Here is a 71,430-nt window from a genome sequence, read left to right on the forward strand (position 1 = left end):
GTGAGAAGCACTGCCTCTGGCGGGCAGTAAGAACGAAATAGAACGAGAGTTACGTATGTAACTACGGTTCTATGAGTTCTGGATGACCGCCAGAGCACACTGTCACTCGGAGTCTTGCGTGAAGATTCTGTAGAGACAGTTTTCAGGATGTCACGGGGTTAAATAGAGGGAATCCCCATGACGTACCTGGTCATGTGATGACTTTGTTGTTATTAGACTCGACCTGCGCATGAGCAAAAGAGATAAAATTCAGTGAGAAGCACTGCCTCTGGCGGTCATCCAGAACTCATAGAACCGTAGTTACATACGTAACTCTCGGTTTGTGGGATGTTGCTATTAAGCAGTTTTGGTATAACAGTGCATGTTGAATTCATGCTTGGGGGACAAGGTTTGAATATTGAGACATATGCAACTGAAGTGTAACCCTGGCTTAACCCCTTATCTTAGTTTTGTGCAATAGGGCCCAGTTCATGAACATTCTGTTAGTATCATAACAACCCTTACAAAAATGAACCATGTTTTTTGTGGTAAAAGTGTAGTAACCATGTTTTGTTGGTGTATTAATTACAATGGAGTAACTTTTTAACTGTAGTCAAACCATGGTTAATTTTAGGAAGGGAAACAATTAACCATTGAGACTAATAATCTTTAATGTCTGCAACTCAAATCAGTATTTTGTGGCTATTTATTTTGTAAACAGACTTGTTGATAACCTACAAAACAAATATCTCATAAACTAAACATATTTTTTTGAAGCACAGCTTACACAGTTTTCATTTTTTATTAGTGTTTTATTTCTCAGATCTCTATCATGGCATCCCCTTCAGGGTTTTGGGGGTTTTGAAGTTGGATCCATATTGTTTATTCACAATCTGAGACAGATGAATGCTCTCTGGTTTTTCTCGGGAGTCAATCTCTCCTGATCCATTCTGGACAAAATATTTAGTTTAAACAAAAAATATAATTTTTCACACCTTCATTTAACTATTAATGTATCAATGTTAAATTCATTTTTTTAATGTATAAACATGCAGAATAACTTGGATCAAGTTGAAGTTTTGATGAACTCTCACCAGGTGATCTCTGTTATAGCGATCAATGGCATACTGGTATTTAGCAGCGGTCAGCCCCAGTAAACCAGCCATTTTCTCTCCAAGGAAATCACAAACTACAGAGAAATGAGTAGTTTTCATTAGTTAAATATTTCAAAAATATGGGCTTGACTTTTCCAATAGAGAATCTGTTCTTACTTCCTAAAGACACTTTAAAAACTTGTGTCCCCCAAAAGCAAGAACGTTCCTTCAATGTCCAGTTTTCCTTAAAAGTACAAATATAAAACATATTACAAATCATGAATGTATAGCCAACATTAGGTTTGATTTAAGTAAAAAAAGTTGACAACATTGTCAACTGACCTGCTGAGAAACACAGGACTCTTGATGAAGCTCATGTTCCTCTTCCTCACTGTCAGAATCTGTCAGAATCTCTCCACTAGAGAAATGAAGCATCGTCTTCTGCCGAGGTTTGACCGTGACTTCTCTGACTGACAGTTCCTCAACACCAGATGTTTGATTCATGAAGATGATCTTAACACTCGTATTAAATAATAAACTTAAAGAAGTGGCAGAGCGGTGTTGTTTTTCATTAAATTAAAAAGTTTATCCACAAGAAAATACATTAAAGTACAGTCTTGTAATCTTCAGTGTGAATGTATGTTTACAAAGGGCAGGTGCTTAAACACACACACGTCTACAGAAGGTAAATAAAGACTGAATGGTATCATAATACATCCAACAGCTTAATATGAGTGCTTTTGCATTAGATAACAAAACAAGTAACATTAATAATATACATTTTATCATCATCACCTCGTATAATTTCCAAGTCATATCACTTATAAGACAGTGTCATTCATGTCTTCACTGCAAAAAATGACTTTCTTACTTAGTATTTCTGTCTTGTTTTCAGTACAAATATCTCCAAATTCTTAAATCAAGATGAGCAAAAATAGCAAGAAAATAAAATAAGAAAATGAATAAGTGCATTTTAAGTGAATTTCAGCCTAAAACAAGCAAAAAAAAAAAAACCACCTGCCAATGGGGTAAGAAAACGTTTCTTGATTTTTATTTCTTGAATTTTCAATATTTTTTCCTATCCCACTGGCAGAATTTTAACTTGTTTTAGGCACAAATTCACTTAATTTTGATATTTTTTTGTCTAAAATCTAGATTTATTTTCTTATGTCATTTTGCTCATCAAGAAAATACAGCTTGATTTTATAAATAATTGATACTGAAAATGATGATGGTTTGGTTAGTTAAGAAGACCCTTACAGCGGGGAAAATAATTATTTGACACATCAGCATTTTTATCAGTAAGGGGAAATCTAAGTGGGCTAATTTCCACCAGCTGTAGCCATCAAGCCACTTATTAAGTTCATACAAAGAAATCAGAACATTTAGGTATACAAGTTGAGTCATAATAAATAAAGTAAAATGACACAGGGATTTAATTTCATAGGTCATTTAGCTCATCAAGAAAATACATCTTGATTTTATAAATAATTGATTGATTGCAGAGCTAGCTATATGACAAATTTTAATATTATCATCATCATATAGGCTAAGAGCAAAAGTAACAAATTATAACTATAAACGGTAAGTAGTCATATTTACAAAACACAGAATGCAAACATAGTCGACACAGATTTTAATGAGAAAAACTTTCATGTGTGGCAGTGAAGTACAGATTGAGGTCATAACATGTGAGTATATTTGATACTGAATACACATCCATACAACTGCAAAGACTGACAACATAAATGAATTATAGTAACAAAACTTTATTCTGGAGCGTAACTCAAACAACTAAATAAAGTCTTACTGTCTACAGAATTGTGTTAAATAAAAATACAGCATAACTAACAATCATTTATACCTTACTGTAAGTATCTGAGCTGAAGTCTGATTCTAGTACACATACAGAATAACACAATGTTTGTCTGGCTGTGTTCTTTTCAAAACAAACCGATGTAGTGTCTGAATTAAAGTAGGAGCCAGAACTACCACATAACAGTGTAAGCTATTTATCATAATATAAATGAAATTTTGCATCATCATAGCTATCATTTTATGTACCTGCCATCTGCCATCCATGATGTTACACACTGATATTTAAAATAGAATAAAAAAAATGATTTCTAAAATAAAAATGGTTCAATATGTTTGGATAAACTCCAGGGTCAAATAAAGAAGAACAATCCTTATGAGATGTTTAAAATATTAACATGGAAACTGAAAGTTTATGAAGAGATTTTATAATCATATTTTACAGGATGGCATTTCACAAAACATTACTTGACGCCGGACATGTTTTCTCTTATTAAACCCAATCTTGGATTCATTTCACCTGAATGATTTTAATGAAAAACAGCTGATTCGGTCCATGATAGCAAATAAACATTTGCTTTAAATCACTCTGCAGATATTTTCAATGTCAGAGTTATGGATTAAAATCTTTATATCTTCAATGGGAATGACACTAATGCATTGTGTGTTGTTGTAAATTGATAATAATTGCTTTTAAACATCACAAAATAGTCTGGGTAACATTTCACACCAAAATAAAAATATATTACTGTGTTTCATGACTGTATTACAAGATTTATTGTGAGATTCCTTCTTTGTATGAAACCATGTTTGTCCAATATTTGTATTCACTGGCATAAAGTGCTGATATATAAACAACAATCCTACAGAGATGACTCAGTACAATTACTCTCAATGAACCCCAAACAGCATCTGTATTATGCCACCGGAAAAAATCAAGTGCAAATCTAATTTAATTATGAAGATGAATAAAATCAAATTAGTGATCATATTAATTGAAGATTATATTGTTATGTATTTGAGCTGGGGAATATAATAACACTTAGCCAGAGTTACTGTATTGAGGATTACGGTAAATGCGAGGGAACTTGACTTTGTGTGTTGAAGGTCTCTGTACGAGTTTAAGAGAGAACACAGCCCGTATCTGTCTGTGGTTTAAGATCGGGCTCTTTCATCGGCTTGATCTCCTCATCGCGCTTGGCTTTGGCCTGTTGGAGCAAAAAGAAATTCAATTTACATCTCTATATATTTGAAATAATAATAGTTTTATTAGGAATAAACCAATATATCAGTGGTTTATTGACTCTTTGTAATAGTTTATCGATCGGAAATATTGTTCTGCAGCACACATGTTAAGTATCTTCTAAATAAATATAATTTTCTATGTTATAAACAATAAACTGTGTAAGACATTTGGGGCCCTATTTTAACGATCTGAAACGCAAGTGCGAAGCGCAACGCGCAAGTGAGTTTGTGGGCGGATCTTGGGCGCTGTTGCTATTTTCCCGGCGGGAGAAATAACTCTTGCGCCGGGCGCAAATCAATAAGGGGTTGGTCTGAAGTAGGTTCATTATTCATAGGTGTGGTTTGGGCGTAACGTCAAATAAACCAATCAGAACGCTATCCAACATTCCCTTTAAACGCAAGGGCGCAAGTTCCGTGGCGGGTTGCTATTATTATGACGGATTTACCAGGCGCACGCCAGGAGCGGTTCACAGCCGAGGAGACGGACGTCCTTGTACGGGGGAATCCCAAGCTTGCTAGCATAAATCGGGCACCCCGTGTAACGGGAGGTGGATCTGCCTCAGGACCTGACGCCAGCAGAGGACATCGCTGCGTCCACCCTCACCGCTGAAAGGGTTTGGGGGCTTTGAAATCGGACCCAAGAAATGCAAGGTCCAACCCCAAAGTAGACTAACAAATCAAGTTCATATATATTAAGGTTTCTTATGAAAACATTTAAATTATTATTTACATAAAATAAACGTAATACAGCCACACAACAAACTTATTATTATTAACTTATGAAAATATTTTAATCGTTATTTGCATGAGAATTTTTTAACGCAGCCACACAATAAATAAAAACTATCACCACAATATTGCTCACCACTATGATTTCCCTTATCTCGTGTATTAATATTTTTTAGTGTAACAATTTATGATTTGCAAAAATAACTGTTGCATCTGTGTAGATTAGATGCAAAGTGTGTGCGCGTTGTGCACGCTATACATTATGGTCAAGCATGCGCCCTTAAAATAGCATAATAAACCACGCGCAACGCGCCACTGACTTTAAACTTTTTTTTTTCTGGTCAGTGGCGCAATTGTTTTTTGAAACTGCAAAATAGCATCAGGGATGGTTTGCGCCGGAACACGCCTCTTTCTTTGCGCTGAACCGCCCAGGGAGTGCAAGTTCATTCCCTAGTTTGTCGACGTGCGTCTGTGGAGGGAAAAACCCGCTGTGCGCCGTTGCAAAATACGAATGATACATGCGTCACTGACAAAGTCAATTGCGCTGGGTGCAAGATAGGGCCCTTGAAGTCTTAAAGGATTACTCCACTTTCATCAAAGAAATCCTGATAATTTACTCACCCCCATATCATCCAAGATGTTAATGTCTCTCTTTGTTCAGTCGAAAAGAAATTAAGTTTTTTGAGTAAAACATTCCAGGATTTTTCTCCGTAATACATAAGGTCGCGCTGGTGCGTCACATGGCGGATGCAAGACTAGAAGTTGTGGTTTAATAGTACTTTTAATTCTTGGTGAAAATGATGATGGTTGGGCTAGTTAAGAAGACCCTTACAGCGGGGAAAATAAGTATTTGACACATCAGCATTTTTAACCCTAAGTGGGCTATTGACACAAAATTTCCACCAGATGTGGCCATCAAGCCAAATATTGAGTTCATACAAAGAAATCAGAGCATTTAAGTATACAAGTTGAGTCATAATAAATAAAGTGAAATTGCACCGGGAATAATATCATTTAGAGTCCTTTAAAGCTCCATTGAAACTTTGTAAGCTGTTGAGATTCAATAAAATCAACTATGTGGAGAAAAATCCTGAAATGCTTTCCTTAAAAACTCGACTGAACACAGAAAAACATCAACATCTTGGATGGCTCAGTTGGCCGAGCATGATATTAGCAGTGTAAAGATGCAACAATAAACTTTACCCATCTAGATTCATCATTATGCAATAGATTTCAATTGTTTGCAATAAACCGCTGTATGAATATCTTTATGTTTTTGTTTATTGGAAGTAAAATGTTAGACCTTATCATCTTTAGGTCCTTTGGTGAGGTCAAAGGTGGCATAGACTTCAGGTGTGCACTGAGGGCTCAGCGCCGGGAGTTCAAATGGAGTGGGTTCAGCCAAACCATAACTGGCCTTCAACTCCAGACTTGGTGCCTCTGCGGGGACCTTATGAAAGTAACTGACAACAAAACATCCCAGAAATAAGAACAAACACTTACTGAATAGCAGGAGTGTCAGAATATATTTCAGGATTATTCTCACAGGAGACAGCTAATCATTTTTGTCCTGTGTAGGCGACATCTGTACTTTATGATTAAGTCAGAGACTACACATGTCACAGTTATAATTCAGTAAAAAAATATGTCAGATGCATGTAAACAGCTGGTTTTAACTGTGTAAAATAATATCTCGGCCAAATGCTTGCTTTTTATACCACCCTTTAAGTCATTAATGATGTGATCACTGCTTAACAAATAAACACACATGCACTTGTTATGATGTTTTAGTTGTGAATCTCTTTTTTGTGGTTTGTCATTTTGGCAGTGTTTGTTGACTCACATGAAACCATTTTCTCTCTGGCATTTCTCCAGGGTGTTTTTGATGAACGTTCCCAGTTTCCGAAAGAACAGCTGCTCCGAGGGTTTGGCCGTGCTGCCCGGACCTTTCGTTTGACGGTATTCCTTACACAGCGCTTCCGCTCGGGAATAATCTGACAGCAAAAGTCATCACAAACACAAACAATGCTTTTATAATCTCTTGTTAAAGACTTTCAAACAAAAGCATCATTTTACAGAGGCTGAGCATCAACACTGTTACTGTCACTGTCATATCAAAAGCTTGGCTGAAATCTTTCTCATGAATCTTAAAAATCTGAGGTTGTACATTTCTCAGCCTCCTGCAGGGATCGGATGGCCTCTCCACATTTATCCTCAGCCAGAAGTGTTTGTCCATGATAACAGTGTGCCTGTGAAGAACATCAAGAAAAGCTATTCAAACACATTTGATGCCAAACATTTTATATTCATTTTTTATTCAATTCAAACTTCTCAGTTGATTCAATAATGCATTCAAACAAACACACTTGATCTGGCTAGAGATCTGAAAAGATCTAATCAACATGAGCTGGTTTGTGTATTTCACAGACACACACACACACACTCGTGCACACACATTCAGACTGACTCACATAAGCCATGTAGAAATGTTGTTTGAGCTGCAGGTATTTCTTCCATTTAGTGCTGCATTCAGGATCCAGTGTGTTTAAAGTGTGATCTGACAAACGACAAAACTTCATTTAGTACCAACAAAAACCAACGTGACTATTAACAGAAAGCATGACTACAAACTCACCGGCCTTTTGATAAAAGCTTGCCGTCTCGTACGCCAGCGCTGCTATGAGAGAGACGTTGTGCTTCAGTTCGATGGCTCGGGCGATGGTCACTGAAAACAGAGACACATGAACATCCATACAGTCCACACGTGTGTGGGTGTGTGTGTGTGTGTGTGTGTGTGTGTGTGTGTGTGTGATGGATTGTTTGGTGATTATTTACCCTCCTGGGCTTCAGCTTGACTTTGAATGATGTAGGTGTCAATGACTCGAGGCTCCAGATCTCTGCCCTTCTCTGCTGGAGTGATCAGACGAGGAATATGAGTCTCCTGAAGGAAAACACAACACAACACAGGCTTTAATCCAGAGTATGACCACAAATCACAGCTTTCCACAGGGATGCACAATACAATTTTTTTTTTGAATTTCTTAATTACTTGAATGATATCTCCCATTACCTTTTGTTTAGTTTTTTTTTTAAGTTTAAGATCTGATGCATTTTCCACCGCTTTTGATTGGCAGAAAATATCTGCCCTGATCATTGTCTGTTTTTAAACAAATGTCTGATAGTGGAAATAATTGCTTTTATTTGCTGATTATAAGACGATACATCTGTGCATCCCTAGGGGTGCAACTAATGATAATTTTCATAATCGATTATTTTTTTCGATTAATCGGCTAATCGAATAAAAACATTAATATTCACCTAATTCGATTTTTCACCTATTATAGCTAAATAAGGCACAAAATTATGGTATACACATGTAGAAGTGTACTTTTAAAAGGATTATTATGAACACCACACTAATTCTGTGTTTGACCCCATTTCTCCTTCAGAACTGCCTTAATTCTACATGGCACTGATTCAACAAGGTGTTAAAAGCATTCTTTAGAAATGTTGTGGCCCATATTGATAGGATAGCATCTTGCAGTTGATGGAGATTTGTGGGATGCACATCCAGGGCACGAAGCTCTCGTTCCACCACATCCCAAAGATGCTCTATTGGGTTGAGATCTGGTGACTGTGGGGGCCATTTTAGTACAGTGAACTCATTGTCATGTTCAAGAAATACATTTGAAATGAATCAAGCTTTGTGAAATGGTGCATTATCCTGCTGGAAGTAGTCATCAGAGGATGGGTACATGGTGGTCATAAAGGGATGGACATGGTCAGAAACAATGCTCAGGTAGGCCGTGGCATTTAAATGATGCCCAATTGGCACTAAGGGGCCTAAAGTGTGCCAAGAAAACATCCCCCACACCATTACACCACCACCACCAGCCTGCACAGTGGTAACAAGGCATGATGGATCCATGTTCTCATTCTGTTTCTCTACCATCTGAATGTCTCAACAGAAATCTAGACTCATCAGACCAGGCAACATTTTTCCAGTCATCAACTGTCCAATTTTGGTGAGCTCGTGCAAATTGTAGCCTCTTTTTCATATTTGTAGTGGAGATGAGTGGTACCCGGTGGGGTATTCTGCTGTTGTAGCCCATCCGCCTCAAGGTTGTGCGTGTTGTGGCTTCACAAATGCTTTGCTGCATACCTCGGTTGTAACGATTGGTTATTTCAGTCAAAGTTGCTCTTCTATCAGCTTGAATCAGTCGGCCCATTCTCCTCTGACCTCTAGCATCAACAAAGCATTTTCGCCCACAGGACTGACACATACTAGATGTTTTTCCCTTTTCACAACATTCTTTGTAAACCCTAAAAATGGTTGTGCATAAAAAAATCCCAGTAACTGAGCAGATTGTGAAATACTCAGACCGGCCCGTCTGGCACCAATAACCATACCACGCTCAAAATTGCTTAAATCACCTTTCTTTCCCATTCTGACATTCAATTTGGAGATCAGGAGATTGTCTTGACCAGGACCACACCCCTAAATGCATTGAAGTAACTGGCATTTGATTGGTTGATTAGATAATTGCATTAATGAGAAATTAAACAGGTGTTCCTAATAATCCTTTAGGTGAGTGTATGTTAAAGGACAAAATTAAAATTTCCGTCATTGTGTTGTTTTCACTGTATAACGTATATGATGTCACAGACTAACGAATCGATAAACCACTAATCGAAGATCTTTAAAACCTTAAAACCGAGGATCTTAAAAAAAACGTTAAAATCGATAATCACCGAAAATGAAATCGGTTGACAATGATTGAGTAGTTGATAACCGATTTTATCGATTAGTTGTTGCAGAACCATGACCTTTGTTAATATTCAAAACCACTGCAACCAGTCTCATTTACATTTCAGTATCCTTGCTGTGAAATTTGTTTTCTTTTTAGTCTGATACTTTTAAAAAAAGAAGACTTCATACCTTGAGGGTTTTAAAGATCCCGGCTGCGATTTTCAAACTCCTGTGAACATCTTTGGCCTCATCCTCTGTGACGCTACAAATCAAAAAACAGAAAAGCTGTGGTATGGATTTAATAAATCTGTAAGACAGAATCTATTACACAAATACAAATAATACATCACACATCTGGTCGATAATGTACAGTCAGTCATTATGAACACAACATTTACTGAAGGACAGCGGTGTATCTTACTTCTCTTTTCCAGCCAGTCGTGAGGCAAACTTTGTGTACCAGATGGCCACATTAAACGCCACTGACACAAACTCAAACACTGCGTCCTGTTGGGCACTGAGAGAGAAAATATCTTTAATAGACTCACAACTTCTGTATATGTGCTAATCTAAACACAATATAAAACATTATAGTACAATAAATGTGCATAACTAAATACATCATAACACATTTAACAATTCAGATGAAAATGTCTCTACATGAGAATTACCTTGGGATATTTCCCTGTAAAGTGTCCGTCCATTTAAAGTTCTGGATGAAGCGAAGTTTGTTTTCCTGTGTTGTACCATCCAGCGGCAAAATAAGCCCTACAAACACCAAAGACTTTATATAAACAACACAACAACCACACGATGATCTGATTTATTCAGTAATGACAAAGCAGCAGCAATACAAACCCTGTAACAAACTGAAATATTCATCGCTGGCTTTCTTCATAATCTCTGGGGTGCATGTGGCGTCTGTAAACATGTCGAGCAATCTCGCCCGTGTTGTTCTGAGATCACTGAAACAGACATGGATCTGAATTAAACAGAATCAAGCACATTTATACTAACAGGTTTAATAATGCAGAATGTTCCTTTTGTGACACCAGGAAATATATTCATGTCTTTATTGTTAATCTTACTTTGAGTTACTAAAACATTTGTGCTATCCAAAGCAGTACATTAAGCTACACATTTAATATCAGTATGTGTGTATTCCCTGGGTTCGAACCAATGACCTCTTGCACTGCTAACGCAATGCAAGTTTGAGATCAACTCATTCATTTTATCGCTATTATTTAATATAATTCATTTCCAATTATAATTAAAGCAACACCTGTCCATTGACCTGTCTGGCGTAATTTAAATCCCATCTCCCATCAAAACAGTGCTGCTATTCAGATGTAAACTCACTTGCAGATCTTATTGGCAGAGGGGCTGGACGCCACCCCATACAGATTAAAGGACACAGGCGCTGTGGCTTTTAAAGGGTTTCTGTGGAACCAGTGAGTCATGATGAGACACCTTAACAAGAAGAAAAATGATTAAGGTCATCTTCTTTAACAGAGAAGTTAATCTACAAACACTCTTAACTCTTTCACCACCAGTGTTTTAAAAACATACACAGAGTTTGAACTGTTTGACTTGAGAGGTTGCTTCCGGGTTTTATAAGTTGGGTAAGAGCGGCATCTAGTGGATAATAGCGGGAACATGGATTGCCGTAAAAACTCATCATTGGCAGGGAAGCATTTTCTATTAATTGATGACTTAACTCTTCAATGACGGGGAAAGAGTTAAAGGTGCACCGTGAAGATTTTGGTGACATCTATAGGTGAGGTTGCAAATTGCAAACAATGGCTCAGTCCACAGTTCAGGCCTCCCTTTCAATGTAAAGACGCATTGACTCGCAGCGCAAATGAGGTGTTTGGCGCGGCGCGGTAGACACAATTCCGCCTCATTCGCACGTCTAATTTGAGCAAATTGCGCAAATTGAGTGTTGCAGCGGCAAACGCACAAGTTGAAATATGTGAACTTTGGCGGAAAAATGCGCCACGTTAAAGAATCAGGAGCTTGGTCTAGTAGTGACGTGATTGATGCGAGCGGAGTCGCAGAAGCCCCTCCCATGACGCGAATTTCCACGTAAATGTCTCGATGACTACAATTTCACACACGGGTTTAACGCACGAATGAAGCGAGTAAACTCAAAATGTTCAAGCGACAAACTAGATGACTTTGACGACTCAAACGCGGCTGGTGTGAACCCACGGTTAAAGAGCATAGAGATAGTGATGGGTGATTTTGAAGTACTGTATTTATGTAGCCTCGAAACATTTATGAATGTTTTGTTTCGAATCAGTTGTTCAGAGTGTGTTTCAAACTTGCCAAGTCATGTGATTTTAGCAAATAAGGCTACCCCTAGGGGGAGTTGATCGCAAATGACCACCAGTGTTTAATATGGTTAGGTGAACTCTGGTCAGTTTTATTATGCAAGATCATAAAACATTCATCCTGATACCATTTTGCCTACTTTTTGTTTATAGAAAGATTTAATGTCAAACATGTGCATAATTAAAATTGGAGTTGGAGTATTAAAGATCTGTTAGCCCTAAATAAAACTAAAAACACAGAATACACTTTTACGTCATGGCTTAAAGGAACAGTATGTAAGAAATTTATATCAATTAATCATAAAATGGCCCTGATATGTCACTAGACATTAAGAAATCATTTTCATTTCAAATACTTATATCACTGACAACAGTGGTCTGGATATTGCCATTTGAAAAGTGGAGTTGCAGCCCCCAACTGATGTTTATGTTGTCATGTTGTGTATTGACCACAAGTTTTGTGATTGCAGTACCACTTTGGACCACAATCCTACATACTGTTCCTTTAAGTTAAAGAATTTATTTTTCTTGAAAACATATTTTTCGAAAAACCAGTAAAATGTTTGGACTGAAATCTTGCTTTTCCAACGTTTTCACCAGTAGGTGGCGCCATATGTGTGTTTTGAGTGCTTCGAAACAGTGAATCATTTTTCGAAGCAATTGGTTCAACTGATTTTGAAAGTCCACATGAAGGGCACCATTTGAAACAGGACCTTTGTTTCTCCCATCACTACATAGAGAAGCTACAGAAGCCGGCACAGGACAAACATTTAATAGTCTGTGACAACGTAGTGCAGAAACACAATCTATAGAGCAGTTTGTACGTTTAGGGCTACTGTAGAAACATGCCGGTGCAAAATGGCAATTTTCATGTAAGGGGACGTGGGGTGTAATAAAAAGTGGCTCATTCTAAGGTAATAAAAACATAACTTTTCTTTATAAGGTCTTTATACACCACTGATAATATAGTAATGTATATTTATTTGCATTTCTGTCAATAGATCCTCAATAGATACACATTGCACCAGGGTTTTTCAAAAGTGATGACATAAGAAAACCACTTTGTCCCCCTCACATTTAGTCAAAGGTTTTTCATTTTTTATACTCTGTAGGACCTTTTTCCACTACAGTAGATGTTCTCACAGCTGATATTTTAAATGTATGTAAATGCTCCAAATATTATTTAATAAAAGAACTCCATTGATTATAGCTCGGCCTTGTTTATCATCAGCTGACTTAAAAAATAACAAATATCCATCCAAACACATGTTAAAACCCATGTACAGTGATATGTGAGATTCTACATAAGAAAAACACTGATCTATGTTCTTAATATTCAATATATGATTAAAAACAACTAGACACGACCATCGTTCAACAAAGAACGAAACAAACACACCAAATACAAAATCTGAAAGACAAACTCTTAACCGATCGATTTAAACCAATCAGACGCCACTTTATAGCAGAAATATATCACCTGTCAGATGTTTGTTGTTTTTACTTCAGCGACTCTTTAAAGATGTAGACGAGGAAACGCCAAAACAATGAGCGCTCTTCCGGTATGACGTCACCTGGCGACGTCACGGACATGCCTATTTTGCTAAACATTTACGTAATTACTTTGATGCACGTTGTCTTTTTGAACTTTTTTTTAGAAATTCAATAAATCAGTCATTTGTATATGTAAGTAGATACAGCTTTAAGTTTTTAAATATGGATTTCATGTTATTTAAGAGCTGTTTGAATACTGACAAACTAATTATTCAAACTAAAACTAACAAATAAACAGTGGACACAGGCTTACATCTGGGTTTGTTTTATTGTTCGAACTTAAAGCATACTTACTAGCATTGACGATTAAGTTATTTTTACATCTATGACGTCAAAGACCTTTATTTTGAAAAGACATTTTATTAAACACTCGCGAGCTTTTATTTTGAAAGGCTTTTCTCCCGGTGGGCGCGGTTTCCGGTTTTGTCGCAGGTAGTTCGGTTTCACCCCCGTCAGGCCTGTGTCGGTGTGCGGTGGTGCCACCGGTGCATCTGGAGCCAAGTGTGAGCATAGCGCAGGGCTGGAGATAAAAACTTCCCCGCGATGACAGAACACGAATCGTCCGCGCGACTTTAACTCGAGAAGATGTCTGATGTCACTAAGACCGTGCAGAAATGGCACGCGAGTTTTAAAAAGGGCACGGACTTTGATTCGTGGGGGCAGCTGGTGGAAGCCATCGATGAATATCAAATGTAAGTTGCACCTCAAAAAAAAAAAAAAAAAAAAAATTAAAATCTTACACAGAACAGAAAGTGAATGATATTTTTTTCTATGCCTTACAAACAGAGTTTACCGCAGTCTTTGAATGACAAGTGATGACTGCAAAGTTGCAGTTTTCGTTTCGTAACAGTGGTTCATTAAAAATCAGTTTTTACTGTATTGTCCATGATGATGTGTCGTTATACTGATTGCATGAAATGCATGATTGATGTGCATGAGATGCGCTCTGTAAGTAACTCTATCGGACTGTCTGACAGCCTGTTTGCATTATGCGCCACACCTTCGCGCGCTGGGTGGAGTCTCGCCTCATCTGAATTGAAGCCATTTAGGTCAAAGCTGATAGCCATCACGTGAGAGTTTGACCTTCTGTTCATCGAGCTGTAGTTTTGTTTTGTTGTTTTTATGCATTAATGTCTATGGAACACAATGTTCCCTCTGCAGTCGGAGGCTGCCGTTCATTTGCAGTTGAATGAGATGATGGAAACATTCATGAAAAAAAACAACATTCTGTCTTGTACTCACTTTATTACTGTGATGTTTCATCAGACTGGCAAGACAACTTCAGAAAGAGGTGCAGTCATTAAACTCGCATGATTTTACAGAAGAACAGAAGGTAAATGACAGCTTGGCAAACTCAGCATCACAGTAAATAATCTTATTACAACACTTGAATCAGTAAGTGTTTTTTAAGTATTTATTCAACATTTGATTTTGATTTTCCAGAAAACCCTGGGAAAGTTTGCAACATGCCTTGAAATGAGAAGTGCGGCACTACAGGTGGATAAAATACATCCTGTCAGGATCATTACATGTTATAACATCCCATCAGGATAACAACATTTCATAACATTCGCTCAGGAAAATGACTTTCAGAACATTGCATCCTATCCGGATTATAACATTTAATAACATCCCATCAGGATCACAAGATTTTATCCCATCCAATCTTGAAAATAACATTTCATAACATCCCATCAGGATCATAACATTTAATCACATCCCGTCAGGATCATGACATTTCATAAAATCCCATCAGGATCACAGGATTTAATCACTTCCCATCAGGATCATGACATTTCATAACATCCCATCATGATAACAACATTTCATAACAGCCCATCAGGATAATGACATGACATGTCATAACATCACATCAGGAAAATTACATTTATAACATCTCATCAATATCATAAAATTGCATAACATCCCATCAGGATCATAACATTTCATAACAGCCCATCAGGGTAATGACATGACATGTCATAACATCACATCAGGAAAATTACATTTATAACATCTCATCAATATCATAAAATTGCATAACATCCCATCAGGATCATAACATTTCATAACAGCCCATCAGGATCATAAGATTTAATAACATCCCATTAGGATCATTACATTTCATAACATCCCATCAGGATAACAACATTTCATAACAGTCCATCAGGAAAATGACATGTCATAACATCGCATCCCATCCGGATAATAACACTTCATAACATCCGATCAGGATCACAGGATTTAATCTCATCCATTCGGATAATAACATTTCATAACATCTCATCAGGATTACAAGATTTAATTCCATCCCATTCAGATAATAACATTTTATAACATCCCATCAGGGGCCCGTTCTTCGTACGTTGCTAACTCAGTTAGCTGGATTTGATTGTTGATGATTTGGCATGATCTTGGATTATTTGGTTCTTCGAAGCTCATTCTAAACTTGGTGTCATAGCAACAGGTCCCTAAGCTCAAACCTGCTCGGGAGCAGGCTTATTTCATGTAAACAAGATTAGTTTGTACCTTTTTAAGCGGATGTGATACGGAAAGTCTGACGCAGTCGCGTATTCTTCATTATACGAGCGCAATCTGCGTAAGATGCATGATTAATATAAAGAGCTTTTCAAATTCAACACGTAATAAAAAAAGAATATATTAATTAAATCTTTTAGCGATGTTATTTAAAAAATATATAATATAACAAATATATTTTCCTGTACTTGTGCGACTTGTTTTTGTGTAACAGGTGTTTGATTATTATTCTTAAACGAATGACATGCTGATCACATTCATTTTAAATTTGTTTGAATTTTCCTTAATAAAAACAGCAATTAATCATACCCAGCACTAATAGATGTTATGTACAATAAAGACTATTACTCAGTGTGAAATAATTTTCATTTGAATAAACTAATCTCCTATTTTAGTTTTTCAAGTAGCTTTCAATGTCATGCATAAAAAGGGTTTTCGTTTAGTAATTTCTATCTGTTCTATCTTTAAAACGTTGTCTACAAATATGTTACCCTGTCCCTGTTCTGTGACAAAAATGACCAAAATAACCAAATAAGTTTTTTGCACATATTTTCACATATCTTTATCTTCTTTACTACACTTTTCTGTGCAGACTCAGCAGATGCAGGACTTTCAGTTAACGTGGAATACAGCTAATATAGTCAGAAATCAGTTAAGAATAATGCAATTGAAGTAAACTTATTTAACCACTTGCATATAGTTTCTCTAAAGGACTACCATCTGAGAGGATTTCTTTACTGTCTTTGCTATCAGAAACGGTTGTATTTTATAGTCTTTTGATGTAGAATAACAAATACCATTCCCTTACTGCACATCATACTTTATTTACCACATTATTGGAAACTGCTAAAAGTGTTGGTGTATTATCTACAACTGCACAAAAGAGAGGAAAACACTATCTTATAATACACTACAATTAAAATTTTATTTATCAGGAATTAAATTGTTGCATTGGCTGTCGGTTTAAGAAAGAGCAACTGCTCCAGAGATTATCTGTACAATCAGCCAGTTTAGAGACATCACTCCTGCCAGCACATCACATGAAGATGGAGGGCCACCACCTGTGTTTTTTTATTCTGCTTTTTAAGTTGCTGTTACAAACAGACAAAATAGCATTTAACTGTTTTTAAAAGAGACTTAAAGTACTTTAGGAGCATCAAATTTTAATTACAATCATTAATTTCAATCTTTGACAAGCATAGCAAAGATATCAAGATTATATTTTTACAGAACATTTTACATTATTTATGGTGATTTATGTACTAAAGTAGCTTTAACTGGGTTTTTAAATTCAGTCACATAAAAAGTTCACAACCTTCCATCAATAGCTCTCAGACTGCAGGGGTTAAAAATGGGCGTGTTCTTGGCCATTGTAACAACTGGCCAATCACAGCGTGGCTGATCAGTGTTTCTACTATCGATATGTATTGACTTTTCTTGCAGTGCACGAACGCGCAGTGATCTCAGATAATTCAATCCTGCCATAATAATCATCAACAGCAGTGGTGTTCAAAGAACCAAATAAGCGAGATTATAATTAGCCAGATCTAAACTTCTCGGATGTCTCATTTGATCTCGGATGTATTAAGCGACGTACGAAGAACGGGCCCCAGGATTACAAGATTTAATCCCATCTGATGACATCAGTCCATCAGAATAATGACGTCATAACATCATATCAGGAAAATGACATTTCATAACATCTCGTCAGGGTCATAACATTTAATAACATCATGTCAGGAAAATGACATTTCATAACATCCCGTCAGGAAAATGACATTTCATAACATCCCGCCAGGAAAATGACATTTCATAACATCCCGTCAGGATCATGACATTTCATAACAGCCCATCAGGATCATGACATTTCATAACAGCCTATCAGGATCATGACATTTCATAACAGCCCATCAGGATCACGAGATTTCATCTCATCCCATCAGGATTATGACATTTTATAACATCCCATCAGCATAATAACACTTTATAACATCCCATCTGGAGTTTTTTAGTGCTCTTACTAACTTTCTTCGGTTTAGTAGGAATATCTTTTATAAACTGTGATTCTGTTTGCCTTTATCAGTGCACACAATCCCAAGATGAGTTTAAGTTAGAAGACCTAAAGAAACTGGAACCCAGTATGTATATACAAGCAATTTTAAATATCCATTATACTAATGTGTGTATCTAAGGAAACGATTACATGGCTCTGTTGTTATTCGTCTGTTTTCCAACAGTCATTAAGAATATTCTGACGTACAACAAAGATTTTCCATTTGATGTTCAACCAGTGCCTTTGAGGTAAATCTGTGTTCCTTGCTGAATTTCATATTCATCTTGTTGATACGTTTTTTTATCGATTTTGCTGAACTATGTCCAATTCATTTAACAACATTTGAGTGAACCAGAAATTTTGTTTAAAAATGCAGACACTGTTAATTCTGTGTTCTTGTTACCTTAAGGAAAATCCTTGCACCTGGAGAAGAGGAAAACCTGGAGGTTGAGGAGGAGTTGGATGCTGGTACTGGAGCCGGTTCAATACCATCATTCACCTCTAGGGTTCCAGGTGTTTAACTCTTTTACAAACCCTACAGACAGAGCATGAAAACTAATGACATTCATCAGTCTTGTATAGCTGCTATGTTAATGTTATTAGGACTTGCATTAGATAAATATTAACCGTCTTTCCCTCGCAAGGAGATGAGTGTCTGCTGCTAACTTTTCAGCTAGGGAAACTAGTTTTTAATATTGAAACAACTAAAGATAATCTGTTCATTATCATTATACTTTCATTTGATCATTATACTTTTTTGATTTTTTTTGACAGGTACCTTGTTACCAAGATTACCATCGGAGCCTGGGATGACGTTGCTTACGCTAACAATAGAGAAGATTGGTCTGAAGGATGCAGGACAATGTATCGACCCTTACATCACTGTCAGTGTTAAAGGTGAAAATCCTCAGGGTCTGCTAATGCTGTATCATGTAAATAACATTCAATCATAATTTAATGTCATGTAACATCTTTCCCTCCGCAGATGTGAATGGCATTGATTTGAACCCAGTTCAGGACACCCCAGTGGCCACACAGAAAGAAGACACATACATTCATTTTACTGTGGATGTGGAAATCCAGAGGCATATAGAAAAACTTCCCAAAGGTCTCTTGTTGTAATGATATGAAAAAAATACACCTGATGCAACCTAGGCCAGAGCGAACCAATGTGACCTAACAGACAGATATATAAACCTTATGTAAACATGCACCTTATGAGGTCATCAAATAATACACATAACAGATTCATGCCAATATCACTGTACGTTATGCGTTATGTCAATATTGTGTTTCTCTCTTCTATAGGAGCAGCTATTTTCTTTGAATTCAAACACTACAAACCCAAGAAAAGATTCACCAGCACAAAGTGTTTTGCTTTTATGGAAATGGATGAAATCAAACCAGGTCCCATTGTCATAGAGCTGTGAGTAACATCAGATGTTATTTGACATTTGTTACATCAGTATATGAATGTGATTGTTTGTTTGTTTGTTTGTTTGTAGGTACAAGAAACCAACAGATTTTAAGAGGAAAAAACTCAACCTCCTGACTAAGAAACCGCTGTACCTGCATCTTCATCAGACTCTACATAAAGACTAAACAGAAAATGGCCTACAAACTAAGTGTTTCTCGACTGATCAAATTTATTTTGGTGCGTTCCCTGCAATATCAGAGTTGTCTTTATCCTCTCATATCTTCAGTGTTAGGGTTTGGGATGATCGACATATCACCAACATGCTTTATTTTAAAGAGAGAGAGAGAGAGAGAGACATTGGTCAAGTTTTGCACAAATCCTCTATATGATGAAAATTGTTATGGGTATTGATATTAAAACATTATATGAAAGATGAGCTGACTGAATCACATTATACTGAATATCTGCTTACTGCAGCTTGCTAACACTACATTCAAGTTAAACCAGCCAATGATGGCGTGAGAGACCGGTTAAAACCAGCAAAAGCTTTTTCTCAAAGATTACCCAAATAAATAGATGTTTGAAGTTTTTAACATTTTTATAAGCAATTGTTTAATGTTGGCGAATGCTTACAAACCACCAACAATACTGTTCAGTTTACAAACTTTTCAGCTAGGGAAACAAGTTATTAATATTGAAACAACTAAAGATAATCTGTTCACCCAGACTGTTTTAATGTGTCTCATGTTAGTAAACATCAAACTCAAAGTGTTGCATTTCTATGACTTTGTATGTGTTGTCAAATATAAGATGTCTGTCACGAGTGGATTGTTACACAGCTTTTTCATGTCTCATTTCTAATAAATGACAATGCTGCTTGAATCGTGAGTATATATGTTTGTAATATCAGTCATCTTACCAGTGTTTAACATCATCGTGCTGACATTGAAAGGTCTTCAGAGGAAGATTAAAAAATCTGAAGATGTAAAACCATAAAAAGCAAGCAAATACTGGCAGGAATTATTACTAAATGCAAATGTCCTGGATTTGTATGGAAAGCCCAACAGACTTTGATCTGTATAATGCATGTCACCTAATATGGCAATTTATGAAGATATGCAGATAATATTTGTCTCAGGGGTCAGTTTTTCCAAAGTAATCCATTTGGATTTCGGCTATTGGATTAGATCAAAAAGTAGGATTATTATGATCCCAGCAGAACCCATACAGCAAAAAAATACCTTTCTCTGGCCAAAAATATATTTTAAATATATGCTAAATACATTTTGTAAAAGTAATGCGTAACTGAATATATTTTAGAATTTGGAAATATATTTCGTTTTAACCTTCATATATCAGCATATATATTTCAAAACGTATTTCAAGGGCAAGCAAAATAAATTTCTCATTTTATATCCCGTATGGCAAAACTTTTTTTGTCTTAATATATATTTTAATTATATGCTAAATACAAGTAGGTTTTCTAAAGTATATTTTTGAAGTTGAAACTATAACTTAAAAAAACTATAAGCTTTTTAAAACTTATGTTTAGAGGTTCATAAAGTTTTTCTTTCAATGTGACGTGAATATATTTCCTTGGAAGGCTAAGTATATTTTTTATGTTTTAAAATGTATTGTTTTTTTAAATATATTTTAAAAAATGGCCAAAAAAAACATTGGTGAAAATATAATTTTTGTTAACATATTCCAAAATATATTTGAGCAAATATATTTTTGGTCTTTTTTATATTTTGAAATATATTTTTTGGCTGTATGGGAAATAAAACTTCAGAAATGTTACCTAGTCAGTCTACAAAACAACATTTCTATCATGTATGTAACATTTATAACTTTATAATTTTTTGTTGATTTTCATAGTATATACCCTTTAAAATGGAAATGTTCACGTAATTGTGGTCTTTGGATGGTTGTAGGCGGGGCGTTCAGAAAGTGACTTGTCCCAGGAGATGATGAGGATTTATAAGGATGAAAAAAAGGAGTGGACAGATTTTTTATCATCACAGTCTGGTTGTGTTCACAGTAAAATAGTAAAAGAACAAAGTGAATTTATCACATTAGGTGACCTTTAATAAACACATTATTCACCGTAACCTGCTTAAAACACAAACCATTCTCTACAGGAAAAACAACTGCTTTATTCAACTCATTCATTCTTATAACATCAACATCACTGTTTGTTAAAACAGATTTGATATTCACACATCCTCTCAACACACTTCTGAAATAATTTACTCTAATATCAAACAAAACATTTGGGCAAAGAAATAAAAAGGGTCTACAGACTTGAAAGACATTGGTTTCCGAGCATTGCGTCAAAAAATCATTCAATTAGCATTCTTATGTAAATTACTGCATTAAAATTCAACTCAATTTGTGTTAATTATTCATAAAACCATTTGCATGGAAACTCTGGCATTTAACACCATTTTGTGAGTTATACGTAATGTCCGAGTCCTTTGGATGCATTCGATTCAACAATTCATGCCAAAAAGTTTTCACATCCTCCATTATTACAATAAAACATTATTATGTGCTAGAAATCCCCTGCTGACTTTGAAAATATGAAACCTGTATAAGTGAGATCAAATCTAGTGATGTTAGGGTCAGATTTATGAAAATGTATTTATTGTATACGCAGCCGAGAGAAATGTACAAATACTCTGTCAATATGACATCATATGTGCCTTTCCGCTAGGAAAAGAAATCGTAAGCACAGACGGAAAGAAAATCAAACATTAAAAGAAACAAACGTAAGCGAGCAATTATCAGACTAAAAGCAGCAGGAAATATTTGTTGAAAAAGGCATAAAAATATTGAAATTCTCTCTCATATCAAAGGCTTTGTGATGGTTTAACTCACGTGCCTAAATATGAATGTTAGACTGGTTTGATGATCACACGGTGCATTAGCACTGGGTGAGTGGTAGAGATTTCAATTAAACTGTTAAGCAGCCTTACCGAAAAAAAAATTTCTAATGTATTTTTTAATCAAACTATTTCCATAGGAAAGGTTTGCAAATTAAAACCCTCAAAATTTCTCTCACATTGTGTCATTGAAATATGCTTCAGCAAAAATGGCAAATAAATCAAACCATTTGGTTTTTTCCCAACCAGACCAAATGCGTCTGGTGTTTAAATATTGAAAAGTAGTGGGACAGAATAAAACGTGGACTAAATCAAAGCCGATGAAACTTCAAGTTTGTTTATGGCTCTGCCAGTGAGGAGTCACCCGTGTCCCGCTGCGAGGAGCCGTCTGTGGGGGGATTGTTGGCTGATGTGACGTTCTCCTCATTGTCTCTGGAGCTCTGAGCAGACAGCGGAACGGGTCCGGGGAAGCCCCGGCTGGCGTACGGAGGAGGAACCATTGCTCCAAAAGGTGGAAGAGGTCCGGAAGAGAAGGGCCGTGGAGGAAGCCCGCGGGGTCCGAAAAATTCAGGGGGCATGTCACGTGGAGGGGGAAGCGGTCCCATGGGCGGGAGGTCTCGCATCATTGGGCCTCGTGCTGGAGAAACAGAACACAAAGCGTCACTGATGTGAGAATAAGAAACTAGACCCCTTACATGTCCCATATACCTCACAATCACAAGGAATAATGCAATAACATCTGTCTTGTGCAATGATGACAGGGTCTTACCAAAAGGTGGTGGTACTGGACCAAATGGGCCGATCGGAGGTGGAGGCCCATAAGAATCTAGCGGTGGTGGTCTGAAGCGTGGATCAGGACCAAGTGAGGGTCCAGGGGGCATCATGGGTGGATGGCCATTGGGTGGTCTGATCATTAAATGAGGAGGTCCATTGGGTGGAACCGGTCCACCCATGATTGGGGGTCCATAGGACTTTAGTGGGGCATTCAGTGGGGGCACCGGAGAATCCCGAATGGGAGAAGGTAGGAAAGATCCCTGACCCTGAGACTTTGAGAGCTGCAACAGAAGACAAAACAACAAGTTACACCAAATCCAGATTGCAGTCTTGAATAGGGTTGCAAAGGGGTGGAAAGTTTCAGGTAAATTTCCAGAACTTAATCTGGGGAATTTTGGAAATATTCCAAATTGGAAACTTAACGGGAATTTATGGGAATTATTTAGAAATGTTTATAAACTGTATCATATACAAACAAAAAGAAACATTTAGTTTGGTCATAAGCACACAGGCATAACATTTTGAAGAATCCTGATACTTGTGTTCATCAAGCCTGGATTTACTTGACCAAAAATCCCTCAGAAATCATTTTAATATAAATGATTTCTAAAGGATTTTTAATGAGATAAATGCAGGATTGATTAGCATAAAAGACTAATTTAAAAAACATTAAAAATAGTAATGTGTCCAAACTTTTGGGTGTTTTTTTGTTGTTGTTTTGGGGTACTTTTTTATGATCTCACCTAAATGTTTTCTCATTCAGTGTATTTGTCTTTACAATTGTATAATGTTGTCGCACACTAGCTTACACACAGTGCGAGGAAGTTTTAAATAAACGTATGTAATTTACATGCAAAGAGTTTGACATTATTTTGTGTGCAGGATTTAAGAAATTATCAGTGCATGTTATGGATGAATGCAAATACATGCAGGGGGTGTGGCCTCAATGACCCTTCAGTAAGCAGTGTGTTGTGTGCCTAAAAAAAAAGAAGGAAGGTAGAAATTCAACTGAGTTTGCATTAAATCTTCTTGTTTTAAACAAAATGATGCTGCATTTTTTTTAAATTCCCAGTTTATTCCCATTAATTCCCATATATTGCCGTTAATTCACATGGAAAGTTTTCCAGAAATTTTGCAACCCTAGTCCTGAATGCGGTTTCACTCAAGAATCCTGTTAACCAAGCCAAGCAGAAGTCAGTACACCAATGTAGAGACACTTTGCATGTTTAAAACACCTCATACAAAATCATAACCCATGCAAAAAACCTAAACCGTTCACAGGCCTGAGTTTGGTTAAACATACCACAACCTTAAGAGCCACACAGTGATGAGAAAGGGAAAACACATCATGACCAACAATACTGTTCTGTTACACATATTATCATTTTAAACATCAAAGTATATGCGATTTAAAGCCACGAGCATGTCAGAAGTGTGTGATCAGCAACCTGCCATAGTGAACAAACCATCCCAGCACCAAATCCCAGTACTCACAGACTCAGATGTGATCTGCTCTGAGACCTCGGTCGTCTCAGGGACCGGTGCTGTCTGCTTTAAAGCAAACAAATCCGACATCGTTCAGACAAAAGGAAATCTTTACATGTACTGCTGCTCACAAACACTAAATCCCCCGTTCACATTATTATTAAAAGTACATTACATTAGAGGAAAAACTCATGAGCTTTACCATTGGTCCATCGTGTGCACATGGAGATGATGTCATGGGAGGGAACATTTCTAAAACAGAGAATGAGAGGAAGAATGTTGTTTACTAATTGTACATTATGGTTAAATGTAGTACCAATAAATTAAATTGAAATCTCTGTAAAAGCTAACAAGGACTGAAATGTACTGAAATATACCTGGTCGAGAAGGCAATGGGTGTCCGAGGTCTGAAAAGCGTCCGTGAGGGTCCGAGGGAGGCCGTGGACCTGAAACAGATCAAAACGGATTAGAAATAACAACTCATATCTGTGAAACAACAGGTGAAGGGGAACATCAGGAACACGGTCAAATCTAGCAAGAAAAAAACCAGAAGGGAAAAAAATGAAGGATGTAACCAAAAAGCTGGAAAAACAAAAGGAGGAATGAGGAAGACTGATACGGGTCGAGGAGGAGGACAGAGAAGGGAAGGATTCGAGGGAAGATGACGAAACTCACCAAACGAATCATTTCGCCGGCCTACAGGAGCAGAAGGGGGTCGACCGGGACCCTCTATCATTAGAGGAGGAGACGGAGCGCCCCCACTGACGGGGGATGGCCCGTATGAATCACCTGTTCAGACCAAACCAGGACAATGAAAATCAAGACGGTCCAAAGTCACGACCTGACATCAACTTTCAAAATTGGAATTAGCTATTTTTCTAAGCTCTGCATCCTTGGTAACCGTTGCTAGGCTTACAGAAAGTCCTGCAGGACAGAATTGAAGATTTTTTTGATACAATGCGCTTATAAAGTTGTTAAAGGATTAGTCAATTTTCTTTAAAAAAATCCAGATAATTTACTCACCACCATGTCATCAAAAATGTTGATGTCTTTCTTTGTTCAGTCAAGAAGAAATTATGTTTTTTTGCGGAAAACATTCCAGGATTTTTCTCATTTTAATGGACTTTAATGGACCCCAACACGTAACAGGTTTAATGCAGTTTCAAATTGCAGTTTCAAAGGACTCTAAACGATCTCAAACGAGGCACAAGGGTCTTATCTAGCGAAACGATTGTCATTAAAAAATATGCACTTTTAAAACTGCCAGCGCGACCCCACGCATTACGTCATCACATCAAGAGGTCACGGATGACGTAAGCGAAACTATGCCCCAGTGTTTACAAGTGTGGAGAAAGAGGAGCGTTCAGACGTTGTTGTATGTCGAATGATATTAATTAATGTCTTTGTGTCAGTTTATTGTTTAAAATGGTTTCATATATGTAACATGTGACCTTTCCCTGACGTCATTACACAATTACGTGAGGTCGCGTTGGCAGGTCACACAAACGGAGGAAGACGAGAAGTTGTGGTTTAAAAGTGCATATTTTTTATTTTTCTTGCCAAAAATGACAATTGTTTCGCTAGATAAGACCCTTATGCCTCGTTTGGGATCATTTTGAAACTGCAATTTGAAACTGCATTAAAACTGTTAAGTGTTGGGGTCCATTAAAGTTCATTAAAATGAGAAAAATCCTGGAATGTTTTCCTCATAAAACATAATTTCTTCTTGACTGAACAAAAAAAGACATCAACATTTTGGATGACATGGTGGTGAGTAAAATCTCTGGACTTTTTTTATTTTTTAAGAAAATGGACTAATCCTTTAAAGAAACTCTTGTGCTAACCGATCCTCACAAACAAATACAAACTTAAATTGAAACAAGACAATACAGCAGATGTTCTGTAGGTCTGATATGTTAAGATGAAGCTTAGCAAAGATGAAGTACAAGAACTCCTCACCTCTCCGCATGGGACGCGCGTGGCGATCCGGAGGTGCAGAGTTGAGTTTAAAGAGAGTTTGCTCCAAGTCTGATATTTTATCGCTACACTCCACCAGCCTAAAGAATCGACGCAGAAAGATCCGATTAAAAACAATACCTGATGAATAGCAGCAGTAATTAAAATGAAATGATGAGTGATGCAGACTCACTTTTGCCGAAGCGTGGCGGCCTCTCGCCTCTCCTCCACCAGCGCTCGTTCTGAAGCGCGAGCTTTCAGCTATTAAAAACACGAAAGCATGTGTGATTTAACTGTGACCATGCCAATAAAAGCAACACACTTTTCAAGTACACGATCACAAATAATTCTGACATTGCAAGTTTGATTTCATAAATCAATAGTCTGAAATGCTTCATCATGACACACAAGCATGCTACAGCAGATGTTGACGTAAAGCATCATATAAGTGCCAACTGGCACGGCAAAGCAATGATTTGAAAAGAATCTTGCAGAGCAAGTTAAAGATTATTAGACAGCTGAAATGTTTATAGAAGATACGAAGTGTGAAAAACAGGACTGTATGCTTATGATGTGCCTTCAAAGAAATTATGTATTGGGAGTATGTCAGTATATAAAAAGCATTATATTATCTAAGCACTGATCCATCTTATAGATATTTCTGTAGCAATACTTGTGGAATAACACAAATAGGTAAATCAATACAAATATATAATGTTGGTCATGTAATAAAAATGCATACCGGCTACTGATATCTACCAAAACATTACATGGCACAAAAAAACATCAATAACTTACCCAGTTCTCATGAGCTTTCTTTTCCTGGACTGCGACCTGTTACGAAAGATTACAACAAATAATCAAAATGACATTATCACAGTGATAAACACCATCTCAGGCCCTGTTTGACCATCTGGCATTAAGATGCGTGGTGTTGGTCAATTGGATAACAAGTGGACGATGCAAAATACTGGTGCAATCAGGGTGTGAAATATTTTGAGCTCGTCCACATTCAGAGGTAGTCGAAAACACACTTGACCGGATTGCTTTTGTGGTGTACATGCTCATATGGTCAAGTAGCCACAAAAGACCACCTACTCTCCATCTATTGATCTAATGTGTGATAGGGTTGCTGCGGTGACAGAATTTTCCCACCGGTTAATCAGCACGTGACAAACCGTGGGAGGGGTTTATAAATGCGCATGCAGACGTGCGCATTTTACTTTCACTTTTAAATTATGCAATTACCTAACTTCCTAATTACAGATTTACTAGCTTTCTTTAGTTACCCTTCTCTTTATCTCTTTCTCTATTTACATTCCTCTTTATCTAAAAAAAAAATTTACTAACATACCCTTGGCTATGTATATTGTGTTGGACTTGATGAGACTATTTCCAGTGCACTTATGTATTGCTGTTCTTATGTTGCCATAATTGCTTCTATTGTTTACCTCACTTGTAAGTCGCTTTGGACAAAAGCGTCTGCTAAATGACTAAATGTAAATGTAAAATGTAAATGTTTAAATGCAGCGGTTGCGTAAGCTGCGTTAAATCGCGTATGTATTTGCGTGCAATACGAGTGCAACAGCTGGTTTAATTAAGTGCTTGAGTCAATGTGCGCAGGTAATTCTCACAGAACCCGCCAGTCCCAAGCAGAGCAACCGGCTACTTATCCATAAAAGCGCTGCTTGAATGATGTGTTTTTTATTTTTCTTCATGAAAAACACAACAACAAAACGATCTTGCTTATATTAAACATCATATATGTATATTATAACAAAACCGATTAAGCACGCGGCTTCTGCCATCGTCTGGTCAGTCAGCTCGACTCGCACATTCTGATAAGACTAAATGAAATCTGACACCTGCTGCTCTGTGACGTGCGTTCAGCGCCGCTGAATTCAGGCAGCAGACACATTCAGTAGTTAGTGTTTACGCTCTTTAACGAAACTAAATTATTTAATTACACGAAAATATCAAAACGACGGTGAAAGACGGTGTCGCGGTGGGCAAGAGATCTAACCGGTGAGAGGCTGAAGCACCGGTAATCACCGTTTCACCGACTATCGCGACAAGCCTAATGTGTGATGTACCGAGCACATCGGTCCTGACTTCTAGCGGGAACCAACGGTGTTCAGCGCAGCCTTTAGGCTTTCATTGATAAAACTAAAGCAGCTGCTCTCAATTTTATCTTCACCTCTTTCATTTGCATTTTATTTTGCGAGCGTGTTAAAGTTGTGTGCGCTTTTTTTATCAATTGCTCTGAAATATCAGAGAAAGGTATATACATATACAACGTAACAACACAAGCAGCGTACTCAACACAACACAAACCTGTCATTTTCCCTGGTCATGTTTTAATGCCTGACCCATAGACCATCCCCTCGAAGGAATAAGGAAAAAAGAGACGGATTAAAATGCCAGGACTGCGTCCGAAATCTCTAAAACGCTGCCTTTGGAGGAAGGCATCGAGGCACATCTGAATACAATGTCTGAGATAACTTCATCATCTTGTCCCACAATTCTATGCATTGTGTTTGCGCAGAGGAATGTGATTGGTGGAGTCTGGTATAGTTCGGAAAAAAAAATGATCGCCAATAAAGCACCTGGTTCACAAATTTAGTTATTTTTTAAACTTTTTACACCTTTTGATTGCATTTCTAGCGAGAAATTAGTATTGTAGTTTTCACATATTGGGATTAGTTATCAGAAAGGTGCTCTCTGATTATATTTTACACAGAATTCGCTGTTTCATCGGGCGCACGTGCGGTTACGCGATAAGCGTCTGGTCCAAACTTTACTTCCGGTTTCTGTTTGTTTAATGGTCTGACTAGTTGCTGAAACTGAACTCTTAAACAAATATCTCGTTGAAAATAACAAATGTTTTGAATTCCTATGTAATCTAGGAGGCTGTTTACACTTGGCATTAACATGCGTTTTCGTCGATCGGATCACAAGTGGACGACGTTAATGCCAGGTGTAAACGGTGTTCAAAACGTTTTGAGCTCGTCCACTTTTGACCACTTTCAACCACATCCAGAGGTAGTCGAAACCACTTTCGATCGGATCGCTTTGGAGTTGCGGAACGCATATGTGGTTGAATGTGTTCGAACAGCCACACGCGACCGCCTTCTCTCCGCCCATTTATCTAATCTGAGGTATTAAACACAAGTTTTACGTCTTTTTTTACTTCTGGCGTGAACATACGGTGAACAGCGCTATTTTAAGCCTATCATTGATAAAACTAAAGCTCTGATGTCCGTAGTTTTGTTTTGAAAGCGTGTGAAAGTTGCGCGATCCTATTTCATCAATTGCGCTGAAAATTCAGAGAAAGCTCCAACATATACACGTACAAAACACTGTGCAGCATGTTTACTTACTAAACAAGCAGTGGACTCCGACATAATATTAAATTGCGTCCATATAAACTCATAATTACTCCCGCTCAGGTTTGAATGACAGCAGAGAGACTCGCCCACCGTCTCGACAGACCATCCCCTCACAGTATTCAGAACAAAAGTGGTCGAAAGTGGACAAAAGAGACGGATTTAAATACCAGGTGTAAACGTAATGTGTCTCTCTCGTCCATTTGTGATCCGATCGATGAAAAAAACACATCTTAATACAAAGTGTAAACAGCCCCTAAGTGTTGTTTATTTTGCTTGTTATATAAATAAACTACTTTAAAAGGACTTGTTGTTGTTATTTATTCTTCGCGGAGTTTACCGGAAGTTACATGATGACCACGAAAGCCGCTTGTTTATCTTGTTACTGCTGAAAGCGTCTATAAAGGATGTCTGAATGCGTTTTCTCAGAGATGCCTTTATGCCGCCAAAGTTACTGACTCATGAGCTGCCTTTGGTTTCAGACGTAGCCCAGGTGTGAACTCTCTCGGATCAACCAAAACACATCTCAGAAACCGATAAACACAATGACAATGGGTCTCACCTCATTCTTCAATGTTTGTTCATTCTGCTGCATCTCCTCCTCAATTTCTCTGATCTTCTGTTTGAGGACTCTCAGCTCCTCCTCTGACCTCACAGCTTTACCGTCCACCTCCGACAGCTTCGTCTCCTTCTCATGCCTCTCCAGCTCCTCTTTAGTCAACTTTCTGTAGTGGAAGGTAAACCACCATATTTCAAATATTTAGGATATGTTGCCAGTATGAAATGTAATTTTTGAAGAATGTTCCAGAAATTCCTCACAAATTCATTTTATAATGTAAATGAGTGGATCATATTTGAGATCTTACTGCTGTAAGGCGTTCTCTTTCTGCTGATAAAGTTCAGTGGTGATCTCCAGCCTCTGCTGCAGGATCTTGAACTGGTTCTCTAGATGAGTCTTCTCATTATTCAGATGCATCTGGTCGTGCATGACCTTCTGATATTGCTCTAGAAGAAGAACAGGACATAGGCAGATGAGTAACCGGAGAGATGTTTGATCATCTACTGAAGCTACATCTACATACCCTCAAGCTCTTGTCTGCTCCTCTGTTCATTGAGAAGACTTTCCATGTAGCGGTTTCTCTCGTCTTCAATAACGCTCAGAGTGGCTTTAATCTGTTACATGAGAAATAATAGCGTGAGGAATAAATCCAGTGCAAAATCATATTATTACTACTCCAGCTAAAGCACATGATATACAAACCCTTGAGACGTCCATCATCTGTTTAATACGCATTCTCATGGTGTCGATCTTCTTTTCTGAAAGTAAACAGATGCTTGGTGTTCAGCACAGAAGAACATTTGTATTGCCACTCTCGTTGGTTATTGCTTTTGTAAAAAAGTGTGAATTTGCACTAGTGTTTAAGTACTTACCAGCATCCTCTCCATGAGACATTTTAGCATCATCTTTCTGAAGTTCTGCTGCATCACAGGCTCCTAAACGATTGAGCTCGGCAATACAGCTGGACAGAACCTACATGAGAAAAATAAACATATCTAACACTGTAGCAGCCATCACAGATCTTATCATCATATTATGAACAGAAAACAGCACTCCTATAGCTCAACTGGTTGTGTTACTTCGCAACTTTTACTAACTTCAATCTCATTTTCCTTGTGCATCAGTGAGTCCTCCAGCTCCTTCTGGGATTTGTGGAAAACTCTGATCTTCTCGCCGAGCTTCTCGTGTTTCTCCTGCCAGTCTTTAACATCACGCAGCAGCTGGAGGAACGTCACACACACAATGAGATTCATACCGACATCCCAATGACAAATAAATGACATCCAACATCTGCTCAGACACTTACAGACTTCTTCTGTTCCTTTAAAGCACCGTTTTCTTTCTCAAAGCAGTTCATCTGAGCCTTCAGGGCATCTTCTCTCAATTTAGCTTCATCCACAAGGACAGTAATCTGTTATTAAATCAGCCCAAAAAATTTAAAATGTTAATGGGATAGTTAACCCAAACAAGAAAATCCTGTCATCATTTACTCCCCCTCATTTTGTGCAGCTAAACTCAAAGGAAGATATTTTGAAGAATGTTTGTATTTGGGGCACCATTCACTTCCATTGTATGATATTTTTCTTCTATAGCAGTCAATGGTGCCCCAAATCTGCTTTGTTACAAACATTCTTCTAAATAGATCTACCAAATAGTGAAACTCGACAGCAAGTAAGGGGATGGTTAAAATTAAGCCAATCATAGCCCTCATTCCCATATGGGTGTGTTTTGCATAACCACTGCAAAAACAAAACTTTACAGTCACCTGACACATCATCACCAACCCCTAAAACAATACAGTATGTGCTGTATGGAGTACATGTGTTACCTTTGCACGCTCCTCATCGAAGTTCTTCAGAGTTTTCTGGTATTGCTCAATCCTTTGGTGCATCTTTAAAATCTTTGATGGTAGAAAAACAAAACAAAATGTGAGTATTTTAAAGAATCTAACGAGAGATTCATCTTCAACACTAATATCAAAATCATTCACCTTCTCATTCAGATTTGAATTCTCTTCCTGTGTGTCAACAATTTTCTGGTTAAGTTGAGAAACACTTTTAGACATTTCCTCACACTGGCTTTGGAGTTTCTGGTGGTGTGTCTAATTGTTAAAAACAAAATGGCGCATTATTGTATTGGCATATACATTTCAATGTAAAGATACATTACATCCGAATATTGGTATTGTCATTCACCTTTAGCTGTTTCATTTCTTGCTGGCTTGAACCGAGGTTCTTCTCTGAGTTTTTGAACTGTTCTTCGCGTTCCTTAATCTGCGAGCAGACAAATAAAGAATTAGCAAAAGACTTCACAGAAAATAACAAATGTAAATGAGAGGATAAACCAAACTTACCACTTCATTTAGTTTTGATATCTTTTCAGCAGCATCAGATTTCTCGCTGAGAAGTTGCTGGATCTTCTCTTTAAGCTGCTTTTCAGTTACTGATAAAGCAAAATAAATAAAAGAACGACACAAAATAGATATGTTTACATGCACAAAACTTTGACTGAATTAAATCCGATTGCAGGTTTTGACAATACAGTTTACATGTACCCTAAACATTGCAATCTGATTAAAATGTTGGTAGGGATGGGACGATTACCGGTTTCACGATAAAATGTCCTGACGGTTGGTATTATCATTTAAAATTTAATTATCATTACAACCGTGTTTTATTTCCGTGATTTTGAAACCTCTCTGTAAATCCTGTCCATCCAGAATCAGTTTGATGCAGGTGCGCACATGCAACATAGTTTTTTGCACAAGGCGGCGTATAAGTGATAATGTATTGTATTAATTCACGGTTAACTTGGTAGACAGATTTATTTATTTTTTTACCACAGAAATAATTTCAGGAACATGAAATATCAAAATGTGATTTATAAAAACAAAAAAAAGTAAAAAAAATGTTTTCAGTGTGTGTATCCGTTTTGTTTTTAACATTTCCATCTCATTTTAAGAAAACCATGTTAATATTGATAACCATGATAACTTTGGTCACTATAATCATGATATGAAATTTTTATACCATTACATCCCTAAATGTTGGTTTACATCTACATTCATTCTATATAATTTGATCCAATCTGCACAGGCGCACAGCCAAGGTTGCCAGATTTGCATATCAAAACCAGCCCAAGAGGCATTCAAAACTAGCCCCAAAAATATCCCAATGACTTCACAGCCCAAATACCAATAAATAATAAACTTTCATTATTTAACCAACAGAATAATTTCAACGCGCTGAAACAGTTTTAAAGTAACGCAAATCTGAAGTCCACAAAAAAGCAGTTGTTAAGAACTTTTCAGATATAGAGTAAGAAAAACTAGTTCGAAAGGCACGACGCTATTTTATTGCTTTATGTAATGTTATGAAAGACATAAATGCTACAGAATGTACAGCGCGTGACCCCATTACCTTAATAATGCGTGTTGCCATTGCCTTGTTATTGCATATTTCAAAAGAATCATGTGAGACGTAAATAAAAAGTAAATATAAGACGTGAACCCAAGCACAAATGTTCAGCGCATGTGCACAATGTATTTTTGCATCTGATATGTTTACATGCATACTTTTCTCCTGAAGATCAGATCACAGATCAATACGATCGAAATTTGCATCCGATCGACCTCAAGTATTGATTGAGGTGTTTACATGAAGACTCTTTAATCCGATTGAGCCATCAATACGATTACAAACTGATTATTTGTTTGCATGTAAATGCACACATAGTGGACAAAATCAATAAGATTTAGCAGTCATCACAGAAAAACTGAAAGATAACTTACATTGATAAGTTCTGCCTTTGATCTGCAGGAAGTAAAGAGTAAAAATCAGAACAATTCAACAAAACAATAACATTCATCACATAAACCATCGAGTGTCTCACAGCGAGCAGCGTCCTCCAGAAAAACATCAGGACCGTAAGGAAACCGACGGCAGCCGTGACCATCACCGGCTCCCAGGGAATGCCGTGAAAAGTGGGACCAGGTCTCCATTCCTCCGGAAGAGCGGCGATCAGCTGGATGAAACAAATGAAGGAATAATATGTAGACTTTAGTCTTGAATTCATTAACTTTGACTGACAGATGGAGATTCCAGTTTGGTTACTATGAGGTTTAAATCTCACCATGGTATCTTTCAGTTCATATTAAATCAAAGTGAGCACTCTTAAACTCAAGTAACCAAGTGAGTAATGCAAACAGTGACCCTTACTCGCCACAACTATCAGCCAAACCAAACACAAAGGGTTTACTGGACTTTAACCTTTCACTGGACAAACCCAGTCACATCATGATCACTACAAACGGAGTTAAAATGATTCAAATGAATCACTTGCCAGGGATTTGAACTGAAGGCACTGGGATTACTCTACGCATCCAAAGAGCAGCAAATGAATGGTCAAAATACAAACCTGTGCACAACTAATTCTCAGAGAATGTAAACATCTATGACTATCTAAACGAACTGTTTGACAACGAAACCACTGCTGAAAATATGAAACCTAATGGGAAGCACTTACTTCCTGAAGTCTAGAGAGCATGAAGACGACACAAGCCGACACAAACTCAGAAGGTGGAGAGGTAAGTTCCGATTCTGAATCCATTCTCTTTATGCCTTTTACTCTGTTTACTAGGGTAAATATTGAGGCTGAACCGATAAACACGCACTAAATGGCGGACCGTTGCTTCATGTCGAGAAGCCCGTGAGAGATAAAAACACTCTGACAGGCTTTTCTTTTTAAGCAGCCAAATGGGTTTGTAAGCGAATTATTAATATAAGTGTAGTGTTAGTAGTTCCTAGATAGCGGTTTAAGATGTCGTTGGTAAGATCAGCGGTGATCTCTTACAACACGTCAACATTTGAAAGCGCTGAGCTAAGAATCTCTACTGAGGAGAAGCGCTGCCACTCTCTGAGCGGTCATGTGATGCTGTTGGCGGCTTCTGATTGGCTCCTCAGGTCACGTTGGATAAGCACTGTGAGATTTAGCTGTGATGCTAGCGGTATTGTGAAAACGATTAGACGGCGATTAAGAAAATAATACAATTAATATGCAGACATATTTCATTCGTAAAACAATAACGTTATGTTTTAATTCATATATGGGTGTTTAATATGATTTATTTATTCGTGATACACCGCCGAGTCCTGCTGCATTTCATGATGTAGACGTATTGATTACGGTCTGTCGCCCCCATCCGCCGTTTCTGATTCAGTGTAGCTAATAAAATTAAAGGGATAGTTCACCCAAAAATGAAAATGATATCATTTTCTCATCCTTATGTTGTTGTTGTAAACCTGTATGAATTTCTCTTATCTGATTAACACAAAATAAGATATTTTGATAAATGATGGTAAGCACACAGCTGATGGTAACCATTGACTTCCATAGTAGGAAAACAAATATTATGGAAGTATTGTGATAAATGATGAAGAAGATATTTTGATAAATGATGGCAAGCACACAGCTGATGACACCCATTGAATTCCATCATATTTGTTTATCCTACTATGTCAGTCAATGGATACAATTAGCTGTGTGCTTACCATCATTTATTAAAATATATATTTTTGTGTTCATACAAGTTTAGAACAACATGAGTTTTTCCATTTTTATTTTCAATTTTAGGTGAACTGTAACTTTAACAATACAACCTCTTCAAGACAACATTCAAGATCAAACCAGACACTATATATAAAACCCAAGGTATGCACAATACTAGTTTATCATGGATAATAATAAACCATAAAGAAACCTAAATAAAGAAACCCAAACAACACAAAGCACACAACCAAAAGTGCTAAAACCCTACACAACACAAAAAGCACAGAAACATTTCTCAACTAACTCAGCACTTTCTTATGTAAAGCTTTATTCGATGCAGACTAATTTTCATGCATGCAATCATGCTATTAAAGGGATAGTTCAGCCAAAAATGAAAATTCTGTCATCATTTTCTCATCCTCATGTTGTTACAAACCTAAATATAAATGTCTTTGTTATGATAAACATGAAGGAAGATATTTTGAGGAATGTTTGTAACCAAACCGATCATGAGCCCCATTCACTTTCACAGTAGGAAAAAATTATACTATGGGAGTGAATGGGGTTTATGAACGGTTTGCTAACAAACATTTCTTAAAATATTTTCCTATGTGTTCATCAGAACAAAGACTTTTAGATTTAGGTTTATAACAACATAAGAGTGAGTAAATCATGACAGAATTTTCATTTTTGAGTGAATATCCCTTTAATGTCATGTTGATTGTTGGTTTTCTATATGCATTAATTGTGCCTGCAGTTTTTAATATCAATATTTGTATTGAAAGCTGCGAATATGAATGCATATCCAAATATAGAAGGTTGTCATCTAAAAAAACATGCAATAGGAAAGCAGGGTATTATGTGCCCACAAGAGTTATTAGCATTGTCTTTCCACACAATTCAATGAAAAAAAATCTTTTTTTGTCATGAAATTTTGTGTTTTACTCACAATTTCTGCATACACTCCAAGATATTCTTTGACAGGAAGCAGGAGGCTCCACAGTTCATCTGAAGTGGTTGAGCTGGAGATGTCAGTGTTGGTTTCAGCGTCATGGAAGTCAGATACGCTCGGAGTCTCCAGTGAATCTGCAGGAAATACAGCCCATTTTTGCGGTTAATCAATGCTCTCAACATGGTGGTGAACTATTGTGACCACAAAAAAAAAAAAACTTGATATAACTGGAATTCTCATTTATCATTTGAGTGGACATTTACAAACCTGAAGATGGGTCCACTTCAAAGTGAAATCCTGGTTTCTCCAAAATAGCATGAGGCCCCTTTTGGATCTCCTCAGCATCCTCGAAGCCTATTTGAGCATCTTTATTTTTGTTAAAATGACCGCCGTCCTCCTCAAGGTCCAGCTCTTGAGCAGGAGACACATCTTGTGGGTTTACATTTAATTCATCAATGATCTCAGATTCATTCTGCTCCTCTTGGATCACAAGACTTTCAAGTGGTTTAATAGTTTCAGCATCACTGACCGCATCCTTTTCTACTTCGGCATCATATTGTTCCTCTGTAAAACAAAATGCACAAAGATCTATAAAGTAACATGCATTCATGTGCTGTATGATCACATGACCTGAAACACTTTCACTTTTAAAGGAACACGCCCAGATTTTGGGAATTTAGCTTATTCACCGCATCCCCCAGAGTTAGATAAGTCCATTAATACCTTTCTCTTCTCCGTGCGTGCAGTAACTCGTCTGATGCAGCCCCCGCTAGCTTAGCTTAGCACAAAGACTGGAAGTGAATAGCTCCAGCTAGCATACTGCTCCCAATAAGTGACAAAATAATGGGAACATTTTCCTATTTATGTGTTGTGATTTGTATAGTCACACCGTGTACAAATAACAAGGTGATATGAGACACAGACATCTTTTAACACTATACATACTGGGAACTATATTCTCAGAAGGCGAAGCACTGCTACTTGGGTGGAGTGATTTGCACAACTCTGACCGAACTCTCTGCTCCTTACCAGGGGCTTCTCGGGTGCTGCGACCAAATCACTCCGCCCATGTAGCAGTGCTTCGTCTTCTGAGAATATAGTTCCCAGTATGTATACTGTTAAGAGATCGCTGTGTCTCATATCACCTTGTTATTTGTACACGGTGTGACAATAGAATCACAACATATAAATGGGAAAATGTTGGCATTATTTTGTCATTTATTGGGAGCAGTTTGCTAGCTGGAGCCATTCACTTCCAGACTTTGTGCTAAGCTAAGCTAGCAAGGGCTGCTTCAGACAGAGTTACAGCACACACGGAGATGAGAAAGGTATGTATGGACTTATCTAACTCTGGGGGATATGGTGAATAAGCTAAATTCCCAAAATTTGGGCGTGTTCCTTTAAGGCTTGAACATAATTTTACTCACCTGTTTGAGAAACAAACTGCTCTTCCTCGAGCAGTGGTACGCTCTCGCTGGCTGTTGAATATTTCTGCCGTAAAGAGAACACAATCTCCTGAAACGCATCGAGGATTGTAGCATCTAGATCAAACACGTCCATTCCTTTTTCCAGTCCGTGTTCGTGAGCTATTCGCTCTCTTTCGTTAAGCATTTCCTCCGTCACATCGAGAATTGAGTTCTCTGAAGCCTCCATGATCTGGTCCAGCGTGTTCTCGATATTTTCAGTGCTCGTCTCCGACATCTTGACGGACATCAACTCCTGATCCAGGTCAGAAAACATGGCCTCCAGTTTGAAAAGGTTTTTCAAGCCAAGAAACTTCTGAATTCGCTCCATGTCTTCATCCTTTATGTGATCTCTTAAAATTGTAAGTCTTAATACGCTGTCACTGTATTCAGGCTCCTCACTAGAGACCTTCTGTTTATCTTCTGACCCATCTTCATCTTCGGTCTGAGTCTCGTTTGTGAAAGTAGAGGACGGCACCTCTTCTGGTTCTGTGTTGTTATCAGATTGATCAGATTCATACTGAATTTCAGGTTGTTCGTTCTCTTCAGCGTCATGCGTGTCTTCTTCAGGTTTCAAAGAGAACAGAGCATTCTCATCCTCCAGAAGCTCTTCAGGGTCTTCCTTCTCATCTTGATCTTGTGGTTCATCTTCAGGTCTCTGTTTCTCTGATTCTAATGTGTTTCTTAGCAGATCTGTGAGCTCGTTCCTTACTTTATTAATCTGATCATCTGTGTTGTCCACCGTTTCTGGATTTTCCAACACTTCTGCTTCTTCTGACTCGTGCAATTCAATATTTTCGTTTATTATTGATGTCTTTGGATCATCTTCTTTTATGTGGTCATCTGCCGTTTCATCCTCGTTTGTAACCGAGTTCTGAGGTTCTGCATTTTCATTTGTGTTCGTGCTGACCTTCTGGAGATCTTCACTGTTTTCATTCGCTGTTGTCTTGTTTGCGTCTACTTTCTCTAGATCATCTTCTTTAATGTGGTCATCTGCTTTTTCATCCTGGTTTGTAACAGAGTTCTGAGGTTCGTCGTCTTTAATGTTTTCTTTTGCATTTTCATTTGTACTTGTGCTAGCCTTCTGGAGATCTTCAGTGTTTTCATTCGATGTTGTCTTGTTTGCATCTACTTTCTCTAGATCATCTTCTTTAATGTGGTCATCTGCTTTTTCATCCTTATTTGTAACAGAGTTCTGAGGTTGGTCGTCTTTAATGTTTTCGTTTGCATTTGTGTTCATGCTGACCTTCTGGAGATCTTCACTGTTTTCATTTGTTGTTTTAGTCTTGTTTACGTCTACTTTCTCCGGATCATCTTCTTTAATGTGGTCATCTGCTTTTTCATCCTGGTTTGTAACAGAGTTCTGAGGTTCGTGGTCTTTAATGTTTTCTTTTGCATTTTCATTTGTGTTCGTGCTGACCTTCTGGAGATCTTCAGTGTTTTCATTTGTTGTTTCGGTCTTGTTTACGTCTACTTTCTCTGGATTATCTTCTTTGTTGTGGTCATCGGCTGTTTCATCCTTGTTTGTAACAGAGTTCTGAGGTTCGTGGTCTTTAATGTTTATTTTTTCATTTTCATTTGTGTTCTCATTTGTGTTCGTGCTGACCTTCTGGAGATCTTCAGCGTTTTCACTTGTTGTTTCGGTCTTGTTTGCATCTACTTTATCTGGATCATCTTCTTTAATGTGGTCATCGGCTGTTTCATCCTTGTTTGTAACAAAGTTCTGAAGTTTGTCGTCTTTAATGTTTTCGTTAGCATTTACATTTGTGTTCGTGCTGACCTTCTGAAGATCTTCAGTGTTTTCATTCGTTGTTGTCTTGTTTACGTCTACTTTCTCTAGATCATCTTCTTTAATGTGCTCATCTGCCGTTTCATCCTGGTTTGTAACGGAGTTCTGAGGTTCTGCATTTTCACGTGTGTTCGTGCTGACCTTCTGGAGATCTTCAGTGTTTTCATTTGTTGTTTCGGTCTTGTTTGTGTCTACCTTCTGTGGATCGTCTTTTTCAAGGTCATCATCTGTGAGCACCCTGTCTGCATTTAATGATGTGCTCTCAGACTTATGGCTTTCTAAAGGTGGTTCAGATGGGATGTCGTGACTCTTTGGCTGAGTGTCATTGGAGTCTCCATTTGCATCTGGAGTATTAGTGTCGTGTTGCAGCTGAGAAGGTTCTGGGAGTTTATCGTCTGCAATTTCTGGTTCTTCAGAATCATTTTCTCTGTGCAGTTCCTCAGGACTGGTGAGATCTTTGACATGTGATTCTTGGGGTTCCTCAGATAATGCCTCCTTGTGTTGGCCTTTGGTGACTTCTTCAGGAGAACCAGTGTCTTGCTTTTCATCTTTGTGCTCTCCTTCAAAACCATCCTTTAATGTTGACCCCACATTATTATCCTCTGTGACATCCTCAAATGTTTCGAGTGTTTTCTCTGCTGTTTGTAGTGTTTTTTCCTGATCTGTTTTGACAGGTTCTACCTCTGACTCCTCTTTTCGAGCTTCAGGTTCCAGTGACTCCCGAGGTTCAAAATCAGTGACGTCCTCCGAATCAGATCGTCTCTCAGAGACACTTTGGTTGCTCAGCTGAGAAGAATCATCCTGAGCATCAGATTCTGATGGTTCTGTCTTGAGATCCTCCAAGGCAACTGCGTCATTGTTTAGTGAAATATCAGCTTGCTCATCTAGAAGTGGAACCGCTGCTGTTTCTGGTTCTTCCTGTACCACATCTTCAGATTCAAATGCTGGTTCTGATAAGATTTCTTCTATCTTCGGTTGTAAGCTGTCAGATTCCTCCTCTATAGTTTTTAAGAGTAATGCATCTTTTTCAAGAGACGCTGGAGATTCTGACCTTACCGTCTCAAGTGATTCTGAGTCTAATGTCTCTGTTTTAAGATGTGCTGTCGACTCTGAACTTTCTGTCTCTGTTTCAGATGGCAGCTGAGATGCATCGGCTTCATTATGAGGTGAGTCCTCTCTCAAATCCTCATTTTCTATTAACAATGAATTTCCTAATAGCACGTCTACGTCGTAGCTTTCAAACTTATCAAGCCCAGTATCAAAGCAAACAAAATCTGTTTCCTGGAAAAGAAAGAAAGATTCACATTACATGATAAACTTCACAACAAAAATGACCATTCATATGCCCATAACTAACTTACCTCTGCTGGTACCTCAACCTCTTTATCAGTGTAAATATGATTTATATTAAGATAGTCTTTTGGAAAATAACCAAAGTGGTTTCCAACCTATATAAAAAACACAGAAAGCACTGCATTAAAACAATTAAACATTTATTTTGTGCTCAATATAGAAAAAGCAAGGTTGCTATAAAGATACATAAATGTCTATTTTGCTGCATGGATGTGTCTTTTAAAGTCTAGACGAGTTACAGAGAGTCTGGTTTTGGATTACAGCCAAGCAAATGACCAAGATCCAATACACCGCAAATCATCAACAACCACACCCCATAATAACTAACAATCAAACATTAACGGTGTACTTACACTGCCGGCCCACAAATCCGACCTCTGTCCTGAGAGTTTATAATACATATATATTGTCTCTCCTTTCTTAAAAGAGAGAAAACGACAGTCCGGCCCCGTGAAATCCTTCGCGGCCTTTCCTCTGCCGAGAAGCACTAAAGACACAAAAACATGTGAAGATGAATACATCTCATAGCACGTACAAGGTAAGTTTCATAATGTACTTTGTTTATAAACTAAAACAATATTGTGATTTAGGAATACATAACAGCAGCCCTATAACAATGGCACACGTCTATGATCTCCTAATTATAATCAATGAATTATATAATAGATTAAAAACATTTAAGTTTATCTAAAATACCATTTTAATTTCCTCCCCAATTCTCACTTCTGTAATGTATCTATTATTTAAATCTCTGAATCTTTCATCTCAATATTTTTTTAAAAACAAATACAAACATGATTTTCTCTTTTGGTTTGGGGGGAGATATGATCCTGTTCGTTGTTTTTTTGTCTGTAACTTATAGGCGTTTATCATTGTGCATTAAAATAATGTGAAAACAATAATTGTATCCTTTATGTGAATGACATTAGAAACAACAGTATGTATTAAACACTAATGAATCCTCCTTTTTATTTCAGTAGAAGCTGTTTTCTTAAACCTCTTTCATGGCACGATTGTAAGACAAATCAACTCAAATTGACTTTACATTACTACATCATACAACAATAGTTCATCGTCACGTATTTCAAAATGATTTAATCCAAACATAGAATGTTCAGCTGGTTGTTAGTAAACAACGACTAAAACCAACTAACCAAAACCTTGGTTGTCTTGTTTCCCAGCTGGCTAAAGAAAAACAAGGAAACCCAGGCCTTATATTTTAGATGAATTAACGCAACATGTGATCTTGACATATTTATATTATATAGGCTATTATATACAAAGTGCTATGGTGTCTGTTTGCTAGTAAACATTTACTTAATGTGCCGTTTATGCTGTTAGCTTCCCAGGCTAAACTGTGAGCTTAATAACAACAGAGAGGAGCTTCAATGACCCAAATCCTCTTATTTAACCTCATTAATGTGTTAACATGCCTTCATTTATTGTTACAGAATGTTACAAAGTTACACGATCGCACTCTAACGGCCTCTATGACGCAAGACACAGAAGTTTATCAGCATCCGGCTACAAAAGTTGCGCGTTGATACTCACTGCTACATTCATCATCTGCGCATCGTTTCAGGTCGGAGAAGCGCCGGTCCGCGCTGGATATACTGAAGCATGTATAAAGAAAAAGAGTTAAAATATAAAAATATGAATTTAGTGAAGCCATGCTGACGGTGTTTAATTGTAGGGCTGCAGTCCCACGGCGCGCGCAGCCGACACGTCAGCAGATCTGGTTGGGAGAGCTGAGCTGCTTCAAACGAGGAGGAGAAAAAGATTGGAGTCATGTTACAGGACACTTAAAGAGATAGCTACAGGCTTGTACAACATGTTGACACGCTGTACAACACTGCTTGAATACCTCTATCTTTCACGAAAACGAGAGACATGAGAAATATGTTGAACTTTGTATGACCAGTAATGATAGAATGAAGAAAATGTAAACATTCACATCCCTATGCAGTTGAGACAATAAAGGATGCTTTTAAAATTGCTTTATATAAGTATAATGCTTTGAGCTTTTAGTGTTAAAATGTTCATTTGTAAATATTAAATATTTTAAAATAAATGTTCATTTTAGGGACTCTAACATAAAGAAAAGTATTATTTTAAAACCCATCAACAGAAGGTCTTTATTTTTTTTTACTTACATTTATTGAGTGATGATCAAACTGCATGCTAGTCTGGTTCAGACATTTTAAGGTCAGACTCTGTTAACATTATTTTTCTGTGTTATTTTACCTTCAAGTGTGTTTTAAATGGGGAATATTATCACATGTTTAAGTGCTGTAATTGGGTCTCCAGTGTAAAAGAACAACCCAGTAGTTTTGGTAAACCATTCTCTGCAAGCATGTGAAAAAATGGGTCATTAAATAGGTCATGTGTCTCCCCTTGTGATGTCAGAAGGGGATTTTATTATAATAATACTGCCCCTTAATCTGCAGTATCCAACTAATCTGCCATTTAGTGCAGGAAGAGAGAGAGAGAGAGAAAGAGAAAATAATTGACAATTGAGTTTCAATTTCAACAAACCACCATATGGCGATCAGTGTTTGCATTTCATCAGCTCATTGGCATTTAAAATGACACACCCAATTGGCAATTTTAACATGTTATAATAAATAATCTGTGTGGTATTTCGAGCTAAAACCTTGGGGAAAACACTCTGGGGACACCAAAGTCTCATAATATGACCCCTTTAACATAAATTATAGCATTTTGCAGGCAACAGATTAATAAACAAAAACCTGGGCAGAGAATCTCGAGTGTTTTAGGCGGTTTGCCTCCCGTCCTGCAGATGGCTCCATACACCTTCATACATAGTCTTAGACCCTGGATTCTGGCTGCTAAATCGTGAGGTAACGTCACCACCATGGCAAACATGTCTTATAAAAACAAATAAAAAGCACAATAACGTTTGCAGCCAGTTTACTTTTTAAAGGCAACGTTGCTATATATCGGCGCCGTTGACCGGTAAAGTGCGTGTGTAGTTGACCTCCCGTCCTGCATGCATCGCCTTGCACCTTCATTGCTGGACTGGATTTGGCGCAAAATCGTGAGGCAACTTCACCACTATGGCAAACATGTCCTATAAACAAACAAAAAACACAATAACGTTTTCATCCAGTTTACTTTTTAAATGCAACGTTGCTCGTTGCAATTATGGGCGCCGTTGAGCAATAAAGTGCGCGTGTAGTTGACCTCCCGCCCTGCAGGTGTCGCCGTGCGCCAGTGACGCTGATGTGAGGAACGGAGAAGAGATTTGTTTATACACCCATGTGATAACTTGTTTGTCGCGCAACACAGACGATTGTACCAAACATTTTAATTGAGTCATATATTTTTTGCTGTTTTAACTTTAAGTCAATATGTTTTTTCACTCTCGCTGAAGAAACGGAAACGTGCGGAACTGTCGCGCTATGGATGATATAGAGGCTGAATTGAATATTCCGGCAGTGGACTCGCCAGAGGATGAAACGACACATCAGATGCTAATAAAAAAAAAAGTTAAACGCTACAAACGGTCACAATACGAGGGTAATGATTTTTGTTGTGAACTGATTTGATTTGCTTACATCTTATGATATTTCAGTCAGACGAACTCGTTTAAACATATGTTTGTCGTTCAGGTCCACCCAGAGAGTCTGGTTTTCATAAATCCACCAGACAGTGTCTGAAAATCATCAGCGATGCGATGCTGCGTCATAACTGGCAGGAGGCTGCAGAATATTTCACATCTTACATCCAAACACTGGAGGACACCACTGTTGGTAGACCTGTGACATCGCTGCCACGTGAAGTATTCATGCATCTATAACATCTATGCATTTTAAATGTTTTAATGTACATAACTTGATCCGTAATTGTTTATGGATTACTTTAGATGCTAAACTTTTAATAACTGTTATGCCTCATCAAAAAAGTTTTGATTTAAGTTTAATTGTATTTGATTATTTAAAGAAAAGGTGCCCTTTTACATTCTGCTACTGGTTTTTACAGTCCACTTTAATTGTTGTGTGGTAAAACTGCACTTTATATGAAATAATTTGTATTTCATAAATGTCAGTTTCAGCAGTTTTAATATTTATTGTGATTATTAAGTTTGACACATGGTCCTATCTTCCAGGTCATTTGGAGACTAGGAACAGAAATCCTACATAATCTCCCTAATGCCAATAATGAAGATTTCAATGCTGTATATAACCAAATGAAAAACTCTGGGGTCAAAAACTATGCTAAGGTATGAATTAAACCTAGTTTTTTCTATTTAAACTAGACAACTAGTTTTCTGTGGTTGTCCTAGCAAGTCTTTATAAGGACCATACCTCCATGATCCAGCAGTGATTGATTGGGAAAAGATACTGCCCTAACGTGTATAAATCTTTTTACATGAATGTTGTAGATTTGCTTGGAACACGGTTTTCATCTCATGCTGAACGGACAGTGGGATGAAGCTAAGCGTCAGCTGTCCGTCGCCGATGGCTGGAGGTACGGCAAGCAGGAGACCAGTCAGTCTCTGGATATGAAACTCATCCGTGCCTACTGTGGCTTTCTAGATTACTTCATCTGGTGTGATAAGAAGTCCACCACATCAGAAACAGGTAGGAGACATTGCACCCTGACACTAGCTGTGTTTCCATTGCAGATTTGCGCAAAACTTTAGCATAATTTTTAAAATGCTACAAAAGACTTTTGTGAAATAATGGCTTTTCCATTAATGTATGATATGCGACTGAAATGTAGTCTTTCCTCTCGCGATAAGTAATTCCAAACATCACGTCGTCAACTGATGTTGTTATGTTTACTGATAACACATCAACCGCACTAGGCATTCTTTTTAACTGAAGGAGACGTAAGAGTATTATCCAAACATTAATGCCAAGGAAAGCCCCTTATACTTAGAAGTGGCAACATTGTAGGTGTTTCTTGAAGGTAATAGTAGATTATTTTAAATCAAAAGAGATATGTTATAATAAGAGGATTGTTATATAGTGTTGCTTTCGTCAACGAAAAGTATGACTAAATATAGTCGTCAACCAACCTTTTTCACTTGACGAAAACGAGACGAGACGCAACGAAAATGCTGGTCATGTTACGATGACTATAATAAAATGTATAATGCAATATTGTTGACGAATAGAAACGAGACTAAGGGCCCTATTTTAACGATCTAAGCGCATTGTCTAAAGTGCACAGTGCAACGTCTAAATGGGCGTGTCCGAATCCACTTTTGCTAATTTAACGACGGGAAAAATGGTTTTTGCGCCGAGCGCATGGTCGAAAAGGGTGGGTCCTATTGTAATGGGAGTATTTTGGGCGTAACGTGCAGTAAACCAATGAGAGTCACAGCTCTCATTCCCTTTAAAAGCAAGTTGCGCTGGCGCTATGTCTAATCCCTATTTAGATGACGGACTTTGTAAACTGAAAAATCAAGCGGAGGAAGAAGATCCCCAGTTTAAGATTAATGTTAAATAATTGTGTTGTTTTTCACTTGTATTGAAATTGTTATTTTTTTATTAAAACCTTTAAAACCCGTTTTCTTTTAGTCATGGAAGTAAAAAGCAGGCTTGTAATTGCTTTAAATGTATGGCTATCCAATATCATCAAAAAATAATTTACAAGTATGTAAGATAAGGTTTGTACTCTAAAAATACTTTATTTGTAACAAACAGGAGATAAAGAATTTACAAACGGCTCTCCTCAAGTTTCAGCACTTTGGACAGCGGTCCAAAGCATTTTTTTAAGCATTACTTAAAAAATTTTCTCATCTCACCATATCCACAGGTACAGAGTCATCATATACAAGAAATCCGTGAGGTAGCATAAAAAAAAACATTTAAAAACAGACGCATTTGTTCAAAGCAAAGCATTTATTTACTTACCAGGCTGCAGGTGAAGCAGCTCTTTGTGCCTTCTAACGTCTCATAATCTGTCCTCATTTATGTCCAAGAGACTCAATAATAATCTTTTACAGTCAAGCCTTTAATCTTTCATATTTAAAAGCATATTTGTGCTGCTGCGCATTCATGTACCTTGTGATAAGCAAACCCGCGTTGTCCTCCCGTGTATAGGCGCATTTTACTAATGCGCTCTTTAAATAACATAAAACACATTGCGCATGGCCTAGTCTATTTTAGTTGCCTCAAAATAGCAACGCGCCAACAATGCCCTGAACACACCTCGTTTTCAGACCAGAACGCCCATGGGCGCAAAAGGGGGCGCAAATGCATTTGCTATTTAAACAACGCGGCGCTAAACGTGAAAATTAGGGTGGAAACTAGCAAAAGACACTTGCGTCGCGCATTGCGCTGCGTTGCGCCGGGTGTAAGATAGAGCCCTATAAGTGGTTTACAAAAAAAAACTATGCTTAAATGTCTCTTCATTTTCGTTGACCAAAACGAGACGAGATTAAATGTTATAACGTTATTTCGTCTTTTTAGCCATCGCAGAATCTCCACGCCCGCCACCTGACTGCAGATGATCACGTGTGTTATTGACGCTGCGCAGATAAAAGTACAGCGAGAGTGAGTAGAAAGCATGTGGAACAGTCTGCTCTCTCGATGCTTTGATATTATACGCCTAATACAAACATTATTGGCAAGGAAAGCTTCTTATGTTTGGGAGCAGACATGTATTGAGGTGTTTTTGGGAGGTTTTAGTACTCCTAAAACTGCGTCATCTTTAAATAATACTTGTGACTTACTTGTGACCTAAATATGCGAGAAAAAAAAACTGTTTCCCTTCCAGTTTTGCGAAAACACCTTTTCTGAATTGCCTTAAAAACCACCTCATGCGAGCATAAAAACTTTTCTGCGATGTATGGGAGTTTTTGCTAAATTCAGGGTTCCCACGGGTCCTTGAAATCCTCGAAAGTTTGTGAATCTGGAGGGGGAAATTCAAGGCCCTTGGAAGTTTTTGAAAATAAACATACATAGATACAGGTCATTGAAAGTGCTTGAATCTAAGTTTTCTGAAAAAAAAAATCCATATTATTCCCTGTGTAGTGTAAGATAATATCATAAAAATTCTAGACTTTTTAAGCACACGTGCTAAACTGTTCACTTTAAATGCTTATATCTTCTGTATGTGAATGTTGATTCATACCAAAATGCTTTTTTGCATAGTTGTGTTTGACACATGAAAACGTCTTGGGTTACGTATGTAACTGTTGTTCCCTGAGAAGGGAACGAGACGCTGCGTCTCCCTTGCCATACTTCCTGTGTCCCTGTAACGCCGTCTTTGGCAATATTTCAGATAGCGATATACTTCCTGGCTCTCACATCACCCTGTCTTCGTCGTTAAGCCTCGCCATTGGTTGAATTTGATATACACATTCAGACACACTTACCCCTGGAGGCGTCCCCAAAGTGTCACCGCAGTGACGCAGCACGAGGTCCCTCGAAAGGGTACTGAAACAATGTATCTTAAAAGGTAACACGATGTAACCTTGCTCTCACTTGAAATGTGTCCCCACATTTAGTCCTTGAATTTGAGGGAATTGGACCTAGAAAGTCCCTGAAAGGTCCGTGAATTTGTAGTTAACTAAGGTGTTAAAACCCCATTCACACAGACCTCTGGTCCCAGAAAATACCCGGTAAAATTGCCAGACAAGCGTCTGTGTGAACAAAAACTCGTTCGGTTAATCTTCTGGGATCGTTGCCGGAAAGAGGACCTTGTAAGATACACGGGTAACCCTCTGTGTGAACAAGAAGCCGCAAGAATGCAGTAATGGGCGTGTCGAAGTGAGGACGCGCGCGTCATCATCACAACACAAGTTATGGTTCAGCTCCTTACAACGAGAGATAACATGCATATAAACATTCACCACGAGAAATGTTGCAAACTAGATTGAAGCAGTTATCAGGAAATGATAAATGAGACGCATAAACAATGATGCACGTGCCGTAGTGAGGACGCGCGTGTCATGGCAACATGAAGTTGGTTCAACTCTTTAAAATGAGGGATTTACAACATTCACTACGAGAAATGTCAGCAAACTGGACTGAAGCAGATATCAGGTAAGTTAGCTCGTCACTTACTGCGCTGAAACGGAGATCATTCAGCAGCATAAAAGAATATCGCGTCACGTGCTCATTTGAGCTATAATAAATGAAAATACCCACATGTCATTCCAACAATATCGTCCAGCTCCTCAAAATGCGGGTTTTAAATGCATATAAACAATCACGATGAGAAATGTCTGAAAACTGTATCAAAGCAGACATCAGGGAGCTTGTCAAATATCCATTCTGAAGCTGAGATCATTCACCAGCATAGAACTGTGCGTTCACGCGCTCCTTTGTAGTCTGATCATAAACAAAAATGCACACGAGTTGTTTCTGGAGAGAGAAATAATATATAATATGCAAACTTCAGACGCTGCGTAGAAGAGAGGGCGGGACTTTCAATAGGTCGCGTGTCTTTCCGGGACCGTCACATGCCGGGTAAACTTGGCAGTGTGAATGAAAAAAAATCTAACTATTCCGGAAAAATCCAGGATGCATTTTACGTGTATTTTACGGAATTTCTGTGTGAAAAGGGCTTAAGGTGTGGGAACCCTGTAAATTGCTGTGTTTCCATAGGTTGTATTTTCAATTCGCAATGTCAATTTGCGCAATTGAAAGGCTAATGGAAACGCAGCTAATGTCTTTATCTACATGTGATTATATTTGATACTATGGTGGTCATATTATACAGTACAGTAGTACTAATGAATGTCCTCTAACCTTTCTTTGTATGTATATTTTTATCAGTATGTGTGTTCCTGGGATCGAACCCACAACTGCTAACACAATGCTTAAGTGCTAAGCTACAGGAACACTCATTTAATGTTATGTATTATGATTGTGTAAGCGTTTGTCTGGGGTTCTCATGCATTTGAATTATTAGTAAAATCGCATTGGTTAGTAGGACACTGCTTTAACTGTTTTAATCATCTAAAATCTGAGTTTAAAGATAAGCAAAGTGTCTGTATGTTTCTTGTTCTTTCAGAGGATGTCAACAGTGCTCAAGAGATGCACAGCTGCTTCAGACAAGCTTCAGTGACTCTACAGGAGATTATAGGACAGCCGGGAATCTGGGATCCTTTTGTGTTGAGTTACGTTGCTGTGAGTTATCACCTTGCTTTGATTTCTTGAGGATGCAATTTGTTTGAAGGGGAAATCGGTCATCTTTTATTCTGTCTTTTTCCAAATCTCTCTTTCTCCGGGAAACATGCACTTTTTCCATGCAATAACCAGCTGCGTTCAGATGCCAATATGGGCAAATTTCTTGTTAACTTTTATTGTAAATGGTGTTTCAGATGCTGGAGTTTTACAACGATGAGGAAGGAGCGCTGAAGGTTCTGCAGAATTACGCTTACAACAAGGACTTCCCATCAAACCCCAATGCTCATGTCTACCTGTACCAGTTCCTCAAGAGACACAAAGCCCCAAAATCCAAACTCATCGCTTCATTGAGGGTATAAAATAATTAACACTGAATAAACACAAATGGAAAAATTTTAAGTTTCTCATTGCATAATATATAGGGCTGCACGATAAATCGCATGTGATTGTCCCGTGGATCTCGTCAGAAATGCTGGTTCCTTGATTAGTAGTACATCCCCATCAGCTGCTTTCAGATTAAACTACACAGCCGTAGTTAACTGACATTCAGGGCTATTTTGCATTAATTATCGCGGATGTATCACCTGCGATATGGCCCAGCTTGTCAGGGAACTACAGCTCTGTGTAGTAAATGCCGCTCCATCTGAAAGCAGCTGATGGCGATGTACTACTACTCAAGGAACCGGCATTACTGACGAGATGTGCGTGACAATCACATGCGATTTATTGTGCAGCCCTAATAATATATTCATGTGTTTTTCAGATTTTGCACTCTTTGTTGCCGAGTCACCAGCTGATGTTGAAGTTATGCTCTCTGCTAAATCAAACCAGTACGTACATGCTCCTGTGTACTTCAGTGGTAGAGCAATGCATTAAATCAGACTTTTTCCATGTTTTAGTGCTATAATTGGGTCCCCAGTGCCTCTATCAATCTAGAAAATGTAAAAAAAAAAGATCAACCCACTAACTTGGTTTTGGTAACCATTCTCTGCAAGCATGTGAAAAAATAGCTAATTGAAATTTGGCTCCCCTTGTGATGTCAGAAGGGGATAAAACCACCCCTTAATCTGCACTATTCAACCACTGCTGTTTAGCACATTTTTGCTTACACCCATGTTACAAGAAATTATATTTATTTGATATATTTTGAGCTAGAACTTCACATACGTAGTCTGGGGACACCGAAGATTTATTTGACATATTTAACAATACAAAGGGTCATGGGTTTGAATCCAGGAAACACACTGGTTAAAAAATGTATAGCTTTCAAAGCACTATAAATCGCTTTGATTAAAAGCGTCTGCCAAATGCATAAACGTAAATAAATCTTTTATTATACATCCTTGGAGAAAAGTGCGAAAGTGGTTGCCAATGCAGAACTCCATGATTGCCACCATGATTGTTAAAGGACACCTATTATGGCCTTTTTACAAGATGTAATATAAGTCTAATATATGTTTCTGTTAAGTTTTAGCTCAAAATACCCCACAGATATGTTTTGGTACTCGGCCAGTCTCCCTTTTCCAAAGCTTTTTTCAAAAATCATGCACCCCACCTTTAAATGTAAATGAGCTACAGCTCCTCACTTCCTTATAAACAGACAGTGAACAGTTTCAGTTCAAATAGATCTGATTAGTACAGTCTGAGACAATAGTATCTAGTGGACAGAGGACAAGTTGCTGAGGGTGGAAACTATGGTAATGCAGGACTGTAAGTGGGTGGGGCTTTATCAGTGTGACCTCACATTGATAAGAGAATCAAAACAACAAGTCTAATGAATCTGCTTTGGTTTAATGAGGATTCAAAAACAAGGAGCGGGTGGTTGTGTTCACACACTGCCAACACACATTAACCCCATTTACCTTTGGTCCCAGAAAATACACACGTATAAATTGCCAGACAAGCTTCTGTGTGAACGCAAAATCTTCTGGGATCGGCAGTGTGAATGAACAAAAAAATCAAACGATCCCGGATGCATTTTCTGTGTATTTTCCGGATGTCTGTGTGAAAAGGGCTATTATGTCCAAACACCTTGTAAAAGTACATTTTGCATAATAGTGGCCCTTTAAATCCTTCATGTCTGCAGATCAAACCATGAGACGACAAACTTAAATGTAATACTTGTGATATTTATGAGCTGAATGTGTAACGTAAGAGCAGATGTTTGACTCTGAATGCTGGTGATGCTTTTCCAGACGAACTGAAGAATCTACAAGAGGCATTTCAAGTCTGTATGGACCTTCTTGAGTTTTCCAGCTGGAAATCTGACAGGAAGGCTTGGAAATGTCTTCTGGAAATCATGCAGAAACATAAGACAATGTGAGTGTTGTCTTTACTGCAAAAAAGTACTTTTTTGGTTGTGTTTTCAGTACAAAAATCAAAATATCAAATATCGTGGGCACAATGACCTAAGTTTTTTTTTATTGACCAATAAAGAAAAAGAAATTTAAGGGAATTTGTGCCTAAAAAATAAAATTGCCAATGGGGTAAGAAAAAAAGTCTTGAAATAAGTTTACTTTTTTCTTAAACGCTTAATTCAGAAATAATTTTCTTACCCCATTGATTTATTTTTTGCTTGTTTTAAACACATATTCACTTAAATTTGATTTAGTTTTGTCTACAAGCGATTTATTTACTAAATTCAGATCTCACAACCAAGATGTTATTTTCCTTGTAAAGATTATTATCAGGATTAAAGAGTGTGTGTGTGTGAATTATTTCTGTTTTATTATGTGATGCAGATGTGATTATAGTTTCTTGTGTATTCTGCGTCTTGCAGACATTGCTTGTATCTTATAAGGAAGGAATGGGCCATCAGAAAATCATTGTGGCTAGCCATGCACTTCAGACCGTACATCGGCAAGGCAGAGTCAGAGAGAGATGTGAAACTTTTGCAAATCAAGGCAAAAGTTTTAAGGCTTACGGGTGAATCAAGTAAGTATGCATGATGATCATGCACACACAGGTTAAGAACAACATCTTTTGCCCTGTTTACACCTGATATTTGTTAAATGCTGCCTTATTTTTAAGTCGCTTTGGATAAAAGCATCTGCTACATAAATAAATGTAGATGATGTATAACATGTCTAATGGAGGTGAGGTGTAGATCTTGTGGTCATGTGAAGCAGAGGCGTTTGTGGTTATTTTTATGGGCACACATGTATGCAAGCATGACTCCTCCAAATGTGATACGATGACAGAATGATACGATTCTTGACACACCTGTGTACATGAACCAAAACTGAACGTGATGCACGTGTAGTTGCATGAACTATATTTCTGTACTTTACTGTCACACTACAGAGACAAAATCTTTGTATTCTCTTCTTCATTAAGATTGTTTTGTCTGTGTTCTTTTATGATACTTTCATTAGCCTGTGGCTGTAATTGTGATTTTTCTCATTGCAGATAGAGATTACTTTAAAAGTGCTCGACTATCAAGGGAACCGAAAGAAGACAATACAACAAACACTGAAGACAACATTGATGGGACTGATTTATAAAAACATTCACGTTTCCCATTTCAAGAGTCGGGTAGCATTGCCTTATGATGAATATGTATATCATAATAATATTTTCATATGAAAACTGTTCATGTCTCCATGTTACTAAGGCTCTTTGATATTGATTTCTCACATTGCATTAAAATAAAAGAAATGCAGTAAATTCACAGACAGCTTTGATTGTTTCCACAAGGTGGCGCAGGCGCTGCATTTATAAAGGCTGCTGTAATTCTTGAATGTATTTTTAATACAAAATTATTTTTTGTTTGTGACAAAATTATGCACTGATATTTGCAATGGGAAAATAATGAATATCCTGATCCCGTTTTATATTGGGTGTTTTTAAAATACTGTGATTCTGCAGAAGCAAAAGCATTTGATACAATGTGATGGTGTTTTTATGGAGGGATTTAAGGTTAGACACAGGGTTAAGCGTGTTATTACCCCTACTGAAAAATACAACTGAGACCAGCCTAAGATAGTTGGCTGGTTTTAGCTCGTGTAGTAAGCTGGTTTTAAAGAGGTTTTGTATATTTTATTGCTATTCAGGCAAGAAGACCAGCTGACCCTCCAACTTATACCAGCTTGACCAGGCTGAAAACTTTGCTAAGCTGGTCTTACCTGGTTTAACATGAAAGTAGCTGGCTAAAGCTGGTCTTCCAGCTTGACTAGCTAAAAAGTGTCCAAACCCCCTCTAAAACTACACCAGCTTAACCAGATAAAACCAAGCAACGAGCTTAAGATGGCTAAGGTGGTCGTTTTAGTAAGAACATGAAGTTATATAAAGTTTAAGTACAATTTAACAGAACATATGTACACAAAAGGTATATTTGTATTACGTTTTTCTTATGTAAAAACAACAAATATAAGTGAGACCAAATTATTTTATTAAATGGCTTCAATTTATTTTTAATTCAGAACAATTTGATTGAAAAGTTAGATTGAGATCGTTACAGTTTTTGGTTTGTTCTCCTCTTGCTTTAATGACAGCAGCTTTTGTGCTTCCACTCTTTGTAAAAAGAATCTCATATGCTAATGTTCACACATTTTATCTAAAAAATAAAATCGTCCTTTGTTTTTCAGTTTAAATGTTATGTGTATTTTATCGTTTCTTTGTTTGGACTTTTTAAAAGACTATATCGACTTAATCTGTATTTCAGATGTATTGTGTTAAGCTCCACTGCTTGTTGTTTAAAGAGGACATTTAGCAAGACTTTATTAAGATGTAAAAGTCCCCAGAGTACGTATGTGAAGTTCTAGCTCAAAATACCCCACAGATAATTAATTATAACCTGTTAAAATTGACACTTTGTAGGTGTGAGCAAAATGTGCCATTTTTGGGTGTGTCCTTTAACATGCAAATGAGCTGATCTCTGCACTAAATGGCAGTGCTGTGGTTGGATAGTGCAGATTAAGGGGCGGTTTTATCCCCTTCTGACATCACAAGGGGAGACAGATTTCAATGAGCTATTTTTCATATGCTTGTAGAGAATGCTTTACCAAAACGAATTTACTGGGTTGATCTTTTTCACATTTTCTATGTTGATAGAAGCACTGGAGACAATTGCAGCACTTAAACATGAAAAAAGTCAGATTTTCATAATATGTCCGCTTTAAAACTTGACCAGGTCACACGAACATTTCAGCACATTAAGGATGTAAAGATAAACTTTTGTTGAAATGTGTATCTTTCTTCAATAGGGTTTTATTCATTCTCATCTAGACATGTGAGTAGGTGTAGGTCAGTGTTTAAGGGATAGTTCACCCTAAAAAATAAAATGCTGTCATAATTTACATTCCCTCAATTTCCAAACCTGTATTCATTTCTTTGTTTTGCTGAACCCAAAGGAAGATATTTGTAATCAAACAGGAAACAGGAGCCCCGATGACTTCTATAGTAGGAAAGAAAAATACTATGGAAGTCGATGATGCTCAAAAACGGTTTAGTTACAAACATTGTTTAAAATATTTTTCTTATTTTAGCAAAAAAAATAAATGTATACAGGTTTGTAACAACATAAGGGTTTGTAAATGATGACAGAATTTTTTTGTGAACTGTCCCTTTAACCCTAATAAGTCCCTTGGGGTCAATCATACCCCCAAGCCACTTTTCTTTAGTTAAAAACATGGTTCCCTTCATCACAGTGGAATAAGATTTTGTGACTTTTCCAGATTATCTGTCAAGATTCATATAAAAAACTGGGCTTGATTCGGTCGTTCTAAAGAGGTGTAAAAAAACTCACCAAAAGAGGCCCTTCGGGGGTAAAATTTAATTGAAATGAATGAGAAATGCAAAAAAATCTTTTTTTTTTTTTTTGTCAAAAAAACAATCAGTGCATCCAGAATAAATCTGAAAATTTCTTAAAAACAGAAAGGTAGGCCTGGTACTAGAGCACAAATGCAATTTAGAAAAGACATGCTCAATCACAAACAGACACACACACACAAACACACAAAGGTATGACTGCCACAGAGCGCATTTTTTACAGAATTTGGCCCAAAACAGCGATGGATGCAAAACAAAGATGTAAAATACTCACACACACACATGCACGCAAAAGCACACACAAAGACACAGACAGACACACAAACACACTTGCATTCATTAAAATTTCTGTGGCATTTTGTAAAAACAGACATTTCAAAATGCATCAAAAACTACAAAAAATTCTACGATTTGAAATAATATAAATTTTTTATGTCCTTTCTAATGTTTATATAAACATAAATTCACAAAATGTATCAGTAAAGTAGTGATGTGAGCAGTTGGCCACATACAGTGAAATAAAATGGGTCTCTATGGGCATCTGCTGGTCGAAATGATTTATTTCCTAAACTGTAATTCTTTTATGTTTTTTTCTAAACACCAAATGGCCGAATTCAACACATAACATCTAGATCAATATCTAAAAACTATGTAAATCAAATTTAGATCATAATTTATGTGAATTTTTCATAAAAAATGTATATTTAAAGGAACAATATGTAGGATTGTGGCCAAAACTGGTATTGCAATCACAAAACTTGTGGCTCAAACGGGTACTGCAATCACACAACTGGTGGCCAATACACAAAATGACAACATAAACATCAGTTGAGGACTGCAACTCAACTTTTTAAATGACAATATCCTGGCCAGACCACTGTTGTCAGTGATATAAGTATTTGAAATGAAAATTATTTCTTAATGTCTAGTGACATATCAGGGCCATTTTATAATTAATTTATATAAATGTCTTACATACTGTTCCTTTAATGTATATTTTACATGGTGAAGTTGAGGAATTTAGTGGTAAACAGGTACAAAAGTACTTCATATCTACCAAAACACAGCATTAATGTATAGATGAGAAGTAAACAAAAAATGTATATATTATTTGTATCAATAAAAATTTATATATTTTTTGTAATCACTCTTTTAATCTCTGGGGTCAATTTTACCCCCAAGGGACTCTAATGTATACAGGAAAATAGGGTCTTATGAAGGTTAAGTACACTTTGTAACATTTTGTCTTTGTGCTGAATGGTTTTTATCATCAGTTTGTAGCCCGTGTAGATTCAGACAGATGTAATATCTAAGTGGCACGTATGGCAGTTTTGCATGTTGTTTGTGACCATCTGAACACTGATACTGGGCAAAATGTTTACAGACGCTCAGACAAACTGCCTCCCCCACAACTGAATCACATATGTGATAATAATGAGAAATACTGAGTTCATACATTCATCAGCAGGGCTTTGCTTTCAGTCTCGCACTAAACTGCGTTTCAACACTTTTAATGGGTGAATCTCATCTCATAGCTGACAAAAATATGTTTTGCATTAAAAAATGTTAAATAACTTGTATAGTGACAATACACATTTAGTTGTAAACCAACATTTGGTCTAACTAACTATCCTGTTGCATCAGTCTTTAGAAAACAATAAATTTAGGTTAAATATGCCACCTTGTCACTTTAAACCATGTTGGCCATTCTGGTGTTTTTGAAATAAGATATAACTGATGTTTATTGATAGTAAAAAGTATTATGAAATGAAAAAGTCACACAAATCAGGTTGTTTGGATGGTTACATATCTCAATTTTTTTTTTAAATAAAATAATTAAAATCGCTCTTAATATTTAGCAGATGATCTAGATTTTATAAAGGTTATAAGCAGCAGATAAGTGAGCACATAACACCTCTGCACAAGAGGAAGTGCTGCTTAACTTCCTCTTCTAAATATCACACCGCATAACGTCAGTTTTTCCACTGACAGGCGCACCCGCTTATCTAAATATAATCTCATGCTTGCAATAAAATAAGATCGTTTTTGTAGGAGTGTCTATAATTAAATGAGAGATCTCACATTAACCCTTTTCATTTACTTATGCCAAATGTTTTTCTAATCTATTTGACAAAGTTTCTATTACAAACATAAGGCTGATAGTGTATATTTACACGTGGATTAATATGTGTCCTTTACTTATAAAGGCTTGTTTAAAGTCACTCCCTCTTTACAAATAAATTACGGCTGTTATAAGAACCTGTTAGGTGAAAGTGACTTTTTACAGTTAACTCTTTATGGGGGGGGGTTCCTGGACAGGGTTTAGCTTAAGCCAGAACTAGACCTTAGTTTAATAGGAAATATAACTAGATTTAGCAAACATGCCTTACTAAAAACATTACTTGTGTGCATTTTGAGGCACTGATGTACTTTAAGATATGTCAGTGCAAGTTGTTTTCAGTTTGGACAGCTCTTACAATTATTTTAGTCTAGGACTAACAGTCTAATCCCTGTCTGGGAAACCGCCCCTATATGTTTTACTTCTTTTTTTTTTTAGAGCATTATGACATGACGCATAATATGAGATCACACGATAAGAGACAGTGAATGTTGTCATGCCCATCTAAGAAAACAAAAGCACATCATTTCTGGAGTGATACACTTTATAGTCATGGGTTTATTATGGTGTTCTGATGTGTGTGTGTGTGTGTGTGTGTGTGTGTGTGTGTGTGTGTGTGTGTGTGTGTGTGTGTGTGTGACACCAGATAGGCTACTGGTATTTTATGTAGTTCCACATTGTTTAGAAGAACTGGAACTTTCATCATTAAGTTAATGGTGTGTGTTAAGTATACTTTAAACTAATCATTGAGTTAAAATTATTCAAATGTTAAAAGTTGTATAACATTTAATCTCAGAATTCTGACTTTAATCTCAGAATTCTGATTTTAATCTCAGAATTTGAATTCTGACTTTATTCTCAGAATTCTGACTTTAATCTCAGAATTCTGAGATTAAATATTCAGATTTTCAAAAAAAATCCAACACTTTACAAATGATGACCCTGCCTGAAGTCATGTTTTGTGATTTACTGTTTTCTACATAAAATCACAAAGAACATTTTGTAATAATATAATCTTGATATCTTTAATATCGACTAAGTTAAATCATTTCAAGGATTAAAATCAAACTTTGATGGTGCTATTCTCATCATTAGTTTAACTACACAATCACTATTATTAGTTGGCATTAAAAAACAGTGAAGAATATTTTCATAGCATTTATTAATCTTAATCTGTGTTAATTCGAACATTTACTAATACATCTGTTTACATTAGCTTATGTATAATAAAACTAACAATGAACATTACCAATAATAAAATGTCTAATGTTAGCTAATGCGTTTACAAATTGTAAAGGGGCCATGGCATGAAAATCTGACTTTTTCCATGTTTAAGTGCTATGATTGGGTCCCCAGTGCTTCTATCAACCTAGAAAATGTGAAAAAGATCAACCCAGTAACTTAGTTTTGGTAATCCATTCTCTTCAAGCACATGAAAAAATAGGTCGTTGAAATTTGGCTCTCCTTATGATGTCATAAGGAGCTTTTATTATAATAATACCACCCCTTAATCTGCACTATCCAATCACAGCACTGCCATTTAGTGCAAAGAAAAGCACAATTGAGTTTTAATTGCAACAAACCACCATCATTATGATCAGTGATTGAATTTCATCCCCTCATTTGCATTTTAAAGGACACACCCAAAATGACAAATTTTTGCACACACCTACAAAGTGGCAATTTTAACATGCTATAATAAATTATTTATATGGTATTTGAGCTAAAGACTTATTTGACATCTTAAAAAAGTCTTGTGCCATGGGCCTTTTAAAAAATGAGACCTTATTGTAAATAGCAAAATGTATTTAAATTTGTCTCTTAAATAAAGACTATATATATGTGTGTGTGTGTGTGTGTGTGTGTGCGTGCGTGCGTGTGCATAAAAACGGTTTCATCGGACACACGTGCGTTGTTGCGGTTAGTGTTTGGTCTGAACTTAACTTCCGGTCTCTGTTTGTTTAATGGTCTGGCTAGTGGCTAATCCCTGCTGAAAAAAAAAGAAAATTCTAATGGTTTCCATTAAAATACCGATAGGAACCATTAGCTTTTACCATTAAAACCACTACACTGTAGTGTGTTTTGGGCCATATTCCCATAGAACCAATAAAATTCCCAATAAAATCAATAGAATTTTCTGTAATGGTTTTATTGTTTTTTTCAGCAGGGATATGAACTCTGGAACAAATACCTAATCAAAAGTAAAAATAAAATAATCTGTAGTTACATTACATTATATTGAAAAATTATGAAAAAGACTCATACCAGTGTAAAACATCTTGTGTTTATGTATAATTTAAGTTTATACATTATTTTATTCTATTCACTGTGAAATATCATAAAATAATTATTTTAACATTTTATTCGGACTCTTTAATATTCTTTTCTTGTTAAACTAGATAATATAATTGATTTCGATTGAATTCTGTGCGTTCACACTTCCATGACGCGTTTAGAAAGCGGTTCCTCCGAGTTCTCCTCTGATTGGCGCACAATGACATCACCCTGCGCTCCCGCACGCGCGCGGCCGCTCACCGGCGGCAGCGCGCATCATCATTGGTTCGGGCACACGTCAGTCTCACGTGAGAGTCAAGCTGAGCCGCTAGTAACTCCAACTCAGTGCCGAAGATAGAGCAAAGCAGGACGGGAGGAAAATGTTGCGGGTCACGAGCTCCGGGACCGGCTGATCAGTAACCGACTTCACACACCGGAAGCCACACACGACTGATAATCCCGTTAAATGTGAGTCTGATCATCATATTATACTATTGAGTGTGCTTAGTAGTGGCTCAGAACGAAATATATGTAGTCTCAATGTATATAAATGATGCTTTTCTTATTATAATGTGATGTTTATTATACAATTGCACTGTTTTAGTTGTTTTTTAGTCATTGCAGGTTTTTTTAGATCTGCATAATCCAACCAGGCAGATTAATAAATATTAATTTATTTATTATATAGGATATATACTATTGATACTAGGTGCTTATAAGATTTTGTGTTTAAAACGATCAAAGTTAATTCCCCACCATTACTGTTATCAGTCTCATCCAGAGCTTGAGTTAAGATGTGATGGGTAGCTGACAGATTTGACAGGTGTGCTGTGCAATGAAAAGATTTGTAAATTGCATGCATTGTCAGCACATGAAATAATGATGATGTCTGGCCTTAGATGCAGAACCTTTCCATATTTTATTCCCAGCACGTCCACATGCTGTGTTTGGGAATGGGCTGTGTGGTCTTTTGAATTTAATGGGGTCAGCAATACGGTTTTGTACACCGAGAGGCCGTCAGGGCAATGAGATGCACGTTTGATAAGCATTCAAAATATATCCTGGATAAAAAAAATCTATAGACGTCAGTGAGTACAGGCTGTACTAAGTTCTCTGTGTTTGGATGATGCAGTGGTGTGCAGTTGTACGTTCGGAGATACTGTGGCTTTAAAAAAGTATTCGAACATATAAGGCACACTTTTGCATTTCGAGCAAAATCCATTTAAAAAAAAAACTTTTAATCAACTTTAAAGCGCAGGTGCAGTTGCATTAAAATGTTTCATAAAGTTTGACAAGAAGAAAGTCACGTGTCCATTAAAACTGAGCTTCTGATGTGTTTCTCAGTTCAGTCATCATCGTCGTTTCCTCCCAAGACTGGACGTCTTGAGTTCTCTGTGGAGCACCAGTCCTCTGAGGTCTCTCCATGCCTCCATCTCCACTCGACGACAGAATTGTGGTGGGGCTGCCAAGGCCTATAAGACCTCAGGACCTCCGACTCTGCCTGGACACCAGCTACCTGGAAGCCACCGTGGGCTCCGTGGATACCGTCAGCGAGACGACGGTCATCAGAAGCACCACAGTGGTGAAGATCCAGGCGACCAAGCTTTCGTATATGCCCTCGTCCAGCGGCTCCACGCGCTCGTTGACGTGTGGATGCACCAGTGCCAGCTGTTGCACCGTGACGACCTACGAGAAAGACGGGCAGACGCGGTCCCTGAGCCGGGTCAGCGCCAGCAGCCCCGATCTGAACTCTGGAGTCAGCTATGGCGTTCACCCCGTGCCCTCCGTGCCGTCGGCGGGCCGCAGCGAGGCGTACAGCGCTCCCAGTCTCACCTCCGCCGTGACCCGGGGCGGCATGCGGGTCATTCACCCTAGCGAGCTGGCGAGGAGGCTGATGCACTGCCCTGAGGGTCACCCAGTCGGCCCCGTGCCTGTGATCATCGACTGTCGGCCCTTCATGGATTTCAACAAGAGTCACATCAGGGGCGCGGTGCACATCAACTGTTCGGACAAGATCAGCCGCAGGCGACTCCAGCAGGGCAAGATCACGGTTCTGGACCTGATTTCTTGTCGTCAGAGTAAGGACTCCTTCAAGGGGATTTTTTCCAAAGAGTTGGTGGTGTATGATGAAACCACAGTCGACCCTGGACGGCTAACACCGTCTCAGCCTCTTCAAGTGGTCTTGGAGTCTCTGCGCAGGGAAGGAAAAGACCCCATCGTCCTTAAAGGTACTATTTGTAATTTTTGACTTTTACATGTCTCTAGCAGGTTTAAAAGATTTTGGCACGAGGTAATGCGCCAAAAGCGTTAACGTTTGTAAGATGGAGTCCTTCTTCAGTTTAAACATTTAGTTATCTTCTCTTATCTTGTGTGCTGCCCTTTAAATTTCACAAACATTTGAGTCCCACTACAGCTTTCAGAAATAGAAGCGGCTGAATTATTCATTTTTAGAAATGTGTTACCCAACACCTACTTTTAGTTTCACTGGCACATGAACATATGAAACATGAATCTGTACTTTCAAAGACAACGCCAAATTCATTTTACTCAATCCATTACTTGCCGTGGAATTTTTTTAACCTATGATTTTGAATAATAAGTCTCACTTTCACATGATACTTTCATAACTGTTATCTTGTTCTGTATTTGACGCCTTTGATAGCCTTACGTTAGTAGTTTAGTCTGGGTGAGATGAGATCAGGGTCTGAGATATAATGTTCAAAAATTCCTGTAACTTTAGTTGCTGCAAATGCAAATCGGTAAGTTTTTGTGACTGTACAAAGCACTTCAATATTTAATTTAGTTATGACTAGCTGTCTGCACGCAACATGCTATTGTTCACACTGTTGCACTTAATACATTTGCATGTTTTTTTATCAAAATGATGCACTAAATGTTTTATAGAAGGTTTCAGCAGTAACAACATAAACAAGCGGCTTTCCTGGTCAATGTGTAACTTTCGGTAAACTCCGCTAAGAATAAATAACAACAAAGTCCTTTTAAAGTAGTTTGTTTATATGACAGGCAAAATAAGCCTAATCCACACTTAGATTACCTAGGAAACAAGGTTCACTTCACAGTAAAGTTCGGACCAGACACGTATCACGTCACCGCACATGCGTCCGATGAAAATGTTTATAGAAACAATAACAGCGGTTTAGGGCTTTTCTTTGAATTTAAGGCACTTTCACGGCAAATCTTAATTACAAGATTTTAACGTGTAAAAACCATCCACGTCCTCGTAGAGCTCTCAATTACAGATAGACCGGGAATTTTTGAAAGCTACAACTCCGTCTTTGATTCCTACTATTACGGGATAGTAAAGGGTCCATTGAATGATCACTTTAGGATCTTGACGGAAGTAGTGGGTCATCCGGGTACTTTTCGCGTACTGTTTTTCTAAATACTATGAATTCTGACATACTACTTGCCTCGCCTACTGGTTTTTGCCTACTATATAGTTAGTATGGAAGTAGATGGTTTCAGATGCAGCCTTGGACAAACTAAAGTGAAACAGGAGTGATGACTGTTTCCTGAGTAATTCAAACATCAGAATTCAACTCATCTTTGCATTTAAGCATTTCTTTATTCATAATTTTTTTATGTGATATTTACGCTGTAGTTTAATTATTTGGTTCATTGATGCATCCTTTATTTAATTTGTTAATTCTGTGTAGCGCAACTAAACCCCGCCCTCTTGCAGTGAGTTGTGGGTAATATGAGTGTCCATGGATCTACACTTCGAATTTTTACCTAAAACAGTAGACCATCCGGGAACTTTATGGATACTCATTTTAACATACTATGGCTTGGGACATACTAATTCTAATTCTGGGGATATTCAATTTAGGATGGATAGTATGCAGATTGGGACGCAGGGCATGTTATTATTAGGGCTGTCAAAAGATTAAGTAAGGAATAATTGACGACGGGGCATTGAATTATAAGAAAATAATGCACACCCAAGGTGGTAATATGGCACGCGTTGTGCCGTTACACCGCAGGTGTGCATTATTTTTTAAAATAATTCAAAGGACCGAAGTCAATTATTCCTCTTATACCACAAACATTGCTCTGGTGCCTATTTTTAAGAAATTTGACAAGTTAGGTGTGAGGTTATCAAAAAATTATGCAAACCCACGGAACATTCTCAGCCAATCAGAATACAGCATTCAACAGAATTGTGATTAATCGCATACAAAATAAAAGTTTGTGTTTGCATAATATATTTGTATGTATTGTGTGTAGTTATTATTTATATATAAATACACGCATACATGTATTAATTTAATCCATCAATTTTTTATTTAAGTATATTTTTTAAATTTATATATAATATAAAACATATAAAAATATATATACACTCACGTAAATATTTCTTAAATACATACATGCATGTGTGTGTATTTATATATAAAAAATAATTTCAGACAGTGCACACATATATTATGCAAACACAAACTTTTATTTTGTATGAAATTACTTGTGAATAATCTTTTGACAGCCCTAGTTATTTTTATTATTACCTGGCGAGCTTTCGGTGTTATGCAATGTTTAGCATATGCATTTAAGGCGGGGTGCACAATTTTTGAGAAACGCTTTGAAAAAGGGAGTCGGGCCGAGTACCAAAACACACTTGTAGCCAATCAGAAGTAAGGGGCGTGTCTACTAACTGATATTGCTGCCTGGGTTGCGTATGTGTGGGGCGGGTCCATCAAAAGAAGGTCCAGATTTTATTTGGGTAGGGGCGTGCTTGTTTAGGTGATTTCGATAGTCAACGTTGGCTTTCAGAGATCGTGCACCCTGCCTTTAAAATTTAATTTAATTTTGTATATGTATGTGAGTTGAACGTCACGTGTTGTCATCTCGGAAATTATGAAGTGGTGTGAATGCAGCAATATTTTACAATATAAACATCGTTTGTTATTAAAAAATTTGTATATAACACATAAATAATACACAAATCGCATCAACTACAACGTAGTTGTAATACAACAAATAGTTGCTTTGCAAAAACAAACTGGAGTGGCATTTGGAGATAAACAAATAAGTGGGACAGTATATCTGTTATCTTTCCATTTGAGCACGGTGCAAGTGCTTACTGAGCTTTTGACTATTTGCGTCCAGTCCGGCACATACAGGCATACCCAGCTGCTATCACAGAGGGATTGCTCTGCTCATCTGACCCCTCGATGTGAGGGCCATGTGCCACCGCATGCCTGGGTTCCTGGCAGCAGCTGAGGGTGAAGAACGAGCTGTATGCTAGCGGCTGGGGTCGGTTACCATCTTTTCCTTGTTTGGCTGGTGTGGAGAGTCCAGGGAAGAGGGCAGAGCTCATCAGCCGGCTCGTGTCTCATCCGACATCATCCTGTGTGAGACCACACAGCCATGTGTCACAGCTCCATGGCTCTGGGCCAAAACCTAGTAAGCTGCCTGCTTGGACAGCATTTCTAGATGCACTACCAGCTGATCTAAAATGTAGACAGCGACAATATTGTTATTCTAGGAAAGTTGCCTTTGTGATGGGTTGTGTGATATGGCAATACTTGAAAGGTATAAATAAAATACTGAAATATAGATAATCATTTTTTAAAGTCGTATTAAAATAGCAATATATAATCTGTAACTTAAGTCTCTCAGGGTTCCCACGGGTTTTTGAAATCCTTGAAAGTTTGTGAATCTGGGGGAAAAAATTCAAGGCCCTGGGAAGTTTTTTGAAAATATACATAGATACAGGTCATTGAAAATGCTTGAAACTATTTTAGCAAGAAGCTTTCTGGAAAATTCCCTGTGTAGTGTAGGATAGACTTTTTAAGCACACATGCTAAACTGTTCGCTTTTAATGCTTATATCTTCTGTATGCGAATGTTGATTCATACCAAAATGCTTTTTTCTATAGTTGTGTTTGACACATGAAAACGTCTCGGGTTACGTATGTAACTGTTGTTCCCTGAGAAGGGAACGAGACACTGCGTCTCCCTTGCCATACTTCCTGCGTCCCTGTAACGCCGTCTTTGGCAATATTTCAGATAGCGATATACTTCCCGGCTCCCGCGTCACCCTGTCTTTGTCCTTAAGCCTCACCATTGGTTGAATTTGATATACACATTCAGACGCACTTACCCCTGGAGGCGTCCCCAAAGTGTCACTGCAGTGACACAGCGTGAGTTCCCTCGGAAGGGAACTGTAACAATGTATCTTAAAAGGTAACACGATGTAACCTTGCTCTCACTTGAAATGTGTCCCCACATTTAGTTCTTGAATTTGAGGGTATTGGACCTGGAAAGTCCTTGAAAGGTCCTTCAATTTGAAGGTAACTAAGGTGTGGGAACCTGGTCTCTCTATCGCCATCTCTGTCTGAAACATAAAATCCAACTTGACAGCAATAAATCTGGTTGAGGTGATTTTTTTATGTACTTGGTCGAATTTTTTTTAACCAAAAAAGTTACGGATTGTAGCTGTAAAGTCAAGCTCTACCAGAATTAATTCTTTATGTGGCAGTAAAGTATGTTAATATAGAAACAGTATGTCACCATATGCACCCATTAAGATGCTTTTCTAAACCCAAATGAGCTGTTTTGCTTTCTACATAAACAGCTGGAACCTCAACCAAACCACATGTGATTGATTTGGAACGCATCATGCGTCTAAATCCTTCGATTGGTCTGAGTCATTATTGTCCTAAATCTCATGTGGCTTTGTGGAAAGGCCAAGTATTTATTAATTTCTCCATCAATCAAGTAAACCTGGGCAGAGGTTTGACATTTGCATATGGCCTCTTATCTTTTAAGAGGTTTTCAGAAGCAAAAGATCTCTAATGTGAGTTTATCTTGTCTTTTTGGAAACGCATGGCTGTTTCTAATCATTTCATACATCTGCTCGCTCGACGTTTGCCAGTTTTTGAGTGGCAGACTTTGCGAACATCTGAGCAGCCAAATGTTGCTTTTGTTGTCATGCGTACTATATTCATGCTAACTTGGCATCTATGCTAACTAACGGTTTGTTTTGCTTATACTTTGGGTTAAAGATTTAAACAAACCCAGTCAACAACCACCTAGCAACCACCCAGAAGAACCCATATCAACATACTGAAAACAAAAATTAATAACTGATAGGAAGCAAACCCCCACACAGTTTATGGTGTTATTGTGCGTTTTGTGAACTGTTGTCATAGCCGGGCAGATGGTCGCTTCAGGTATTTTAGTCTTTGTGAGGGTGCGAGCCGAAGTGTTTGATTAACTGGTGCAGGTTTCACATTTGGTTAACTGAAATTTAACAGACAGTATCTTCCCACCCTTAGTTCATCAGATAAATGTTATTTGAGGAAGCACAGATGTCTAACACAAGTTAAACACTCATTATTCTGCTTGTTTGCTGAGTACAACAGATGTTTGCTTATAGCCGCCAACTATATAGCGGTGACTATCTTAATGTAATTTATAAAAAAATTATTTTTATGTCTCATGTATTTAGCTTAAACTTTTCATACGCTGGATTTCCATCACACAGATTTTATGCGCATTATGAAGTATCGCATAAGAAATTGTGAATTGCGAATAAAAATCCCTTAATTTGCAAAAACGTTTTTACATTCTCTTGAGGTGTTTTTGACTTATTTTTTGACTTAGTAAATGCGAATAATGTGAAATGAAAACGCATTTGCAGAATAAATTCTGACGTAGCAAACATTGATTGTCGAGCTGTATACACTGACGATGTCTTTCCCATATATGGAGCTCGACGTCATCGTAATGCCAAAAATTCAGCATTTCTTCTTTTGTGCACAGCATTCAGTTTGGAAATTACAAGCTGCACTGCTAGTAAATGTATCATTTGTCAAATATCTAAATGCAGTCCTGTCTCCGTTTTCTTGATGGAAACGCCTCTAATGCGCATTTGTTTGTTTTTCTTTTTTTGCGAATTTAAAAAGATTCACTTCACGTTTTGATGGAAACCCAGCTCTCGATACCAGAACAAAAATGCCTCTTATTTTATACTGACTAAGGTAGCGTGCTTACCAAAGCGTTTTCAATTGTTGTCAATGGAAGCGCCACGCTTTTCAAAAACGCTAGCAGCTGTCGGGTTTTTGCTACATAAATTATCGTGGTTTAAATGTTGTTAAAAATAATTGTTTAAAAATCTGGAAAAAAATTGTATAAACCAATAGTTAAAGTGCACTGTAAAAAGTAATACCTAGATCTAACTTATAAAAAGTGAGGCAAGTGACTGCATGGGAAGTTTTAGGTTGAGTCAACTTGCAACCTTTTTTAAGTATATTGAACACACTAACATTACTTAATATGAATGCAATAAAATTGAGTTGAGTTAACTAATTGTACTAGTATTACTCAGTTAGATAAACCTACTTTTGTTGGTACAGGTAACATATTTATGGTTAGTTGTTTTTTATGCCGTGAGATGAGGGCTAGAAACGTTTATTCAAACAACGCACCCACTCAGTTTCGTATTGGGCAGCTGTAAAGCGCGACATACTTCAGTATGCAGTCTATGCACAAGCACCAGTCTTCTGAACTTCTAACATTAAACACTAACAAGTCTTTCTTTTTAGTTAAAAACAAAACAAAAAAAGTTTCAATTCAAATTTCACTCTCCAAATGCAGTCCCATGCAAAGCATGCTGGGAACTGCAAGTCCACTGCCTAGTTAGTTGTGTTTACTAAAATAATTCATGTAGTTTTAACACAAAATTATTAAGTTAATTTCTTTCTTACAAATTTAAATCGATTATAGATAATAAAATTAAGTTGAATTTACTCAATAATGTGTTCATATAGAATTAATCAATTTATTCCAATTTTTATTTTATTTTAACTCATATTTTGATTAAAAAACAAGAATAAAATTTTTAAATACAGTTTACTCAATTTATTTTTGTTAAATCTACTAAGGCACAGAAACACTTTTTACAGCGTGACATCCTAACCCAAAACACAAATCTAACCCCAAACCCAAGCGACAATTGTTTAAAAATACGGAAAAAAATTGTATAAACCAATAGTTAAAGTGACATCCTAACCCAAAACACAAATCTAACCCCAAACCCAAGCAACAATGGTTTAAAAATAGGAAAAAAATTGTATAAACCAATAGTTAAAGTGACATCCTAACCCAAAACACAAATCTAACCCCAAACCCAAGCGACAATTGTTTAAAAATACGGAAAAAAATTGTATAAACCAATAGTTAAAGTGACATCCTAACCCAAAACACAAATCTAACCCCAAACCCAAGCGACAATGGTTTAAAAAAAAGGGAAAACAATTGAGTAACCAATACGTGAAACTGGCGCGGAAAATAAGGCTGTGACACGGATAAATGAGCAAAATATTCCTTGACTATACCACGGAACTTTGTGAGATCATGTTGCTGTCACAATTATGAAATTTGGCTGACGGTTAATTTTCTAATAAATTGTGCCGATTATGATGATTAATTGCCTGTTTTAGGGCCGTTTAATCCTCATAGATTTTTTTTGTTTGTTCATGAAACAATTTTCACACATTTGATTATTTAAATTAAATATTTTGCAAGGTTTCCTTCCTCAATTCCTTAAACATCCTTAAGATTAACATCCTTTACTTTTTCCTAAATTTGCAATTGCTGTTTTGGAAATGTATGTTTTACCTGGCAGTTCATACTGCTTTTCAAAGTTTTGCAGCATTTCTTTAAATCCACTGTATTAAATGGCTTTGCAATGTATCGCGTTACATTATCAAACGCTCTCGTTTATACAGCTGCTGCAGCTCCCCCTTCTGTTTTTTAAAGAGATGTGCAATCATTGCGGTGATCTGAAATCACTGCGATGAGGTCAAACAATCGCGATGTGACAATTATTTAATCATTGTGACAGCCCTATTTTCATGTACACTAAATGCATAAATCCAATCCAAAAATTCCGTAAATAATAATGATGATTTATGTAGTTATATTGAACTTGATTTTTAAATTCAGCTAGCTGTGCTTTATGCATTAACATCTTGTGGTCATGTGTCATAGGTGGTCTTGCTGGTTTTCGACAGAGCCATGAAGATCTATGCGAAAACTCTCTTCAACCGATGGAAGGGCAGGACGGCAGTACCGCCATGGGCCTGACGGGGGCGCTACCTCATTCTATACCCTCCACACCAGATATAGAGAATGCAGAGGTGACTGCAGTCCTCCCCTTTCTGTTCCTGGGCAATGAAAGAGACGCTCAAGACCTGGAACTAATGCAGCGGTTAAACATCGGGTACATCCTCAACGTGACTACGCATCTGCCGCTCTACCACTACGACCTCGGGCACTTCAACTACAAACGTTTACCGGCCACCGACAGCAACAAACAGAACCTGCGGCAATATTTTGAGGAGGCGTTTGAGTACATAGGTATGACTTATTTCCTGTGTTTGATTTCATGATGACGTACACACATTAGTATAATAACTTCCTCTCTTCCAGTATGGTTGTTTGTGGGTTTCTGAGGCCTGAAGTGATTTGTTTTGT

General features: G+C 37.4%; 6 protein-coding genes across 10 annotated transcripts in view; 3 read left to right on the plus strand and 3 right to left on the minus strand.

The window, feature by feature from the left end:
• Positions 1-289: 289 nt before the first annotated feature.
• Positions 290-2,255, minus strand: LOC135738445 (protein FAM177A1). The gene is made up of 4 exons (XM_065256507.2): positions 1,416-2,255; positions 1,251-1,317; positions 1,074-1,168; positions 290-929 (listed from the first exon to the last, which is right to left on the minus strand). Exons 1-4 carry the CDS (start codon positions 1,575-1,577, stop codon positions 810-812), a joined length of 444 nt encoding a protein of 147 aa, XP_065112579.1. The 5' UTR covers positions 1,578-2,255; the 3' UTR covers positions 290-809.
• Positions 2,256-2,694: 439 nt separating this feature from the next.
• Positions 2,695-13,566, minus strand: brox (BRO1 domain and CAAX motif containing). The gene is made up of 13 exons (XM_065256504.1): positions 13,426-13,566; positions 10,972-11,082; positions 10,471-10,577; positions 10,284-10,380; positions 10,034-10,129; positions 9,802-9,874; positions 7,698-7,803; positions 7,498-7,587; positions 7,334-7,419; positions 7,030-7,111; positions 6,706-6,856; positions 6,166-6,325; positions 2,695-4,096 (listed from the first exon to the last, which is right to left on the minus strand). Exons 2-13 carry the CDS (start codon positions 11,070-11,072, stop codon positions 4,010-4,012), a joined length of 1,236 nt encoding a protein of 411 aa, XP_065112576.1. The 5' UTR covers positions 11,073-11,082; positions 13,426-13,566; the 3' UTR covers positions 2,695-4,009.
• Positions 13,567-13,900: 334 nt separating this feature from the next.
• Positions 13,901-20,389, plus strand: aida (axin interactor, dorsalization associated). Its single transcript, XM_065256505.2, has 10 exons — positions 13,901-14,191; positions 14,766-14,832; positions 14,943-14,996; positions 18,121-18,175; positions 18,275-18,338; positions 18,500-18,603; positions 18,865-18,987; positions 19,076-19,198; positions 19,399-19,516; positions 19,596-20,389. Exons 1-10 carry the CDS (start codon positions 14,085-14,087, stop codon positions 19,690-19,692), a joined length of 912 nt encoding a protein of 303 aa, XP_065112577.1. The 5' UTR covers positions 13,901-14,084; the 3' UTR covers positions 19,693-20,389.
• Positions 20,390-21,569: 1,180 nt separating this feature from the next.
• On the minus strand, positions 21,570-43,848 carry mia3 (MIA SH3 domain ER export factor 3). 4 transcript variants are annotated; one of them, XM_065256498.2, is made up of 28 exons: positions 43,208-43,799; positions 42,010-42,143; positions 41,665-41,751; positions 38,479-41,584; positions 37,319-37,615; positions 37,049-37,185; positions 34,444-34,575; positions 34,343-34,364; positions 32,906-32,994; positions 32,748-32,825; positions 32,543-32,653; positions 32,381-32,452; positions 31,859-31,963; positions 31,650-31,772; positions 31,425-31,524; positions 31,255-31,310; positions 31,076-31,166; positions 30,860-30,998; positions 30,556-30,718; positions 27,406-27,441; positions 26,801-26,868; positions 26,611-26,708; positions 25,327-25,440; positions 25,029-25,097; positions 24,854-24,903; positions 24,661-24,714; positions 23,162-23,447; positions 21,570-23,029 (listed from the first exon to the last, which is right to left on the minus strand). In XM_065256498.2, the coding sequence occupies exons 1-28, from the start codon at positions 43,326-43,328 to the stop codon at positions 22,731-22,733; spliced, it is 6,237 nt and encodes a 2,078-aa protein (XP_065112570.1). In that variant the 5' UTR covers positions 43,329-43,799; the 3' UTR covers positions 21,570-22,730. The 4 variants fall into 4 exon arrangements, with proteins under 4 accessions (XP_065112570.1, XP_065112569.1, XP_065112573.1 ...); XM_065256497.2 differs by having other exon boundaries at positions 24,661-24,717; positions 43,208-43,798; XM_065256501.2 differs by lacking the exon at positions 25,327-25,440 and having other exon boundaries at positions 24,661-24,717; positions 43,208-43,848.
• A 974-nt stretch (positions 43,849-44,822) lies between these two features.
• On the plus strand, positions 44,823-55,351 carry taf1a (TATA box binding protein (TBP)-associated factor, RNA polymerase I, A). Its single transcript, XM_065256503.2, has 10 exons — positions 44,823-45,196; positions 45,289-45,458; positions 45,786-45,899; positions 46,062-46,260; positions 50,651-50,766; positions 50,961-51,119; positions 51,530-51,596; positions 52,962-53,085; positions 53,546-53,700; positions 54,175-55,351. The coding sequence occupies exons 1-10, from the start codon at positions 45,079-45,081 to the stop codon at positions 54,267-54,269; spliced, it is 1,317 nt and encodes a 438-aa protein (XP_065112575.1). The 5' UTR covers positions 44,823-45,078; the 3' UTR covers positions 54,270-55,351.
• A 5,867-nt stretch (positions 55,352-61,218) lies between these two features.
• Positions 61,219-71,430, plus strand: part of dusp10 (dual specificity phosphatase 10) — a 14,389-nt gene continuing 4,177 nt past the window's right edge. The window contains exons 1-3 of one of the 2 annotated variants that reach the window (XM_065256495.2): positions 61,219-61,396; positions 62,273-63,156; positions 70,945-71,313. In XM_065256495.2, coding sequence (XP_065112567.1) covers positions 62,352-63,156; positions 70,945-71,313 — 1,174 coding nt within the window. In that variant the 5' untranslated portion in view covers positions 61,219-61,396; positions 62,273-62,351. The remainder of the gene's footprint in view (positions 61,397-62,272; positions 63,157-70,944; positions 71,314-71,430) is intronic. The other variant, XM_065256496.2, reaches the window with a different exon arrangement.

Source organism: Paramisgurnus dabryanus, chromosome 12 (assembly GCF_030506205.2).
Source record: "Paramisgurnus dabryanus chromosome 12, PD_genome_1.1, whole genome shotgun sequence".
Classification (NCBI taxonomy): Eukaryota; Metazoa; Chordata; class Actinopteri; order Cypriniformes; family Cobitidae; genus Paramisgurnus; species Paramisgurnus dabryanus.

Bases quoted from the DNA above. Each gene is read 5' to 3' on its own strand.
- LOC135738445 (XM_065256507.2), bottom strand. From the start codon at position 1,577: ATGAATCAAACATCTGGTGTTGAGGAACTGTCAGTCAGAGAAGTCACG. The intron at 1,169-1,250 runs GTAAGAACAGAT...ATTTCTCTGTAG, and splicing joins TTTTAAAGTGTCTTTAGGAA to TTTGTGATTTCCTTGGAGAG. The intron at 930-1,073 runs GTGAGAGTTCAT...TATTTTGTCCAG, and splicing joins GCTATAACAGAGATCACCTG to AATGGATCAGGAGAGATTGA.
- brox (XM_065256504.1), bottom strand. From the start codon at position 11,072: ATGACTCACTGGTTCCACAGAAACCCTTTAAAAGCCACAGCGCCTGTG. The intron at 9,875-10,033 runs GTAAGATACACC...TTTGATTTGTAG, and splicing joins CGACTGGCTGGAAAAGAGAA to CGTCACAGAGGATGAGGCCA. The intron at 7,420-7,497 runs GTGAGTTTGTAG...GTCGTTTGTCAG, and splicing joins AAGCTTTTATCAAAAGGCCG to ATCACACTTTAAACACACTG.
- aida (XM_065256505.2), top strand. From the start codon at position 14,085: ATGTCTGATGTCACTAAGACCGTGCAGAAATGGCACGCGAGTTTTAAA. The intron at 14,833-14,942 runs GTAAATGACAGC...TTGATTTTCCAG, and splicing joins ATTTTACAGAAGAACAGAAG to AAAACCCTGGGAAAGTTTGC. The intron at 18,988-19,075 runs GTGAAAATCCTC...TTCCCTCCGCAG, and splicing joins CATCACTGTCAGTGTTAAAG to ATGTGAATGGCATTGATTTG.
- mia3 (XM_065256497.2), bottom strand. From the start codon at position 43,328: ATGGCTTCACTAAATTCATATTTTTATATTTTAACTCTTTTTCTTTAT. The intron at 42,144-43,207 runs GTGAGTATCAAC...TTGTGTCTTTAG, and splicing joins CGCAGATGATGAATGTAGCA to TGCTTCTCGGCAGAGGAAAG. The intron at 41,752-42,009 runs GTAAGTACACCG...TTTTTTATATAG, and splicing joins CGGATTTGTGGGCCGGCAGT to GTTGGAAACCACTTTGGTTA.
- taf1a (XM_065256503.2), top strand. From the start codon at position 45,079: ATGGATGATATAGAGGCTGAATTGAATATTCCGGCAGTGGACTCGCCA. The intron at 50,767-50,960 runs GTGAGTTATCAC...ATGGTGTTTCAG, and splicing joins TTGTGTTGAGTTACGTTGCT to ATGCTGGAGTTTTACAACGA. The intron at 51,120-51,529 runs GTATAAAATAAT...TGTGTTTTTCAG, and splicing joins AACTCATCGCTTCATTGAGG to ATTTTGCACTCTTTGTTGCC.